Source organism: Zootoca vivipara, chromosome 16 (assembly GCF_965207765.1).
Source record: "Zootoca vivipara chromosome 16, rZooViv2.hap1.1, whole genome shotgun sequence".
NCBI classification, from domain to species: Eukaryota; Metazoa; Chordata; class Lepidosauria; order Squamata; family Lacertidae; genus Zootoca; species Zootoca vivipara.
This window is the reverse complement of record NC_142599.1, coordinates 16,436,251-16,500,466: the sequence shown is the minus strand read 5'-3', so window position 1 is coordinate 16,500,466 and position 64,216 is coordinate 16,436,251. Positions and strand designations below refer to the sequence as shown.

Here is a 64,216-nt window from a genome sequence, read left to right as displayed (position 1 = left end):
TTGCTCTTTTTCTCTTGTGTGTTGTATTTTTGTTCGTTTGTTCATGTTCGTTTGTTCATGTAAGCCTGCAGGTAGTGTCTTGTCTTGATTTCATATAAGCTGCTCTGGGAGCCTTTTTGGGCTGAAAAGCGGGGTACAAATGCTCTACATAAAAATAAAAAGGCAAGCCTGTAGTGCGTGTGCGCGCCCCTTTGGGGCCTAGTGTGTTGCACATTTCCAATAAGGATGCCTGCTAATGAGCTGCCCTTAAGTAACATAATTGAAATCTCAAGACAGAGTAGAACATCCATGATCAAAAGTAAACATTTCCAGCAACACTTGCTTCAGGCCCTGTTGGGGATGCTTTCTGTTATGTACACAATCCTGTTTATCCAGCAAGTCTGGTTGAAGCCTTGGTAGACAGCATTTACTCAAGGCAGATGAGATCAAGGTGGCCCCCATAAACAACCTTTTAAATATGTTCCAACTTGATTTTAGCTTTTATTGCTGATTTGCCTGCCTTGTTATTTTTTATGTTGTATGTTTTGTTTGGGCTCAAATTTAATGAATGTGAAGCTTTGCCTCTATAGGCATCATTTTAAAATTACTTTCGCTGAGCCACATTTGCAGCTTTAACAGTTCCTTGTGCTGCAGCTGGGGATGGGCAGTAGACAATGGCAGGGCAGCCATCTGCTTTGCATGTGTTATAATAATTTTTAGGTCTTATAAATATATAATAAATGTTCACAAATGTACCAACCAAACACATATATAAATATATAAACCACATGTCTGAAACCCATAGGAAAAGTCCTAAAGCCATTTTGACTTTCAGTCACCTCAAATATTTCTCTATGGAATAAAAAAAAGATACACACACACACACACACACACACACACACACACACATATACATTATATATAATAAATGTTCATAAATGCACCAAGCAAACACGTACATAAAAATATAAACCACATGTCTGGAGCAGCACAGTCCTGAAACCATTTTGACTCCCAAACTGACCAAATGTTTCTCTGCAAGGAGGGAAGGGATGAGGGAACCTTCCCATTGTCTCAGGAATTAAGTGATTACCGACTCAAAGTAATGGCCAGACTACCTGAAAAGGCAATCAGATAAGGCATTATCAGACAACCTGGCAGACAGGAAAAACAACAACATTCGAATTTCTGTTGTAGACCGCCTTTTCTGTGATGTAGGTATGATGTATCTGGGGGGTGATCTTGAGTTACACCCTTTCTGTGATCTATGTATGAGATTTCTGGGGGTGGTCTTGGGCTCCAGGGTGCGCAATTTAAAATGTCTATACTGCAGGCACACCTTTGTTCCGGGTCCTCCTCCTCCTTTCTCCTGCATGAGAGGAAGCACCCTGTTGCAACAGTTCAATAAATGCCAGGCTTACTAGCTGCTTTGCTTCTCAATATTCTCTGCTTGGACTCTGTTATTTTCTCCTACCAATGGAGAACCTACAAAGGACTCTATAAGGGCTCTTGTACACCCAATAAGGGAATAAGGGCAGATTTTGTTTACAACAGATGGCGACTCATGAAGGGACCTTCGGTTGCCCGGATTCTGGGGGCGAGGAAGGACTAGTGATCCAGTGCGCACCAGGCTATTTGCCAGGAGGAACCACCAGTCCTCCAGCGATCCCAGGGTCTGGAAATAACTGGAGTTCCAGCAGGGCTAACCAGAGGAAACAATGCTTGATCAGGTCGGCCATAAATTAATCTAGTAAAGATCCCGGGATCTGCAAGAGCAACTCATGCTGAAGTGACAGTTTAAGGACAGCTTAAGGGGGAAATAGTGGGCGGGATTCTCTGAAACACCCAGCAACCAAGATTCTCAAACTTAACTTTTCTATCCTTTGCTGTATCTTTTGCTTACAGTCTTCACTCCAAGCCTTCCTGGCAGTAGGTACCAGTAACTAGGAGGGGGAGTGGAGAATGGGAGAATTGGGGTTCTCCAGCTGCCCTAATTGCCCTTAGAGAGGCAATTAACTGCAAGGGGAGAACACCAATCAAACCTCTCATTCCCTGTCACTCTGACAACAAGGGAACCTGAGACCTAAAACTTTTTCTCCTTCCCAAGTAAGATGCCCCAAGACTGGTCCAGGCGGCTAGATTTGATAGCAAGTGACTTGGGTTCTGTTTCAAATTTCCCTTTATTTTGTAAATGAAGACGCCCCTCCCTCATGGCGACTCTTGTTGGGGATGACCTGTGAGTGTGAGAACGCAAGTGTGTTTACAATTCCTTTCTGTTCTATCTGGAGCACCCTGAGTTGGCACTGGGCTGCCAGGTGTCCAGCAAAAGGGACTAGTTTTTCCCCATAGTGTGTAAAACACAGGAAAGGTTGATGGGACCCCTATGGTAAAGGAAGGGAGAAGGACTTCATGCCACTTCATGCCACTCATACAGTTTAGTAGTCAGTAGAGAAGACGGAACGACTGTCAGGTCAGGAAAGACCTGGGAAAAGGCTAGCACGTTTTTGTTTTAGTTACAGGTAGGTAGCCGTGTTGGTCTGATGTAAAATAAAATAAAACTTTTTCCTTCCAGCAGCACCTTAGAGACCAACTAAGTTTTTTATTTTTGCATGCACATGAAAGCTCATACCAAAATAAAAAACTTAGTTGGTCTTTAAGGTGCTGCTGGAAGGAATTTTTTTATTAGGTTTTTGTTTTGTTTTTGAAAACTGGGATCCCAACATTCTAAGAGCTCTAACCGCCAGACTCACGCAGGAGGGAAAGCTAGGTCAGCACTTTTCCTCCAGCGTGACAAAATAATAATAATAATAATAATAATAATAATAATAATAATAATATGTTTTTTTGTACCCCGCCCATCTGGCTGGGTTTCCCCAGCCACTCTGGGCAGCTTTCAACAAAGATTTAAAATATATTAAAATGTGTAAAACTTCCCTGAACACACATTAAAAACTTCCCTGAACAAGGATGCCTTCAGATGTCTTCTAAATGTCAGGTAGTTATTTATCTCTTTGACGTCTGATGGGCCGGCGTTCCACAGCGTGGGTGCCACTACCGAGAAGGCCCTCTGCCTGGTTTCCTGTAGTTTTTTGCCTACAAAATGAAACGATCAACAGAGGATACCGTGGAGATTGCCCTCCAAGCTGTTCTTGCACATTTGGAGCAGCGGGGGAGCTAGGCCAGACTGCTTTTTGTAGATTTCAGCTCAGCATTCAATACCATTCTACCGCGACGTCTGATAACTAAATTGGGAAATCTGGGGCTCCCGCTATCACTCTGTGGGTGGATACTGGACTTTCTCTCAGATCGCTCCCAGAGGGTCCGGTTGGGCCCTTATATGTCTAACATGCTTAGGACTAACACAGGAACACCACAAGGATGCGTGCTTAGTCCGCTCCTTTATACTCTTTATACGTATGATTGTGTCGCTGCCCACCCTAGAAATAGGGTCGTCAAATTTGCAGATGACACAACCATGATCGGGCTCATCTCTGATAAGGAGGGTGAAACTGAGTACAGTATAGAGATGAGGTGGAGCGGCTGACAGAGTGGTGCAGAGTCAACAACTTGCTCATAAATACAAAGAAAACTAATGAGCTTGTGGTGGACTTTAGGAGACAGAAGAACGAGGTCCAGCCACTTTTGATTGACAGAATTTGTGTGGAGAGGGTAACAATGTTTAGATTTCTAGGCATTGAGTTACAGGAGGATCTGTCCTGGAGTGTTAATACAATTGGGCTTGTGAAGAAGGCGCAGCAGAGACTGTATTTTTTTTAGAATTTTAAGGAAAAACCATCTTCCACAAAAGCTGCTGCTTGCCTTCTATCACTGTGCCATACAGAGTGTGCTCACGTACGGTTTATGTGTGTGGTACGGAAGCTGTACTTCCCAGGACAGAGCAGGGCTGTGTAGAATTATTAAAACAGCAGAGAGCATTATTGGCTGCTCACTCACCACCTTAGAACAAATTTACACCACCAGGTGCCATAGAAAAGCACTAGATATATCAAGAGATCCAACGCACCCTGGTCACCATTTCTTTCAGCTCCTGCCATCGGGACGGAGATATAGAACAATGCAGGCAAGAACGAGCCGTCTCAGGAACAGTTTCTTATCTAGAGCGATTTTGGCCTTAAATGGAAAGCCTGGACTTTGAAGTCATCTTATTTTACTTGTTATTTTGTGTTATATTTACTGTTTTTAATTAGGTTTTTGTAATTTTGGATTATGCGGAATGCTTTATCAGAGTGGATGTAGCAACCGAGTAATTTCGTTGTTCCCACAAGGGGACAATGACAATAAAGATATCTTATCTTATCTTTTGCTTCTCGCAGTGAGGGAACTGCCAGAAGGCCCTTGGTGCTGAACCTCAGTGTCTGGGGCGGGCTGAACGATGGGGGTGGAGAGGCTCCTTCATGTATACTGGGCTGAGGCCATTTAGGGCTTTAAAGGTCAACACCAACACTTTTGAATTGTGCTTGGAAACGTACTGGGAGCCGATGTAGGTCTTTCAGGAACGGTATCATACGGTCTCAGCAGCCACCTCCAGTCACCAGTCTAGCTGCCGCATTCTGGGTTAGTTGTAGTTCCTGGGTCACCTTCACGTAGAGCGCATTGCAGTAGCCCAAGCGTGAGATAACTAGAGCATGCACCACTCTGGCAAGACAGTCCGCGGGCAGGTAGGGTTTCAGCCTGTGTACCAGGTGTAGACCGCCTTTTCTGTGATGTATGTATGATGTTTCTGGGGGTGGTCTTGGACTGCAGGGTGGGCAATTTAAAATGTCTATATATGGGCGGGCCCACCTTTGTTCTGGGTTCTCCTCCTCTCTCCTGCGTGTGGGGGAGCACCCTGTTGCAACAGCTTTTTAATAAAGATCAGGCTTAACTAGCCACCTTACTTTTCACTGGAATCCTGTCATTTTACTAGCCAGTAAGGGCTTACAATAGTGCTCTGCCTGAGGTCCGGGCTCCCTCCCAGAGAAGGACCCATTTTAACTCTTAATACACATGCATGACCGCTGGGAGGAATGCAGCAATAAGAAAGGCCATGGTGCATCTGTACCAGCAAAACCGGATGCCTTCATCTGCTCCAGCTGCAACAAAACATGTCTCTCCTGTATCCATCTCTACAGCCACAGCAGGCACCGTAAATCTCTAACAGTTTGACTTCAGTCCTGAAGGTGCTCTCTTCCATTGTTTCCAAAGACAGATGGATGCCCACCAGCTGACCCTTGACTTCAGAGCATTTAACAGCATTAATCCCTTACCAACACAGATTGTTGATATTCGCTTGATTGCACAGTTAAACTATTGAACTTGCTCCAGCAGGAGACAGTGATGACCACTTCAATGGCTTTAAGAGAGGATTAGACAAATTCATGGCTACATTCTGCTTCCAAAGATGGAGACAGTAATGCTTCTCAATACCAGCTGCTGGAAACTGCAGATGGGGAGAGTGCTCAGGTCTTGCTGGCCATTTTTCCATAATGGGCATGTTATGAGAAAAAAGCTGCTCCTATTCCATTATGGGGTACCCAAGAGCCCATATAGAGTCCTTTGTAGGTTCTCTATCGGTAGGAGAAAATAACAGAGATCAACCAGAGAATATTGAGAAGCAAAGCAGCTAGTAAGCCTGATCTTTATTAAAGCTGTTGCAACAGGGTGCTCCCCCCCCACACACAAGGGGGGGGACCCCCGAGCCATGCACGCAACAGAAATCTAAGTGGGTTGTTTTTTTATATTGTCTGCTAGGTTGCTTGATTGGAGGACCTGGTCACATACCCTATTCATATCTTAAATGTGCCTTTGAAAGGATTTGTGAAAGAGACAATGGGGAGACTTCCCATTTCCTTTGACCTTGCAGAGAAATATTTGAGGTCATTTTGGGAGAGAGAAAATGGTTTCAGGACTTTTCTGTGGGTTTTCAGACATGTGGTTTACATATTTGTATGTGTTTGCTTGGTACATTTATGAACATTAATATATACGGTATATAAGACCTTAAAATTATTATAACAGGCATCTGGTGGATCATTGTGAGAACAGGATGCTGGATTAGATGGGCCATTGGCCTGATCCAGCAGAGCTCTTCTTATGCTTAATTCCCAGACAGTGTGAGAACTGTCAGTTCACTCCTACGTTCTGCTTTCCATTCTTGAGCCAGTTGCTGGTACAGTATATTAAAAAGTTCCACTCAAGCAGTTATTGATGTGTATGTTATTTGCAGTCATACCACACTTATGTGTCACATGGGTGTGTGGCTGTGCTGTAATGCACACTGTGCAAAGCCACATGATGTTCTGGACTTGAAAAGATTATCTCAGAGAGGAGCTTATCGTAGAACAATTTTACAGCAGAAGCAGGGAAATATTTTTCAGTAGACAGCTGCATTCAATTATGGGTAAGCTTCCAGGGGCCTTTGTTGGGTAGGGCCAGAGGCAAAGGTGGGCATGATCAGAAGCAAACATTTGGCTGAGCAAGGAATGGGAATTTTACTTTTGTACTCTAGGCTAGCTTCTTCACAACCATACACCCTCTGTTCTCCATTAAGGCAAGCAATAAGTATGATAATTGATCAAGGTCATATTCTAGCTGGGCAATTTTTTTTGAGGCGAGTGTGATGCTGGGCCAGGAAAGTGTCCCAATGCGCCAGGCAGTTAAGTTTCCCCAGCTGCCCTGCTAGTCCTACAGCCCAAGGGTAGGGGCCAAGCCTCACGCGCTCATGAGACTTACCTGCGATCTCCTTCCAGGTAAGAGAGGGCACCACCTAACTCCACAAGGCAGGGAGCCTCTGAACAGTTTACTTACTTTTTATTAAAACATTTCTATACCTCCTACCATATTAGTCCATATTGGACTGTATGCAATACAACAAAAAAGAGAGATAACAGTATCTAAAAGCAACAACGTACAGCTAACAGTTGAAGGAGCACCCCGAATCACAAAGTAATTACATTCTGCACATGCTCAGGAACACTGTTCTCTCTGATTTTATACATGCATATGCTCAGAAGCATTAAGCTTGCAGAAGTGCCATCCAGAACGTCTCTCTCCCAGTTCTTCAGAGGAATCTTGCTGTTTGCTGGCGCACCCACCGATTTGCGGCTTGCCTGATCCTGCAAGGGAGCCCACAGCAGCGCCGCCTCCTTGCTCTCCGCCTCGTGGCCCGCCTGGCTGACCAGGCCCCGTCGCCACAGCAACGGACGCCGGCGCGGTGCATGCCGGCCCGCAACAAAATGCAACAATAAAACTCTACGGGAGGCTCAGGAGAGGCGGCCAATAGTCTCAGAGGAGTATTGTTGTCGTGGCCAATGGCGGCTGGCGGCGAGCTGGGCTGGGCGTGGCCGCTGCCGGCGGGCGGAGGGCGTGGCCGGGGCATCCAGGCAGCACTCGAGGCTTGTTCGCGGGCGAAGGCAGAGGCGAGGCGCGCGCGGGTTTCCTCAGCTCGTTACGCGACGGGGGCAGCCTCCGGAGGAGCGCCGAGGTGACAACTTGCTCGTCCGCTCCACCAACGTCCCTGCCCGCCGCCGCCGTCGTTCTCGGAGGAAGCAGCCGCAGGAGCCGCCGCTAACCAGAAGCACACGGTGAGGCGCGGCGGCGAGGTTTTTAAGCGCGGAAATTATAATGGCGTCGGCAGAGATGATGGAAGGGGGCGGTTGGGGGACATTATTAATATTAGGAGAGTTATAGTGTGATTCCGGCCATGTGTCGGTTGGGTTCTGTGGGACAGTCCAGAGGCCGTTAGAAAATGATATATAAAGTGACATTACGATTACTTGAACTGTCGAGGAGGAGACGATGGGGGTGTGTGTGAGGGGGAGATGACATTATTATTATCATTAGTAGCAATACAGTAGTTTGGTATGTAATTCTGGCCTTCAAAAAGTTGGGTTCTGCGAGCTGCCCAGAGGCCGTTTGAAAATACAGATACATATTGGTGCGGTACAAGGACTGCTGAAGTGCAGAAGGCGATGGGAGTGTGAGGGGCGTGGGGGGGGGAGGAGGAGAAGAAACGGTATTATTATTATTAGTATAGCTTGCAATTCTGATCCTATAAAAGTTGGGTTCTCTGGAATGTTCACAGGCCGTTTGAATAATTCTAATACGGTACAAAATTTAAATGGCGTTTTAAAAATCCATTAAAGCAGGTCATGGTGTGGGATTATTATCAGTTGGTTATTAGATTTATCGAAGACGTTTGTGTTCTGCTCATATATAAGTTGGGCTCTCAGAATATGTAAAATGTAAACTTTTTTGGGGTGGGGGGAAACCCCTTGGGAGGAGTTATAAATAAATCTGCGCAACTGAATCGGAATCATGGGTAATCGTTGTTCCTCCATTTCATTTATTATAGATTTTTTCTTGTAAAGTTGGGTTCTCCAGGCAGTTTTACAGACCATTAAAAGACATAACAATGCAAAACTTTAAAAAAGTTTTTAAAATAAATGAATTCCTTAAGTCTGTGCAATCTAAATTAGAGGGAGAGGGGTGGAATTAGAAAGTGGTATAGAAATGACTTTTAAGCACAGTTCATAAAGTGTTGGCATCATGAAGGGTTCTGGAGAACTTGGATGCTTGCAAGCTTATTTTGCAACCTTTTAAATAAGTGTTTTGGCCAACTGCATTTTGGACAGTTATCCTCTCTTCCCCACCTCATGTGAACCCGTACAGTTGGCTGATTTTGCTGCTTCTGATTATCTTAATTATTTTGAATGAAGACTCAAACTGGGGAGCCCCGTAGTGTGTTTGAGGGTCACCTGATGGAGGAGGAGGAAGATTTTGCAAGGCAGCGTTTCTTTTTAATTATTTGATGGTATGCTGCTGTTGCACCTTTTTTTGTTTTTGCAGCATAATTTTTAGACTTCAGAGAGAAATTTAAAAAGAAATGCTTGAAAGTATTCTTAGTTTTGTGCCATGTGGGGTCCAACTATTGAGGAAACCACAGCCAGCTCCTCTTTGGTTTGCAATGAATAACTAGGGAAGGGAATAAATAGGAAGGGAGGTAACAGGAGTATGTTTTCTGAATATGTTGGGCATATATTTTTCAGGAGGGGTAGGATTTGTGGTGGATTGCACTGTATTATCTAGTGTGTTAGGTATTGTGTAATTCCTACTTTCTCAAGACACTGACACTTCAGTTTGTAGAGTGTGTATGGGAGAGAAAAGGCTTACTTAAAAGGCATAGTATGATTGTGTGGGTGTGGCAAGGAATCCCTGAAGCCTTGTGGGTAAAATAGGCAAATTAGGGAGGATGTTAAATGTCTAATGATGATGTTGGGAGGGGTGATGGTGGGAAAGTTTCTGATGAAGACATTATCAGATTGTTTGTAACTTTGCAAAGCATTGTACAACTTCTTTAAACTAGTCCCCATGTCCATCCCTGCAATTTTGTATTTTTAAAAAATAGAACAAGTCCCTTAATTGCGTCATTTAATCTCTGAAGTAATCTTAAAATAATGTGCTAGATGTTGTGTGACTTGAAGCAATACAGAAAAAGTTTGGAGAAGAAAGGAATCAAAATAATTTAGAAGGCGTTAGGAATCTTGTATGATGGGAGGGAGACCTCTTGTGAGCTGTACAAAGGGTATCTTGTGGGCAAGTAGTTCTAGGATGTAAGAAAATGTGGAATTCCTGCTTGAGGGTGAAGACAGTTAAGTCTGTGGGTATAGTGATGAGAATACCTTTGTCTGCATTCCCATCAGTGGGTGGGGCAACTCAGACATCTGTGGCCAATTAGGTCCTCCTATAATGATCCAAGCTCAGCAAAAGGTGCCTGCAACACACTGCATTTGTTCAGTCTAATTTAAGTAGCGTGTAGGTTGTTCAGCTCAACCCCCAAGGTGGGGTCTGTGTTTTACTGAAGTACATCTGGCACACAAAGTGTTGAGCATATTGGTCTCTTCTTGCAGAAATAAATTATATGTTTGATCTTACATGCTTGATTTGTTAAAACGGTGGGAGGAGATAAACTGCATGTATATTTATTAGCTTTGTGTCTCCAGAACAAATTCTGGGGTGTGTTTAAGAGATTGGTTGGATGGTTCTGGAAATTAAGTCATTATAAAGACTTTTAGCTGGTGTAGTGTATGGATCTACCAGCACCAGTTATCATTTTGAATCATTGTCCATTGTGCTTTGTAGGTAACCATGAGTGATCGAAAGGCCGTGATAAAGAATGCAGATATGTCTGAGGAGATGCAGCAGGACTCCGTGGAGTGTGCTACACAGGCCTTGGAAAAATACAACATTGAGAAAGATATTGCTGCCCACATAAAGAAGGTAAAGCTTGATAATTGTTGCATGCTGCTAGTTTAGAATTCTTAGAGCAAGAGGAAAATTCAGACTGAGGGAGGGAACAGTTAAAATTATTTCTAACTAAACATGTGTCCACAGATTTCTTAACTGGTAAAGCTGATTTTGTATGTGTAGGAGTGTTCTGGCCTGCCAGGGAATAGTTGGACATTTTCCTCCATTTCCTTTACAGCCTAGTCTATGTGGGTGGTCTAACTGCATGTCTGTGTTCCTAGAGGGTTGTCAAGCATCTGTGATCTTCTGACTTTGGCAGAGCTTGCAAGAAGCTTGCCAGATCTGCAGTGACAGTGGGCAGGCATATATCTGCATGAGTAAGACAGTGTGGAACGCAGGTGGTGCTGTGGGTTAAACCACAGAGCCTAGGGCTTGCTGATCAGAAGGTCGGCGGTTCAAATCCCCGCGACGGGGTGAGCTCCCGTTGCTCGGTCCCAGCTCCTGCCAACCTAGCAGTTCGAAAGCACGTCAAAGTGCAAGTAGATAAATAGGTACCGCTACAGCGGGAAGGTAAACAGCGTTTCTGTGCGCTGCTCTGGTTCGCCAGAAGCAGTTTAGTCATGCTGGCCACATGATCTGGAAGCTGTACGCCGGCTCCCTCGGCCAATAACGCGAGATGAGCACGCAACCCCAGAGTCGGTCACGACTGGACCTAATCGTCAGGGGTCCCTTTACCTTAAGACAGTGTGGAAGCATACATATTTGTTCCTTGAAGATGAGAAAAGTGCAGAACCTTAAAACATTCCTTAGCATAGCTTTTAACAAGTTGTAGCAAGATACACCCTGTATTTGCAACAGTGCTATGCAACAATTCAGCATTACGAAGGCAGGTCACAGCAAGCCTCATGGTTGGTTGCTACCATCTTCTTCAGCATGACTTTGAAGAGTTTGTTAGCCTTTGCTTCTATTTTAACCTAGCCTCAATTTGTTATGATGATAACTTGGAAATACTGTGTAGTTTTAGTTATAATTATGATTAGTGGAAGCAAGTTGGTTTCAAATCAAAGTAGGCTTTTTTCATTAACCACAATTCATGGTTTGAGTGCAAAATCAGCTTGTGGTCACACTGGAAGAGGCACTAACTTACAGTTTAATAGTGTGCAAACCTAGCCACTCAGACTGTTATGCATATGGGGTGGGGGTGGGGAAATGTGGTAGACACTCAAGACTTGCTGCATAAGCCACTATATGTTTAGGATTGGTCTGATTCAGGGGTCAGCAACCTAAGACCCGTGGGCCACAAGCGGCCCAAGGAGGTCGTTTAACCGGCCCATGGACCCCCATTGCCCACTTGGTCGGCTCCCGTGCTCCATGCTAAACCAGCACAGCAGAACAGGGACCTGGCCGGCTTCCCATTGGTTGCAGAAAGCTGTGGACGCCGGAAATAAGCCACAAAAACTTTGCAAACCCCTGGATTGAATCCTACTCAAGTACAGGGAGGGACACAAGTGATTTAATATTAGCTGATATAGTAGTGTATTAAATGCATAGTCTGCTACAAGGATGGGATTAATATCTATAAAAATCAGTACTCTGAAATTTGCTAAGCAATATACAGTATTAATATAAATTGGTTGAGTATCAACTGCTCCAAGCCTCTAAAAGAAAATCCGTATTTCCAAGATTTAGTAAAACATTACCATAATAAACCCTCAATTTCTTTCACATTATTTTTCAGAATAAATATAGACAAGAAATTACAGTGCTAACAATGTATAACTGGCCCTTTTTAAGCACACCATATCCTGGTCACACTGTCCCCCCAAAACTTTAGGATTGGCTGATACTGTCATAGTTGCTTTGGATGAGGTTTCCAAATGACAAGTTATGAATAAAATGCTTACCAAATCTTGTGAGGTACAAAGTGAAGTAGAATTATACAACTAATTATTAGTTGTATACAGTACATGCAGGTCCTGCTTATCCACATGCTTGCGATGCAAAAATTCACTTATCCTTAAAGAGTTCTGCCAAAACCTTGCTATGAGCACTGCAGACTCAGATATCCGAACAACTGACTTCCTTGCTGGTTTGTGCTTTGCTAGTTGGCAACAGCCATTTTTGGGAAGAAACCAGAGAGAGAGAGAGGAAGTGGGGAGCCAAGAACAAAGGAATCGGAGCAGGGGAGATAAGACATGGGTTTCCCAAACTTGGGTCTCCAGCTGGTTTTGGACTGCAACTCTCATCATTCCTATATAGCAGGACCACTAGTCAGGGATGATTGGAACTGTAGTCCAGAAACAGCTGGAGATCTAAGTTTTGGAAACCCTGGGTTAGGCAAATCTGTTTTTTCCTCTGTTCTCTTGCGGATTATCTGCATACATTTCAGGAACTTGGGGGTGGGGGGAGAGGTTGGAGAAATCCCAGATTAGAAATATTTTCATAGGAAATGATGGAATGGTGGACTTCGTTACAAAAGTAGGACCTGTGTGTAACTTCTCTTCCTAAACCCAGACTGCCTGAACATCTGTATGGGTTGCATAGAATATCCCTGCAGCACTTCTAAAGCTACTTGCTCCAAAATAGTCCAGTTAATGTCAGTATTTTATTTTGGTTTCAATTTCTGGACAGCAGTCTTTCATTGTCTCATACATGGCAAGAACAAAAGTGGACTATGTTGTTGCATTTTCCTTGTATGTATAGCTCAAGAGGTTATAAGACTGCATTGCATATTCTTTCCAAACACATGAGTGAAGCTGTTCTCTTGAGAAGCTAAGCTATTAAGTTATTCTCTTTCAGGAGTTTGACAAGAAATACAATCCTACTTGGCACTGCATTGTGGGAAGAAATTTTGGCAGCTATGTGACTCATGAGACCAAACACTTCATCTACTTCTACCTGGGTCAAGTTGCCATTCTCCTCTTCAAATCCGGTTAGAACATGGGACTGTTCCACCCCAAACATGCATTTGGTTACAGGACTGCACGCTAATTCCAAATAGACTGAAGTCTTCAGCCTTCCCCAGGGAACATACCTTGATCTTCAAGCCTTTTGTTGTTTTAATGGACAGGTACTCCTCTGTACCATTTTGTGTTTTTGTTGTGGCCATAAAAAAATAGCAAAAAAGTAATCTTGTATGTATTTTCTTTACAAAAAGCAACCCACAAGTCCTAATTTTCTAATAAAACATTTGGGCATACATTCAATCTTTAAGAGCTTGTTCTAATACTTCCATATTTGGCCAACTCTCCTACGACTACCAGCTTTGCACTGCAGACTTGAAATAGCAAATTAATTGCCTAAATCAGGGGTGACTAACTTGTGGCCTTCTGGATGTTTAAGATTACAACCCCCATTACCCATTAGCCATGTTGCTTGAGACTGGTGTGAGTTCAAATCCAAAAACATCTGGAGAGCCATAGTTTTCTAAGTCTACTGAATGAACTGGATTTGCCTTTGGCAAAACAGCGCTAGCATTGGAGCCAATAGGACCTGTAAACTATTCCCTGTATTGCATCTGATTCTTAAGCATATTTACTTGTAAAATGACATAACTGACTCATCCAGTGGGACTTTCAAGCAAGTATGTACAAGGTTGCACAAGTTTATGCATAAATTGGAAGGGATCCCAGTGTGTTCATTGTCTTTACAAGTAATTTTGCATGAACTGCAATCTAGGGTGTATCTAATGCCTGCAAAGATGTATCTAAGGATGATCTTTACTTACCAGTATGCATGTTTTGATGATTAATGCAGTGCACAAAAGGAACAACTGAACTTAAATTACATTCTGGTCAGTGTGATTCTTTAGTTAGAAATATGTGCCAGACTTATTGTCGCCTCTAAAAATGTTTAGTGATGCCTGGTTATTTAAATTCCAATATGGAATATTTTAATACATAACATTCTAGCCTAATGTAATCAAAAGCATTTACGTACAATACTTGTTCCCAGTAGCATACATGCCCTGTTTTTTTTGGCATCTCATTTTTGATAGGGCATCTTGATGTAAGGAACAGTGGTAGAATGCCTGTCTAAAGCCCAAAGAATAAAACATACCACTGCTTGGAAAAAGAATGTCACCTAGCTTAGCAGGATGTGCAGCTCCTGCTTGTTTCACTGATATGTCAGATCTCCTTTTCCCACAATCCAAACCAAGCATTTTACAAAGACCTACTGTTTTGTACACTGGAGTGCATGCTCAACATTTCATTTGAAAATGTTTGCAACTTTGGAGAATGCAACATTAATTTGTAATGAGTTGGTAGTTCTTTGGTAGTTAAGAATTTTTTGCAGTGGCTGCTACTACTTTTCATTGCAAATATATCACCTGATGGTAGTCCTGCAAGTTCCTCTCCTGCTCTTTTTAGGGGGGTAGATAGGAGGTCAATAGCATCCAGACTAGAACATTATTTGCATATTTTGGTGTTGAAGTAAAGGCCAGCCCAGAAAATCATAGAATTGCAGAGTTGAGTTGGAAGGGACCCTGAGAATCATTTAGTCCAGGGGTGGCCAACTCCCAAGAGACTGCAATCTACTCAGAGTTAAAAACTGGCAGTGATCTACCCACTTTTTTGGGTTCAGGTCAAAAGTTGTTGAGCTTTTTTGAGGAAGGAGGAAGGCCCATTTTGGGGGGGGGGTTTCAGGCCAAAGTTGTTGTGTTTTTTCAGGGAGGAGGTAAAATTTAGAGCTTTTTTTAGGGGAGCCACAGTTGTTCAGCTTCTTTGTGGGGAGACAATGATCTACCAGTGATCTACTGCAGACGTCCAATGATCTACCGGTAGATCACGATCTACCTGTTGGACATGCCTGAGGATTCTAGTGCAACCCTTGCAATGCAGGAATATGCAGCTGTCCTATATGGTGATTGAACCTGCAACCTTGGCTTTATCAGCATCATGCTCTAACCAACTGAGCTATCTAGCTTTCACTGTAGGGTGTAGTACAGAGACCCAATTTGCATCTTCATCAAACTTTAAATATGTAGTTTGTGCAAATGCTTGCTCCTCCTCTGTGCTAGTTACTCTTCTTTCTAATGTAGATATTCAATCCTGCCTAAAGTGGTGATTATGAAGGGCAGGCAGTCCATGAAGACCTACTGCCACTCAACAGTATCCAGGGGCTTGGGTTCAGGAGATGCAGCACTACACCAAGAATGGCAGTGCCCAAGCTTTCTTCACACACGGGAACAATATTTATGTAACTCCTCACATGAATATATTGTAATCATGCAGTACCACATACATGATGCTACTATTTAAAGGATGGGGGGGGCAGCTCCATAACCTCATATGGTAGAGTTTTCTTGAGAAGAAATAACATGGTCGTTACTGTAGTTACACATGCTTACATTACAGCAGGAGATGAGGATTATGAGTGTGTTGCCATAAACCTCTGGGTATAGGGCAGTATATAAATTCAAGAAATAATAATAGAGTTTGTAGATGAGGACCTCCATCTTGGATTAAGAATTTGTGAAGAATAGAGCTAGCATAATTAGGGTATGTACCATTGGTTGTCCTCTACACAGAGGCTACATCCATTTTGAGGTTCAAACAAACTACAAGTCTTATTTCAATTAAAGAAATTTGAAAATTTAGATATATATTTAATAAATACAGCAAGAAATCTCACAACTGGCACCTCTGATGACAGACTGGTGCTTCACTGACTTTTACCCAGTAAGTGCACACCCTTTTTTTGAGGCTAGTGGGTGCCACACATGGCTACACAAAAGGTGGTTGACATGATTGAAATTACTTGAGTCTTAAAATGCAGCTGCCCTCATGAACAGAACTGCCTAAACCCATCATATTTTTTAAAAAATTCTCACTGAAATAAAAGTCGCATCTTCCAGTGGTTCATGTGTTGTTCCATAGCAAGATGAGGCAGATGCTTACCCAGCTGTCACATGACTACAGCAGCAGAATACAGCAGCTGACTGATAACTGAAATATAATTCCCCAAGGGATTAGTGTGCTTTGATGGCATGATGCCAAGTGTGTTGCAAGGCCTAGCCATTTGAATTTGGCCATCAGAGTTCAGTCCACCCTTTCATTTTGAAACTTGTACACTATAAGACGAAAGTCATAACTTGAAGCCAGAGTGAATAGCCACAATGCCTGAACCCAGGTTCTGATAGTCCACCTTCAGAAAGCCTGCATCTTCAATCATCTCCTTGAATTCTACCTGAAATGCAACAATGGCGATACTTCAATAAGTGATGAAACTCTGGGATTCCTGAACATTTCACAGTGCACCTCACCTGGGACATTTGCTGTGTACAATCCTAGGACGTACAATTGCAGCCTCAACGTATATAGACTTAAAAGGTTTTTGTTTTTTTACCTGGGACGGAAAGCGCCTGATGCTTTCTACGAGATACTGGTAGGATTTCCAGTCACCAGCAATAACCTCGCCCAGCACAGGGATAACCTGGAAGCTATACAGATCATACAAACTGCAAAAGGGGCAAAAACACCAGTAGGTTAATACAGATATTGCAGATCAATCTCCTTTCTTGCCACTTGAAACCTTTGATTCGAGTCCTACCCTCTGAAGCAACATAAAACAATCTTGCTCCATCTTCCATGTGACAAACCCTTTAGATATTTGAAGATGGCTATCATATGACCTCTCAATCGTCAGGCTAAAAATATCCAGCTCCCTCAAACCTTCCCCACAAGGCTTGGTTTCCAGACCCTTTATCTTCTTGGTTGCCTTCTGCACATCTTCCAACATCTTGTCAATATCCATTTTAAACTGCCCAGAACTGTACAAAATACTCCAGGTAGGGTCTGACCAAGGCAGAACAGAGTGGTACTTCAAGGCTGGCCAGCCCTTCAGGGGCCACATGCCACCAAACACGCACACATGCACATAGACCACACCACACTCCTCCCCATTACAGTGCTGGACTAAGAAGGTTTAAACCTCTCTTCCTAACCCAGTGCTGCAATGGAGAGTGCACAGGAGAAAAGACAGTGACTGTCTTCTCCAGTGCTATGATAAGAGGAAGATGGGGGTTGGGGGGGGCCCCTCATCTGCCAACCCTAACTCCCATCAGCCCCTGCCTGCACAGCCATCCTCCTGCAAGCCCCAGAATCCTATGTCCCGGCAAACGGGGGTGATGGGAGTTCTAATTCAAAACATCTGGAGGTAAACATCATTTGCTTAAGGGGATGAAAAAAAGAGAATCCCTAACCCAACCTGGAAATGAAGGAGTTGTTCACATGACTGAATTCTAGGCAGAGGAATCTCCCTCCTGGTTTCAGGACTCGATATGCCTCCTGAAGAGCCTGGGAAAAAAGGTGGAATGAAGAATAAAGTAAGCATATTTATGATGCTTCACGGTGCTATTCTGAGATCCAGAACATGGATTTGGCAAGGCAAGCTGTGTTCATGTTAATAAACACTAAACACTTGAGGCATCTCAAGGCAGCCCTGTTTAGGGAAGCTTTTAATGTTTGATGAATTTCTGTATTTTAATGTTTTGTTGGAAGCCGCCCAGAGTGGCTGGGGGAACCCGGCTAGATGGACGGGGTATAAATAATAAATTATTATTATTATTATTATTATTATTATTATTATTATTATTATTATTGAACCGTTGCAAACTCAATATATACCAGCTGCCTTTAGAGACGGTGACTGCCAGTTTTGAGCAAGTTAGAAGCAAGCTGCTGTGTGAGGGATGACAGCAGCTGAATCCTAGGCTGCTATTCCTTTTGCTAGTCCCTGTTTTCCAGGCCTCCACTGCCTTCCCTCTCAATTTAATGATGTCCACCTAAAAGCTTTATTTTTGCAGCAAGATAAATAAAATCAAGAGAAATTAATATACAGTAGTTAAATGGATTCTCCAGGTAGCAGCTGGAAGAAGCTAGCTGGGAATGTAAAAATAAAATAGTGGAAACTCAAACTATGAGAAAGGGAGGGGGGAGCCCCACCTGACAAAGCATCAAGGTACCAAGCAAGTTAGGCACCTGTGCAAGTTTGGTAACAGGACAAAGAGACCCAGGCAGACTACTCTCTCCTTTTGCCTTTTTCCCCTCCTGAAGCTGATCATAATCTCAGCATTATATTGACTCGTTCTCGTAAATCCCAAGTTCTCAAGTAAAGAAGCTCAATGAATCTAACAACTAGGATGATTTTAGAAGCTGACTAGGCAAATGCATAGGCCAGGCATCCCCAAACTGCGGCCCTCCAGATGTTTTGGCCTACAACTCCCATGATCCCTAGCTAACAGGGCCAGTGGTCAGGGATGATGGGAATTGTAGTCCCAAAATCTGGAGGGCCGAAGTTTGGGGATGCCTGGCATAGGCAGATAATGACCATGTACTACTTCCAGCATTAGAGGCATTATGCCTCTCAATACCAGCTGCTGGAGAGCATATGCGCTGTTGTGCTGAGGTCCTGCTTGCTGAATTCCCATAGGCATGTACAGTGGTACCTCGACTTACGAAGTCCACAAACCCGGAAGTATTTTCGCCGCGTGAGCGATCTGTGCATGCGCAGAAGCGGGGCGCATGGTCTGTGAGTGCGCAAAGCGCAAAATCGCGCTTTGCACATGCGCAAAATGGACGATTCGACTTCCGAAGAACGGATCCCCTTCGTAAGTCGAGGTACCACTGTATGTGGTTGGACACTATGAGGCCAGGATAGTAGGCTAGATTGTCTGATTCAGTAGGGCTCTTGTGCTGCTACCCGTCTCAATAATAATAAACACAGGAAAGCCATACCCTTCTCTTCCAGAGGCAAATGACTAGCTAGCATTGGAAACAGAATGGTTGACTACACAGGGGCCAGCTTTTTCCACAGGGGGGGGGGCGGCCCACTGTCCCTCAGACCCTGGAGGGGGCCAAACTATATTTTTTGGGGGGGAAATGAACGAATTCCTATGCCCCACAAATAACCCAGAGATGCATTTTAAATAAAGGTACACATTCTACTCATGTAAAAACATGCTGATTCCCGGACCTTCCGTGGGCTGGATTTAGAAGGCGATTGGGCTGGATCCAGCCCCCGGGCCTTAGTTTGCTTACCCATGGACTATATGGACCTCGCTCTGATCCAGCAGAACAAGCTGTTGTGTTCTTCAAAGAGTAAAATCCAGCAAGATCTAACCAATGCCCCCCATGCTCACCTGGTCTATATGAGTGACATTCCGGATACCAAAGGCAATTGTGTATATGTCGAAACTGTCATTGTTGAAGGGCAACTCTTCAGCATCTCCAAGCACCCAGGATAATCCTTTGAAAGAGAATGTAAAGGGAAACTGCTCAGTGGCACACCCTAAGCAACTTTCAGGAAGGCTGTGTCATCAGACTGCTAGGAGAGTATCCACCATCATTTACAGGCAAAAGTCAACTTAAAGCGAACCAGCACAAGATGGCATACGTGTATGGAGTAAAGCTTAAAAAAGACACCGCTGTAGCTGTAGTATTCCATACGAATATAAGAAAAGCCTGCTGGATCTGGTCAATCAGATGCCTGTGGAAAACCAGCAAGCAGGATTCAAGCACACAAGCACTCTTCCCTTTTGTGGTTTCAAGAAACTGGTACTCAGAAGCATTGCTGCCTCCAATCATAGAGCTGAGCACAACCTTCGTGGCTAGTTTCTCCTCCATGAATTTGTCTAATTCTCTTTTAAAGCCATCTGGTAGATGGCTATCACTGCCTCGTGTAGGAGTGAGTTCCACAGTTTAACTATGTGCTGTGTGAATAAGTCCTTTATCTGCCCTGAATCTTCCAATATACAGCTTCATTGGGTGCCCGTTAAGTTTTAGTAATAAAATAAAAGAGTTGGAAGGGACCCCAAGTGTCATCTACTCCCTGCAATGCAGGAATCTCAACTAAATGTGAGAGAGGGAGAAAACTATTTCTCTATCCATTTTCTTTATGCCATGCATAATTTTATAAACTATCATGTCGCCAGTCACTCACCTCTTCTCCATACCTTCAAAGAATAACTCATTGTTGCCAATTATAGATAGACATGATTCAGTATGCTGAGTGCTTATGGGCAGGATGCTTAAGAGCAGCCTTTGCTGGCTGTGGCTGATGGGAATTGTAGTCCAACATAACGGAAGTGTACTAGGTTGACATATACCGTACTGTACAAGTAATGGGGTAATCTGAGTAATGCAAGTTAAACTTTTTTCTAGTCAAAAAGGTGGGGCTTAGATGTTGAACTAGGCTATCCATACACGTTTTCCATCCCTTTGCTGAAGTAACAGTCTATTACCTTGAGAATAACCAAGGCGTTGTGATTTCTTCTTCCCAACCTTCAGCATCTCCTTGTTAATGTCACAAACCACCACGTGGGATCCTCCCAGGGACTGATGCTCCTCTTCATGGTAAAGCTTGGTAATCTCCTCATACGATAAATTCTGATGGGATCTCAGCTGCTGCTGGACTCGTCGCTCCCGCTGGGAACGCACGTAATTGATAAACCGAAAGGCGATGTCTCCTGCGTTAGTTTTGAAAGGAAGACTCACAATGTGGGATTCTTCCCTAAAATTTAATGCTTAAGCATTGTAAGTGCGCTAACGTATTGCATTAGGAGTTTCCGTATTTATTCATTCTCAAGCTGCATTCATTTATTCAACCTAGGAAGAACATTCAACTCCAAATGCCAACTGTCCCGAGATTGTCCAGAGGGAAGCACAGTACAATTTCAGCAGCACCCAAGAAAGGTTGTGCATAGGAAGCTGCCTTATGCTGAATCAGCCCATTGGCCCATCTAGTTCAATGCTCCCTACACTGTTCTGACAATGGCTCTCCGGGGTTTCAAGCAGGGAGTCTCTACCAGTCCTAGCTGGAACCTTTTGAATGCAAAGCAGATGCTTGAGCACTGAGTCAAGGCCCTTTCCCAAACAACCAGAGGACTAAAAGTTGCTGGGTAAAGCATGTGTCTGTTCAGTATCTTGTATTATTGCAAAATTGTGCAAAACCATGTTGAGAACCACTTGATGGAAAGCACCACATCCACCCACTTTCCTGAGGGTCATTCCCTTTTGAGATTGTGTGACTTGGCGACAAATAGATCTGCAGAGGATTGTACTACCGTTAATTACTTGTTTCAGTCATTAACACCCCTTCATCAGAAGCTCCCAGGAATGTATACAGAAGTGTGAATAAACCAGTTTTCCCAACCTGGTGCTCTTCAAGTGATTTGGATCACTGCTACTGTCATCCTTGACCATTGGTCATGCTGGCTAGGGCTAATAGGTGTTGTAGTCCAATGAAATCTGGAGGCCAGCAGGTTTTGGAAGGCTAGAATAAACCCTGATTCGCACACAACATATAAATACAATTTAGAAACCAACAAATAAGCTTAACAAAACACAAAAACTAATAACCTGAAAGACTAAAAAGTGAACAGGAAGGGTTGTAGCTCAGTGGTAGAGCATCTCTTTTTAATGCAGACAATCCCAAATTCAATCCCTGACATCTCCTGGTGGGGTGGGAGAGACAATACTTGAAACCCTGGAAAGCCATTGCTGTTATGACTAGTGGTCTGACCCGGCAAAATGCAGCTTCCTATAATCCTAATTCATTGCTCACCCGCAACTCCAGAGCAACAAGTTGAATAGCATTAATCTCTTCACAATACAGATTGTTGGAGATTGCTCACTTCCCAGAGGCTGCTACCAGTCAGGGTTGACAAATCTGAGCTAGGTGGACCAAGGCTCTGACTCTGTATAAGGCAGCTTATTAAGTTCCTAAAAAATAAATATTGTACACATTGTCTCACACGTGGAGCTAAAGCTCATTAAAATATCCCTATGAACAACATGAGTCTCACCTGTCCCTCCAGCAACATCAAGCAACTGGCTTCCAGGGTAAGGGTTCATTTGATGCAGCAGGTTGTCCTTCCAAAGACGATGGATTCCCAGACTCATTGAATCATTCATTAAATCATACTTCTTAGCCACATTTTCAAAAACTTGGTAAACTGCAAATGATAGCTGCATCACTGATCATGATCAAATAATGTGTTGATTACATTGCCACATATTGTAAGATACTTCTTTTTTTCTTTCAGGGAAGGGCTGTAGCTCAATGGTAGCTAAATGTAGCTCTGGCAGATGCCATTTTCTCGAATAGGCTCACACAATTCCTGAAAGCTTTCCCCAGTTACTTTTCTTGCCCCAATTTAAGGTGTTACCTTTAACAAATAAAGTCCTAAATGACTTGAGACCTGGATCTTTGAAAGAGCACCTCTCCCAATATAAGTCTGCTTGTGCCCTTCTCATGGACCCACTTATAGGTGAGGTACACTGTGTGATGATCTAGGACAAGACCTTTTCTGTGTTGACAGTCAAACTACAGCATTCCCTGCCTCCTGTCAACTGGAGCCATCATTGGCTATCTGCCTGGAAAACTCAGTTCCTGCATGGTGTAAAACCAATTTGTTAGTCTTTAGTTTGCCACAACACTGTTGCGCCACTGAATATTCAGTTTATGTTAAATTCCGATTATAATTTTATACATTTTGTATGTCACTGAATGTTCAGGTAACTTTAAATTTTTATGCATTTATGCAGGGTCACAAATGTGATAAAGGGCAAAATAAAACCATAATGTTAATAGTTATACCAGGTATCCTCAAACTGGCCCTCCAGATGTTTTGGCCTACAACTCCCATGATCCCTAGCTAACAGGACCAGTGGTTGGGAAAGATGGGAATTGTAGTCCAAAACATCTGGAGGGCCGAAGTTTGGGGATGCATGAGTTATACAGTGGTACCTCGGGTTAAGAACTTAATTCATTCCGGAGGTCAGTTCTTAACCTGAAATTGTTCTTAACCTGAGGTACCAAGTTAAGAACAATTTCTGTTCTCATCCTGAAGCAAAGTTCTTAACCTGAGGTACTATTTCTGGGTTAGCGGAGTCTGTAACCTGAAGTGTCTGTAACCCGAGGTACCACTGTAATAAAGGTAAAGGGTAAAGGGACCCCTGACCATTAGGTCCAGTCGTGACCGACTCTGGGGTTGCGCGCTCATCTCGCATTATTGGCCGAGGGAGCCGGCGTATAGCTTCCAGGTCATGTGGCCAGCATGACAAAGCCGCTTCTGGCAAACCAGAAGCAGCACATGGAAACGCCGTTTACCTTCCCACTGTAGCGGTTCCTATTTATCTACTTGCATTTTGACATGCTATACCAGAGCTCAAATTCCCATTCAGCACTAGGTGACCCTTGGACCTCTCACAGGCTTGTATCCAACGACGGGGTGAGCTCCCGTTGCTCGGTCCCAGCTCTTGCCAGCCTAGCAGTTCAAAAGCACGTCAAAGTGCAAGTAGATAAATAGGTACCACTACAGAGGGAAGGTAAACGGCGTTTCCGTGTGCTGTTCTGGTTCGCCAGAAGCGGCTTCGTCATGCTGGCCACATGACCTGGAAGCTGTACACCAGCTCCCTTGGCCAATAATGAAAGCTGAGCGCCGCAACTCCAGAGTTGGTCACGACTGGACCTAATGGTCAGGGGTCCCTTTACCTTTATATGTTATAATAAATAAAAACAAAATGATATTTATTCTATTGTAGTTTCATGCTACCTTTAATGTATGTGTTATTTATTTACTGTTGTAAGTCGCTTTGAGTTACTTTTGTTTTAAAAAAGCCAAAAAACCGACAATTTTAAACAAAACAAATAAACTCCGCCTCCACGCCTCCACTCAGGCGAGGCCTGGCTACTCCCTTCCGCCTAGCTCACCCTTCTCGCTTTTCTCCGACTCAGACACGGTCTGGAACCCGAAATGTGTCTCTCCGTCGGTGGCCGGGCGCTGTCCCCCGCTGCACAGGCCCCGAAGGAGGCGAAGCACTCTTTGCCCGCGGCGGCAGCCGTCCCAAACCCTGCGGGAGACAACAACCATGGAGGCCGCCATCTTGTCAGGTGTCGCAATGGTTTTACGTCACCTCGCCGCGTCTTTCATTGTAGCTCCGCCCATTCTCAAAGCGTGAACCACTCGCAAGGGCTCATTCTTCCTTAGACGCCGACGTCACGGGCATCGTCAACATCGGAGAGAATTGTTGGGGAGTTTTCAAGACTGGTCTAACAACCGCTGTGAATTGCCATAGCTGTATAATAATGATAGCCACTGTTCAGACGTGGATGTAAAATTAGGTGTCTCCTCTTATGCAAACGATATGTGAATTTGTTTAAGGCCAAAATTCCATGTTCAGTTTCTTGGGGCTAAATTCTATGGCTGTCAGAGGAACTTACTTGCAAGTGTAAAGAATAGGGTGTAAAAGAAACAAAAGGCTGAATTCATTTGGGCTTGTTTCTGAATAGATACATATACGTTCACACTGAAAATGCTAAATTATGCCTACTTCGGATGATGTAAATGCATCGTGATCATCTTACCAACTTCTCATGATGAGACACAGTATGATGTGGTACCTAGCTATACCACATCATGGAGGACTCTTCAGCACAACTGCGGGGTGAAATGAAAGTTTGTGCATCACGATCGTTAGTACCGCAATGCAATCTCAAGAAACAACTCTCCTTGTACTGCAAAAACAGAAGAGTTCTGTGGCGTATTAAAGACTAAAAAATCTACTGTGGCACAATCGTTTAGCAGGCATCCCCAAACTTCGGCCCTCCAGATGTTTTGGACTACAATTCCCATCATCCCTGACCACTGGTCCTGAGCTAGGGATCATGGGAGTTTTAGGCCAAAACATCTGGAGGGCCGCAGTTTGGGGATGCCTGGTTTATGGGCTAACGCTCACTGATAATTCTGTTTCTAAGAGGGAGATTGCTTCACTGTCTCCCATAAAAAACCCTATGAGATTCATAGCAGTTTATAAGTGTTTTTAAATATCTACCTGTAATTCAGTACAGTACTGCATAGCAATGTATCTGATGAGCTGTCTTAACAGTCCACGAAAGGTTACGCCACAATACTGTAAATTTGTTACTTTTCAAGACTCCAGAAGACTATTGTGCTACGTATCCTATCGCGGCTTTGGCACCAAGAGACATTATTCTACTACAAATCCCATGAGGCGATGCGGCAAGGTCCAGCTGCAAACCAGAAGCGTTGTTTTTATTTTTGTCCTCCTTGGTCCTCTCAATAAAAGGCGAGGCCCGACTCAGGGACGAAGAGAGCATGCCGGGAACTGTAGTTTCCCAGCGTTCCAATTATGTTCCGTCCGTAGAGGGAGAAACGACAACGCCCGGCGTGCCTTGCGACGAGCCGAGGCTGGTCCCTCCCACCTCCCCAAAAGAGCCACATCCGGGCCTTTGGCCGTCACTGTGGTCGGCGATTCGTCGCCATTACAGGGCAGCGGCGGCAACGGTCGTGCGGAGAGAGAGAGAGGCTGAGGCGGCCCGGGGGGCTTCCCTTGGGCGGCGACACTGCGGCCTTCCCGACGCCCTCGAGCCAAGGCCGGGCCGGGCCTCGCGGGGCTCCGTCCCTCCTCGCCGCCTCCTCTCTCTCGGCCGCCGCCGCTGCTCCGTCCGCGGGGCCCCGCAGGCCCGGCCGGCTCCTCCGCCTCCGCCTCTGACTCGGCTCTTGAGGCCTACCTGTCTCCGTTTCCCTCTTCAGGGCGAAGCATTGAGGAAAATGTCGCCATGAAGGTGGCCGAGACGACTGCGCTGCGCCGACCCCGCCGCCGGGCCATGAGCCTGGGCCTCGGCCCCAGCCCCAGCCGCCGCCTCCTTCGCAGTACCCGCAAGAGCGCCTCCGCGGCGCCCGTGAATGCTCCAGAGCACGCCCGTCGCAGCAACAGCAGCTCCAGCCCACGACGTGATGGACAAGAGCAACCCCTGCGGCTCCGGCCTCGGCGCCGGCTCCTCTTCCTCGGCGTCGGCAGGCAAAGGGCAGCAGCCCCGCTCTAACTCGGCCGGCCCGGCCGGGGGAGAGTCCAAGCCCAAAGGCGGTAAGGGAGTTAGTTGGGCAGGCTTCCAGTTTGTGTGTGTGGTAGGTGCCAGTGAGAGCCGGTGGTGCGGTGGTTAGAGTGCCGGGCTAGGACCTGGGAGACCAGGGTTCGAATCCCCACTCGGGTCAGGAAGCTCGCTGGGTGACCCTGGGACCAGTCACAGTCTGAACAAGCTAGCCGGGTTTTTGCGGGTATTGGAGGAATAGAGCCCATGTGTATTATCTTTAGCTTCTTAGAGGTAAAGGTGGGCTATAATGCAAGCCATCGTTAAAATACAGGGTAGCACACCAGTTCTGCTCTTCAGTGCCCTATAGGAACTTTCCCACAAGAAGGTGGAGGGGCTGGTGAAAAGTCCTCTTCTTCCAGTGTTCTTGGTGTGTGACCAAACCCCACAGGTGCCTCATGCCCTGAAAGTGGCTTTTTGGGCAGGTATGAATGATTTTAAGTTCCACAACATCTTGCAGATTTTCCCGGTCTTGGTGTATATAGGACTGCAGCCATAAACATAAGTTCGGGACAGATGAAATGCCAGATATTCAGGACAGACAGAAGAAAGTAATTGTTCGTGCCTCCCATAGTTAAACTGTGGAACTCACTTCCATAGGGGGGTAGTGATGGCCGCAAACTTGGATGGCTTTAGAAGAGGCATAGATAAATTCATGGAGGAGAAAGGTATTAGTGGCTACTAGCCACAGTGGCTGTGCTCAGCCTCTACTTTTAAGAGGCATTATCTGAATACAGTACCAGTTACTGAGAATTGCAGGAGGGGAGAGTGTTCTTGTGTTCCACTACCTTTGGAGCACCTGGATGGCTATTACAAGAACAGGATGTTGGACAACATGTGTCATTGGCCTGATCTGACAGGGCTTTTCTTATGCTCTCAATCTTAGGCTTTGATTATGTGGTCAAGATGCTAATCTAAAACTGATTGCATCCAAGGATTCTTTTAATTCATCTGTGGCTGCTCTTTGGCTCCTGCCTGTCTCTCTCATCGTATTCTGTATTTTCCATTAGTTCCCTCTCTGGCAGGAATATGGTCTTTGAAGTCCAAAGGGTATTTGTTATGAAGTCGGGGTTCTTGTTTACACTGTGTTTATAAACCAAAATTAGAAGCAGTGCTGTGTTCGGACTGATGATACACTGAATTAATGGTTGGTTGCTGCTGCTGCTAAAGAATGTAGTGTGGAGATAGAAGGTTTGGGTGGAGCAAGTGCTACTTCTGACTTTCACAGACCATGTGTCCTGGCACTGATTATATTCTAATCTACACAGCTAGTTGTGCAAGTGGCTGATTCTGAGTACGTAATCCTCAAATACTGGTAAGGTCAGTGTAACAAGCAGTTGCACTATTATTGTGACCTTTTACTTGGCTGGCAGTTACCAAATGTCTTCCATAAAAATCACCCTTCTTCCATATGTCATTCAAGTTGTAGAAGTCACCTGTATTGCTTGTAAAGGAATCTTAATTACTCCCTCCCTACTTGTAGGTAGCTGTTTAGCTGAGTCTGAAGGTTGTAATTAGCAAACTATGATTGTCTATTATTATTTTAGACTTAGAGGCAACTTTTGACATTTGTTGGGCTCCAAGTCCTATTAGCATAAATCAGCATAGCCAAATGTCTGGGATGATGGGAGTTGTAGTTACATCTGGAGGTCCAGAGGTTCCCCATCCCTCATATATATATATAGACTCATGAGTCTCACTTGTCAGTGCTATGGAAATAATTAAGATATCACAACAGCTGGATGTTGGTAAAAGTAAAGTGAGAACTTGATTATTAGTCTGGGAGGATGAGTTGCAGTAAGCTTTAGGTTTTTATGCTGCCCAGACCTTTCTGCACAGCCAGGAGAAAGTATGGAAGGTTTTTCTTCTGTTTTCTATATTCAATAGGTTGGTGTGCTGTCTGGACTCAGAACTGTAGTTAATCTTCTCTATAGTTGGTTTAAACAAGCTGCAATTTGAAGTTGGCTTGTTGAACCTAAACCATAATTAATGTAAGTGCAGTTTATTGTTACAGAAAGTATGGCTGCTGTGCTTAATCCAGTGCAAAAGCTTTCAACCTTTTTTCTCTCCTAGCTGCACAGAAAGGAGTGCATAAACCCACTGTACTGCTAAGGCTCCTTCAGTTTGTTTATGTCACAGGAAGCTAACCATAATTTAGCATGATGTGCATATACAGGCAATTAATAGTAGATGTCTGACCTAAAATCTCATTCATAATGGGCAGCGCTCCGGCAAATAACAAGCAATATAACAAAATGCAATAACATGGTAGCGCCTCTGCATGCTGAAAAATATCTATATGGAGATAAGAACAATCCTGAAGTTCCATATGTGCATGTCGGGGTAGCCAGCATGGTACCCTCCAGATGTTGTGAGCTAAAATTCCCATCATCCTTCACCATTAGCCATGCTGCTTGGAGCTGATGGAAGTTGTTGTCTATAACATCTGGACAGCATCATATTAGCTACCCCTGATGTAAGCTGTATTTAGCTGAAGTTGTGTGATTGTAGCTGAAAATATATGACTGACTAAAATGCTCTTAGCACAGGTAGGCATGAGGATATCAGACTTTTTGCCCTATTTTTATAGTGTGTATCAGCCATGTGGGCTCCGGGATCAAGTGATCCTAGTGAGGGAAGTGCAAGCACTATTCTCTACCCTAGCTGTAATTTCTTCTTTGGGATTATTCTGCATGAGCCACTACAAAACTAGTAGCAATAGAGGCAAAGGTTTATCTTCCTGGAACAAGTTTTTAACATGATACTGCAATATATGCAAGAGATATGATTTTGTTCAACAAATGCCCACTATATGTTGAACTGAATGCTCTCGAGGGGAGAAAGATTCAGCATTCAATTCACATTTAAAAAGACAAACGTTGCTCCTATAGAACTGTTTACAAACAGATCTATTTACTATAGACAGGCTCAATCACATGGTCTAATGCCAACAATCTGTTCACCAGCAGTTTTCTCTCAGCACAGTTTAAAACTATGAATAATCCAAAGCACTGAGACTGCAGTCTTTTACCAAGTTAACTGGTAGTAAACCCCACTGAATTCAATGGGACTTGCTTTTCAATGGACGTGTTTAGAATAGCACTGTTAAAATAGGAGACAAATATTCAAGTAGCTTTTTCTGGGGATGAGTAGTAACAAAGCCCATGAAACAATTTGGATGCATCCTTGCAATAACTAAATATGCCTTTGTTGCCTCTGTGAATTTTTGGGTTGCATGTGGTGTGGTGCACCTTAACAATGCTTCTCCAGGGTTATCCTGCTGACTTTTTGTTGCTTTGACATGGTATAAGCTGCATGTTGCAGTAGGGGTTACTTGAAGGTGATTAGCTTAGTTGTAGTCAAGATTCCATTTTCCAGTCCTGAGACTCTGAACTTGCATTGCTTTTTTTAAAAGCCACTGTTTTATCTCTCTTTCTAGATGGAAAAAATGCAGGTGGATCCAAACAGCGTTATAATCGTAAACGAGAAACTTCATATCCCAAAAATGATAACTCTGCCAGCCAATCCCGTCGCTCCACTTCACAGAAAAGCAAAGCTTTTAATAAGATGCCCCCTCAGAGGGGTGGACATGGCAGTGGCAGCAAACCTTTTAGCTCTTCTTCTAATGGTGGAAGACGAGATGAGGTGAGAATCTGTCTAGTTTGCCCAGCCACATTTCTTGGGACGGGATGATTGCGTGGTGATGCTACATTTCCTGTGTAGAATGTGCTTGTGCTCTTTTGCTGTGTTCTGAAAAATGGCAAAGGATCCTGTATAGTGATTTTTACCTCATCTTCAAATCTAAATTGGTGCCAACAGCTGTGGAGGAAGCCAGAACAGCACCTAGAAAGTGTTGTGCCGTAAGTTATTTCCTTTACCTGTTAGGAAGCCTATCTTCAATTGCTGCCCCTGATCCAGGAGTGGCTAACATCTGACCCAGTAGATGTTGTACTTCAGTTGGAATAGCCAGTGATCAGGGGTGATGGGAATTGTAGTCCAGCAGCATCTGCAAGGTCATGGGATGTCTACCCTTGTTCTTATCCCTAGTGTTATAGCTCAGGTAGAAATTCCATTTTTAAAAACATCAAAACCCTTATTCTTTTATGCATACACAATGGGACATGCCATGCCAAAAGTACTTTATTTTCCCATGAATAGTGTTTTGTTTTGATGAATCTGTAGTGTGTTAAGTTTGCTTGTACAACTAGCAGAAAGTTATGTAAGGAATGGATGAAACTGTTAAAATATCTACCGTACATTTGTGTCTCCATATCTGACCTGACCTCTTCTGCAGCTGGAATGTATATGGCAGACAGTGTAATCTGTTTATTTGAAATACCAATTGGTACCAATACTAATTGGTATTTCATGCTATAAAGTGTAATGCTTATTATAGGCATTACAAGTAAGTTAGCAATTGAGTGGGAAGTAATGATCTCAGGTGTTTGGCTTGTAATTTATCGAATTTGATGTAAAATTAATTTTCCTTTGTGTTGATTCTTGTAGAATAAGAGTTGTTTGAAACTGACTGACTTGAACATTGCTATCTGGATTGAGCCTCCTAACCACTGTTGTTGTTACTCCCATTTGTGTACTAAATCTTCCAGTGCAGTAGTCTTTTATAGTAAATGCTCTTTGGACAGGTGTTGCCTGCACTACACACCAGTGCAAAAAACCGTGTTTATGTGGCACAGCTGTTAAAAATTGTTTTATTGGTGACTCATTCTAGGTGACTCATTGTCTTTTCAGGTAGCAGAGGTCCAGCGGGCAGAGTTCAGCCCTGCCCAGTTTTCTGGACCCAAGAAAATTAGCCTGAACCACTTGCTGAACTTTACTTTTGAACCTCGCGGCCAAGCAAGCTACGTTGGGAATGGCCGCGGCAGCTGGGGCAAGAGGAACAGATGGGAGAACAAGCCTTTCAGCAAGGAGCTTTTCCTACAGGCCAAGTGAGTGGGAGGTCAACACAAGGTTGTGGTTCCCTTTCATATGCCCAAGGAAGAATGAGGCCAGCAAAAAAACAAGATAAAAAAATGGAAAATGTTTTCATTTACTTACATTGCTATGATTTTGTTGAAACTTCTGTGATTATGTTGTTGTCCTGTTTTCCCAGTTTAATGAGATTTTATGTAGCATTCTCTGCTTGGTAGGCTTCGTGGGCAGAAAGACCTGGGATTGATTTAGTGTGCACTTTTAAATTTTATGCTCTGGTTTCTGTAAACACTTTAGAAGCCTTTTGTAGTAGTAATTCTGAGAGTAAGTTGAGATTAAGCCCTGAAAGGTAACAATTTAAGGAAATGAAGGCATTTTCAATATTTCTTCTTTGATACCATGTTATTCTTCATTAAATCTGTAATTGGATTGGCTTCCTGCATGAAGCTGATCCACATACCGGTAATACTGTAATAAGGCAGGGGTGACTAACCTGTTGTCCTTCAGATGTTGCCAGACTACACTTGTCACCATTTCTGACCATTAGCCATGATTCCTGAGGCTGATGGGGGATGGGAGTCTAACATCTGTAGGGCCATATGCCACCCACCCCTGTACTAATGTGATTCTGCTATTTTTTATGTTGCCCTATGTAGTGATGTGAGGTGAGAATATTCTCTGCTAGAAAATTCTCCAGAGAGTATTCTCCACAAACTGTAAATTCTAATGTAAGAACCAGTTTTACAACCCACATTTAATTTTTTTAGTAAAAAATAAGTCAAGCTGTGATATTTTCAGTGTAAGTAATGATTTATTTATTTCATCCATTATACATACACAACATAATTAGAATTCAAAGATGATGGTAAATATATGGTTAGTGATAGGCTTAGTGATTAATGTGAGCCATTCACGATGAATTTTCAATTTCAGGTTTGCTGCAAAAAATGTGAATTCACTGCATTGCCCCATTGAATATCTGTACAGTTTTTGGTTGCCATCTGAACAAGTTTACCCATGAGTAAACATGTATATTAACTAATTATATCATTTTCAATGCATTAAAATGAATATTCTCCTATTTTAAATGAAAATTCTCTTGTATTCTCATTAATCAAGAATATTCTCAAGAATATTCTCCATAAGATTATTCTCGAGAATTTAACATCATTAGTCCTATGTAATTGTGATCCTGAATACCTGTATTTCTAGATTCTTTTCAGTTAGCTTAGCATCAGATAAGTATTCAATATTCTGTGTTTTTTTTCTGTTTGCTTTCCAGCTGCCAGTTTGTGGTGTGTGATGACCAGGACTACACAGTTCATTTCACTGACCCAGACACCTTGGTCAACTGGGACTTTGTGGAACAAGTGGTTAGTAGCAATGCACTTGCCTTGAAAGCTTTATTACACAGACTTAGACAGGTTGGCCACTTCCCACTTGAGTTTGGCTCAGTTCTCCAATCAGTTAAAAGGTCATATTTTAGAGTGAAATGATAGCATAGTAAATTGTACCCTGTTGCACTTTCCCAGCGGATTTGCAGCCATGAAGTCCCCTCTTGTCCGATATGCTTATACCCGCCTACTGCTGCCAAGATCACTCGCTGTGGGCACATCTTCTGCTGGGCATGCATCCTGCATTATCTCTCTCTGAGTGAGAAGACTTGGAGTAAGTGCCCCATCTGTTACAGCTCAATTCACAAGAAAGATCTGAAAAGGTAAAAGAGGTTCTCTGAGCGATGCCTTATATTTTTTTATTGGCTCACAAGTCACCTATCACTCATCACTCCCTTTTGTTTTTGCAGTGTTGTTGCTTTGGAAACCCGTCAGTATGCAATTGGCGACACAATTACGATGCAGCTGATGCGACGGGGGAAAGGGGTCTTGATAGCACAGCCCAAGTCAAAGCTGGTGAATGTGGAACAGCCTATTCATCTAGGAGGTGAGCGGCAAAGAGGGAAGTTGGGTACACCTTGCTGCCATTTGTACAGTATCTGCAGACTGGGGCATAATCTAGTACAAAGTTATCTGGCTTGGGCCGCTTTGAAATGAATAGGAGCAGCACAAAAATCAGTCTTGGCCATGGCTCCTTGAAGGTGGCAGAATTGTTACTCCGCTGTTGCTCCCTGTATGTAAACTGACTAGATTCCCTGCTTTAAAAAGCATGTAACAGTTCCCAGCAGCAAGTATGACCATTGGCTGGGAATTGTAGTTCTGCAAAATCTAGAGAGCCACAGGTTTTCTCCACACCCAACTAGTGCTTTCTTAAGTGCAAGGTAGGACTAAGCACAAATCTGTGATCGACAAATGATTAATCCATTTGACTCGTTCCATTATTTACTGTTACGTCCAGTATTTCACCTCTGTGCTTTAAGTCTCTGTTTTGCTTCTTCTGTTTTCTCTACCAGGGCTTCCTGATAGCCCAGTGAGGAAGATTACCTAATTGATTGGTTGCACCTTTTCCACAGTCACATGTCCAAAACTTTACTTGTCCTTAACAAATCAAGCAAGATAACTTCAGCACTAGTAACATAGTTGCTAGGCACATTCCAATGTTGTGGGGTCCAGTGTATCATTAGTTTACATGTTAGACTACATTTTTAGAGTTCAGTATCAGTCATGTCTATTTCTTATGTTAAGTGGAGCTATATCTTTCCAGCTAGGACTTCAAAGGGGTCAGTTGGACTCTAGTAGCAGATAGAGAATGAACAAAAGGTTTCAGGTGACGTGATGAGTTTCGAAGGCTTTCAGGGAGTGCTGACTTTTTGCACCCATGAGAGACTGTCAGGGGCACCACACATCCCAGCCAGCCAAGCACTCACTGCAGCCTAGTATATGGGCTGCAAGAGAAGGTTTTTTCCAAGCCTAATTTAATGGCGGGGAACAGCCCCTGTTGTTGGTAGGGAAGGCCTCTGCAGGCATATGTAGGCCCAAATTTTATAGAGCCCCTAATCAGCTGGGAAAGCATTGCTGCACCTCTGGCATCAATGCAGGCTGTGGCTATAAAGACCGCAAGTAGATCATAAGAGTGTTAACTTATAGGATATATTCCAACTGGATAGCTACCTGCGTCCCACTGTACCATTAACTTGTAGGGTTGCCAGACTCAATAGAGGACAGGACTTCTGTGCCTTTAATTGCCCTGCTCTCTTTTGAGTCTGGAAATCTTAAAGAGAAACCAGCAGACCCTTTGCTTGGAAATTAAACACTATTGAGTCTGGCAAGCCTATTAACTTGGTATGTCTTTGTCCAGATGAGCAACATGGACAGTACTCCAAGCTGCTTCTGGCCTCCAAGACTCAGGTGCTGCAGGAGGTTATCCTGGGGGAGAAGGTGGCACTCTTGCGCCAGTATGAGGAGGACAAGCACACACCTGAAGCATGTTTCATTGAGGCTGCCATTCAGGAGCTGAAGGTGAGGCATTGCTGGGTTTTGAGTAATGTTACGTGGGGAAATCTGTGGGTTTTACTGGTTGCTCATGGCACCTGTTCAATTTGAGTGACTTTGAGCATTTTTATTGTGTATTTCCCTATTTTGGCAGGTGGCCAGAGGGTGGGGTTTTTTTGGGGGGGGGGGTGTTGGCAAGCACAAATACTGCTGAAGTTGTAGCTTGAGCTAATAGGAGTATTTTATTTATTTTGTAAAATTTATACACCACTTGATTGTAAAAAGCCTCAAAGTGGTTTAGAAAAAGGCAATGCCATAAAATCAGGGGAAATTTGTAATACATTAAAACATGCAAGAAGTTAAAATACTAAAAGAGATTAAAAACCACACCAGCATTTCTAAGTATCTGGGTAGGCTTGTCTTTATTTGTTTAGGAATAATGTTTCTTTAGGGTTTTTTCTAGTTTACATGGTGCTTCCAGTTTTTTCTTTCATCTTCACAATAACCTTGCGAGATGGGTTTGGCCTTAAGTCACACAGAATCCAGATAGTTTGTTGCCGCTGTCACCAGTGCTTGTTTCTTGTTCTCCGGTAGGGCATAAGTGATGGTTAAACATCAAGAGGTGCAGTCCGAAACATCTGGCGAGCATCAGGCTGGCAAAGCCTGGTGTATATGTTGATGTGATGCTGAGATAAACAATGTTTGGCTTGGCTTTTAGGATCGAGAGGGAAACTTGATGTCTGACAAAAACAGAGAGAGTGATGTTGCAGGAACCACGGCAGCTGTGGAGGCTCTCATTGTGACGGAGTTATCTGACAAAGCAGCAGCAGCAGCGGTAGTGACCCAGGAGAGGAAGGTGAGAGCTTGAGTGCTGTTGAAATGTTGTTATCTCACTCTATTCAATAACTATTTTAAGGTCATTAGAATGGGGGTGAACCTATCTTCAGTCCTTGTGCCCCAGAGACACTCCAGGGTGACTTCAGGATAGAGATGGCAGAGATAACCTGCACGGTTTTGAGGGCTTGCTTGAATGGGTTGAGAAAGATGGGTGTGAACTACTCTCTATTCTTAACAGCCTGTTCTGGAGTATCTCTCTGCTTTTGAAGAAGAAATCCTGGAGCCACCTCCTGTAGATTCTGCAGCTGCTGTCCTGCCCCCTTTTGAGGTGGAAGAGGCAGTGGGAGTGGATGATGCCAAGGAATCTGGCAGGGACCTACCGGGCACAAGTGAAATGGAAGGAGCTGGTCTGCCTGAACCTGCCTGTGAGAAACCTGAAACAGCATTCAGCAGTGGACACCCAAACACCACCCCTTTCTACTACTTCTATCAAGGTTAGCTCAACAATGTCAAAGCAAGGATAGGGAAGCCTTTTGCAGTTCAAGGTCTACATTTCCTTGTGGGGAACCTTCTGGGGGGGGCAGCATGTCAGTGGTGGACAGGGCCAAAGGCAAAAAGTACACAGAGCGATGGATATGGCTACACGTTTGTGCAGTGGACACACAACGTGTCTCCACCTTTCATCCAGACGAGCAAGAGATATCATAATTCAAGGATCCATTCCAGCTAGGCAAATCTGCTCACAGAGGGTACAGAGGAGAGAGGCCTGGCCTAGGGGAGGGTCCCGAGGAGCTAGACAGAGAAGCTTGGGGGGCTGCATTTGGACCCCAGGCCTGAGGTAAGGCTTCAGAAGATCACTGTGTGACATGCTTCACCAAGAATAACTTTCTTCAAGAGAAGCCAGCCTTTTGGGGGCGGGGAAGAGGCCCGGTGACCTTTAATTACTTCATGACCTTAAGCGCTTTGGTTGAGGCAGACACACGTAGAAGAGCAAAATGTGAGGGGTTCCCAGTGCCCTGTGGAGCACTGTCCTCTTGTTTTGTGCTGCCTGGGTGTGGGTGGGTGGGTGCTACATACAAAGGGGGCTCTTAGGTTATTGGTTCCCAAGGATGGATTGAGAGCTACTGCACTGAAGAAAACAGGAGGTTCTTTGGTACTCTACTCAGAAATAAGGAGAATCTGCTATGTTGTTCTAGTTTTGGAGGCAGTGTTGGTGGTGACGGGAGAGGGGAAAGTAAAACATCAATATGGACTCTCAGAAGTGCAGATAAAGGCTTAACTACCCAATGCATTTCCAGGAATGCCATAGTTAAACCAAACCAAACAGCAGTCCCTGCTAGAGTCTCAAAGGTGGTTTGCAATTGACGTTTTGGAACAAGTGAGGTGGCAGAATCAAATACCCTACTGGATTATTTCCTTATTATTTATTATTAATTTATATATTGCTTTAAGTGGCATTTGGTATTTAAAAAAACCTATGTGCAGCAGCCCCGGGTGCATGCAGAGGAGCACTGTGTAGACTTGGGGCTGCTGTGTCTCGTAAGTGGGTCAAGAGAGTACGGCTCGTTGTCTCCATTTCCCCTGCTTTTCATAACTGTCCTGCAACTTCTCTTCCGGTCCTGCAGCTGAGGACGGGCAGTGCCTGTACCTTCACCCAGTGAATGTCCGCTGTCTTGTGCACGAGTACGGCAGCCTGGAGAAGAGCCCAGAGAAGATCACAGCCACTGTGGTGGAGATATCTGGCCACTCCATGACGGAGGTAACAGCACCCAGAATTGCCCTCTGTGTGTAGTTTGACCGTGGCTGAGCTACTGTTTGAGGTATAGGTACCTTCATAGATTTTGCCCTTGCGGGAATTTATTATCTCCTGGAATGATTTTTCTGGCTGTGTGCTGGGAGGTGGGTTTAGGTGCACTTGAGTGTTTCTCCCGCTTGGAAATACTCATGACCGGCACTGGCTTGGCTTTATTTGGTAAAAAATAAGGCATTATTTATTGACATTGACCAGCATTCTCTTCACACAACATGACATCAGGGAATGGGTGTGGGGTAGGGTTACCATATTTCAAAAAGTGAAAATCCAGACACAAAAGTTTAGCCTTTTCTTTCAAAATCTCCCCCCGAAATCTTCATTTTTTTGAGCTATTTCTAAGTAAATTCACCGAACAACCAACATTTCCGTTATGGGTTGCCATACGCCCAGGCAGAGAGGTGTGTTTGAAGGTTGCACAACCAGCTCTCTTCTCTCTAAACCCCCAACCTCACCTGCAGGATGTGCGGCAGCGTCATCGTTACCTGTGTCATTTGCCACTCACCTGTGAGTTCAGTATCTGTGAACTAGCTTTGAAGCCTCCTGTCATTTCGAAGGAAACACTGCAGATGTTCTCAGGTGAGCATTGGGAAGTTCTGTTTTTCTCTTGTAAAGGACAGTTTTGTGAGCAGGTTAGAACGGATGATGCCACCTTCTTACAGTCGCTGTGCATTCCCAGTTGTAGCTGAAGAGTTGCTTTCCATGTAACTTAAAATGGGAGTAGCCTCTATGGTGTCCTCCCAATGTTGTTGGACTCCCAAATCCCATCAACCCCACCAGCTTGGCCAGTTGTCATGAATGATGGGAGTTGTAGTCCAACAGTATCTAGAGGGCACCATGTGAGCCACTCTGATTTAAGGTTCAGTGCTAAGAAGAGAGGGGGGCAGGTGATGGATGTGGGTGTGCTTGAGTTTGGAAACAATATTGGAAAACCATGAATTCAAGATCCTGCAACAGAAAATGGAAACTGAAATCCCATCATTGTTGGGCTTTAATTGTTGGGCATTGTTGGACGTGCCACTGGGGACTACTACCAAGGGGGGGCAGGGAAGGAACATGTAAGGTGCTTTTTCTTTGCTGTTCTGAGAAGTCTGTCTCACCTGGGAACTCTCCCAATGGCTCTTAGATGACATTGAGAAAAGGAAGCGCCTGAGACAGAAGAAAGCTCGTGATGAGCGACGTCGGGAGCGCAGGATTGAGATAGAGGAGAACAAGAAGCAAGGCAGATGTAAGTGGCAACCTTGCCCTCCTCATCTAAAAAGAAGTGCTTGGGTCTGACAGTTGGTGTAGATGGAAGCACCTTAGTAAGTGGGAGGAGAGGGGGGTGGTTGTGACTCACGCTGGCCTTTTGTGACCCGGGGTGGTGGTGGTATAATTTGAAACAGGCCAGTGAGTATGTAGAAATGGCAGACGGTGGGAATGCCATATTTTAAGCAGTGAAGCTAAGGAATTTCTCAAATGGCAATATGGCTTTCACACCCCTCTGAAAAGGAAGAAGATGCATGAGGGAGTACATGTCACTTGAATTGATCTGACTCATTGGCATAGAAGTGAATAACTTTTGTCACAGAGATAAAACTTTTGGTTTTCTGTCTAGATCCAGAGGTTCATATTGCTTTAGAGAACTTGCAGCAGTTCCCTGCCTTCAGCGCATGCTCAGGAGAGTATGCAGGCACTGAGAACCAGACTGATGCTCTGCTCTCTCCTGTTGGTTCAAGTCCCATTTCTCAATCAGGTGAGCAGCTGAAAGAGACCCGAGTACCCAGCTACTGTGCTCACTCTCTAAAGGTTTAATTCCACTTCCTTAGCAGAATCATCCATGGGTGGGGTAATGCAGTCAAAAGACAGGGGAACACCTGAATAGCAGCTACTGGAAGGAAGGTCCCCAGCTGAATTTAAAATAGCATCAAACATGAAACCAATAAGACTTGGAAGACCAGTGCCCGAGAAAGAAGGATGCACAGGTGCAGAGTGGAGAGCCTATACCTGCTATTATGCCTCTTTAATAACACAACTCTTAGTTTGTATAGTAAACGTGTGATTTTTCTCCTTGCAGAGTCCGTGTATACTCCACAGTCTCCTGCAGGCAGTCTTGGCAGCCCTTCACTCTTTGTTGGAAATCTGGAGGAGGAATCTACCCTCCCCTCCTTTGCCCAGGTGTGTGCTCTGTGCAGGACTTTCCGCTGCACCCAATCAGTTCTTCATTATGAGAATTGTTTAAAGAATCTGCTTGTGATTCAAGCATAAATGAAGCCTGAACCCAAAGCCACAAAATTGTCCACACTGTTTTATCACTTCTGAGTAAACCACGAAAAGGTGTTTTTTTACCGTTAACTGTCATGGGCTGGTTGAATGCAGAGGAGTGGTGGGCGGCACCAGCTGTGACCACTAGGACAGAGCTGTTCTTGTTTCTTTGAATAATGAGTTAACTTCACTGACATCAGGTGCTTTATTGCTGACCTACTCCTTACTTCAGCTCCTGACATCAACCTTTAAAATAGCTTTAGCTGACCTGTTGAAATGCCCTCCATTGATCTCAAGCCACCTTTAGCCACAGAGAGGTAGCGTGTGGCTGATCTGACTCTTGCACTTGTTTTTGGTAGATGCTGAGGGCTGGAAAAGCTAAACCAGAAACATGGAATAGTTTTCAGCCAAAGAAGAAAGGTAAGCAAAGTGATTCTGCACCTTTGTAGAGTTGAGTCTTATCTCAATTTATAGCCAATCTTTCTATATATGGCACCCAAGATGGTTAACACCAATAATAAAAAATATGATAAAATGGTTTTAAACCATGTTTATCAGTCACATTTTGAAATAAAAAATCAAGTCGCTAGCAATGAAACACCAAATAGTGACTACATTGAAAGGTAAAGGGACCCCTGACCATTAGGTCCAGTCGCAGACGACTCTGGGGTTGTGGCGCTCATCTCGCTTTACTGGCCAAGGGAGCCGGCGTACAACTTCCGGTTCATGTGGCCAGCATGACACAGCCGCTTCTGGCGAACCAGAGCAGCGCACAGAAACGGTGTTTACCTTCCCGCTGTAGCGATACCTATTTATCTACTTGCACTTTGACGTGCTTTCGAACTGCTAGGTTGGCAGGAGCAGGGACTGAGCAACGGGAGCTCACCCCGTTGCAGGGATTCAAACCGCTGACTTTCTGATCGGCAAGCCCTAGGCTCTGTGGTTTAACCCACAGTGCCACCCGCGTACCATTAGAGCAAGTTAAAAGGAGCCATAAATAAAGTCAGCCAAGCCAAAGGCCTGTCTAAATTTATAAAAAGCCTTTGCCTTACAGTGGAAGGATATTAGAAAAGTCTATGTGTGTTTCTCTTCAGTGGTGCCTCAGAGGACTTATGACAGAGCCCTGTTTTAGACTTCCCAGTAATTTATAAACAGCCACTTTTATTTTCAGAGGAAAACTCCACCCTGGCTCCTCCTGCTCCAGGAGACAGTGATGGGGAGAGCGATAACTCGGACCGTGTACCTGTGCCTAGTTTCCAGAACTCCTTCAGCCAAGCTATTGAGGCAGCCTTCCTAAAACTGGACAAGCCGTCCACTTCTGACCATCTCTTGGGTAAGAAAAGAGAGGGGAAATAGCTCAGTAGTGTGGGTGGGGGGGGGCGCTCAGTTGTGCAGCCCCTTAACACTGATGTAAGGGGAGACTTGCACAACCGCTTGTCTATGGTACATTTGCATTGTCCCTCTTGGGTGATGCCTGTCATGGCCACCTCCAATTCAGGTGCTTCCGATAGTCATACATAATATTGGAGCACAGTGCAGGGCAAACCTAGCTAGATATGTTGAACAATCCTTATATAGTCTGTCACCTTTGTTCTGATGCTGTGAGAGTTTACTGGCTCAGCTTGATACTCTGGGGTGTGGAGGGTTAGTCAGGGGACCTACTGCCACTGACTATGTCCCCACCCTTGCTCTGGCCAGTGACCAGCCAGGCATCCGGGTCTCGAAGGCTTGAATGGGAAGCCGAAAGTTTTTGATCCAAAGGCTAGGGGACTTGAGAATGAAAGAGCCTGCCGGTGGATGCCTTCCCACAAGAAGCCTGCCCTGGTTCTTTATTTCCAGGGATGTGTTTTTATTTAGCCCAGGGACAGTGAACTTGTGGCCCTGCAGAGGTTGCTGGAATATATATTTCCCATCATCCTGGGCCATGCAGGCTGCTGTGGCTGATGGGAACTGGAGTCCAGCAACATCTCAAAGGCCTAAATGGGCTCCTGTAGCAGCAGGATGACCCCCTTAATGCTGGGTGTGTGTATATATAAAATGAAATTGCTTCTTTGGAATAAGTCATTAGTTTAGCATCTCTGATAGGGTACATGTTGCTTCTGGTGACTCAGGCTGTTGTTTCTTTTACAGAGGAAAAAAGAGGCAAGAAAAAGAAGCAGAAGCAAAAGTTGCTGTTCAGCACTTCAGTGGTTCATACCAAGTGATCATACTAACGGACAGATTTCTTCACCTGGTTCTCTTTTGTTTGCTTTTGTGTTTTTGCTGCTATAGAAAAAAAGTTTTAAAGTTTGAGCAGAATAAGTCTGTTTCTGGGACTTGGGAAGGTGCATTGGAATTAAAAAGGAGCACTTGTCCAGTTAATACCAAAACAAAGTATTGCATCGCAGAAGCCAAAGTGCCAGGGCTGTGCCAAGTATAACTCCTTTGACATGGGAATAATAGTGTGGTCAGGGTGGCACACTTGCTTGTCACTTAAGGCAGGCAGGGAGCTCCTGATGCTTCTGGCCTGTGTGAAAAGGAGTCTACTGGCTGCAGTGCTCCTCGCAAATTGGTAACTAAAGGAACCTGGCTATAGAGCATACACTGATTGTTGTGTCATTTTGATAAGCGCTGCTTATAAAGAATGGGGTGTGTGTGCAGGAGGAAATAATTCAACTTACACCTGCTATTTTTAATCTTTTCCCCAAAGGGCAGAAGCTGGGGAAAGGTACTTTGGGAAGGCTTTCCTGAGTAATCTGATGGGTTCTGGAGGCCAATTGTATGCAGCTAGGCAAGAGAGTGCAATGCCCTTTCTGTGGTTCTTGGGTGTAATGGTGCTAAGTAAGGTTACTTGGAGAGAAATTAGAATGCCCCCCTTTGCGCAGAACAGGTACACTTGTATGCACATGCAGGTCAAACACCTAAGGATCTGGAGGTCATGGTCTTCTGTTTGCTTGGTTCTGGGATTCAGTTTGGGTTTGTATAATGTATGTTTTAGCCTTCCATTCTTTTTCTCTCCTTACTCTTCCAGCCCCTACCTTGTTTTGAGAAGTGGTCTCATTCTGCACTGCTTGTGGCTTGATCTGAAACTAATTACTACTAAAAATAAAAGTGTCAGTTCCGTTGAATACAATGAACTTCAGTGTACCATACCAGCAAGGGTGAAATTAGTTGCAATAAACCATATGCACAAGGTGTTTCCCTGAGCTGTACCTTACTCTCTTTTTAACACACTATTCTGCATCAAGCCCTTTTCATTCAGGTCCTGGTAACAGAGTTGTTTTCTGTGGCCAGGAAACAAGTGTCTTCCAACCAGACCTGGCTTCCCTTTTATTTAAGGGAAGACACCAAAGACAGTTTTAGTGTCTGAGGTTCCTGTAAAATAATAATAATTATTATTTATACCCCGCCCATCTGGCTGGGTTTCCCCAGCCACTCTGGGTGGCTTCCAACAGAAAAATGAAATAAAATAATCTATTAAACATTAAAAGCCTCCCTAAACAGGGCTGCCTTCAGATGTCTTCTAAAAATCTGGTAGCTGTTTTTCTCTTTGACATCTGATGGGAGGGCGTTCCACAGGGCGGGGGCCACCACCGAGAAGGTCCTCTGCCTGGTTCCCTTCAACTTGGTCTCTCGCAACGAGGGAACCGCCAGAAGGCCCTCTGTACTGGACCTCAGTGTCTGGGCAGAACGATGGGAGTTGAAACGCTCCTTCAGGTATACTGGACCGAGGCCATTTAGGGCTTTAAAGGTCAGCACCAACACTTTGAACTGTGTTCGGAAACGTACTGGGAGCCAATGTAGAACTTCCAAGACCGGTGTTATGTGGTCTCGGCGGCTGCTCCCAGTCACCAGTCTAGCTGCCGCATTCTGGATTAGTTGTAGTTTCCGGGTCACCTTCAAAGGAAGCCCCACGTAGAGCACATTGCAGTAGTCCAAGCGGGAGATAACTAGAGCATGCACCACTCTGGCGAGACAGTCTGCAGGCAGGTAGGGTCTCAGCCTGCGTACCAGATGGAGCTGATAATTGACCTGCGCCTCCATGGACAGCTGTGAGTCCAGAATGACTCCCAGGCTGCGCACCTGGTCCTTCAGGGGCACAGTTAACCCATTCAGGACCAGGGAGTCCTCCACACCTGCCCGCCTCCTGTCCCCCACAAACAGTACTTCTGTCTTGTCAGGAGTCAACCTCTGTAGATGTATAAAAGCTGACCTTGGTGCCAGTTTTTATCTTGGCTGAATCAGCTTAGTCTTAATGTGGCTTTAGCAGCTGAGCATTTACATTTTTTGTACTTCGGACAAAAGCCTAAAGCAGGCTTTGCCAACCTGGAACCATGCAAATGCTTTGGACTAAGGCTCTCATCTAGTGAGTCATATAAAAACATAAGATCCTGTATCAGGCCAGTGGCTAATCTAGTCCAATATCCTGTTCTCACTGTGGCCAACCAGATGCCTATGAGAAACCAGCAAGACTCAAGCACAAGAGCACTCTCTCCTCCTGTGACTTCCAGCAACTAGTATTCAGCAGCATTGTTGCCTCTAGCTGTGAAGTCAGAGCATATAGCCTCTATCATGGCCAGTAGCAATCAATAGCACTCTCCAAACAAACAAAAAAATTCCTTCCAGCAATTGTTTCACTGGAGAAGACCAAGCTGTTACCACCAAACAGCTTTTTAGTAGGTGGCAGGGAGCACACTTCACATGAGGATGCCTCTTCTTCCCCATTGCAATTGCATTATTCTCAGTTGTTTGGCAAATTGTGCCTCATCATTCTCAGTGTCAATATGATCTCTACCCATCAAATCATGCAGTCAATTAGCTTTCCCCAGTGCAAAGGGGTGTATGCCAAAATTCCCTTGGGGCGCGCGCATGTGTAACCCACCACAAACGTGGCCTTCAAGGATTTAGAGCAGCCTGAGAAATGTTGGACTACAACTGCTGGCTGGGGGCTGATGGGAGTCCAAAACCTCTCTGGAGCACCAGGTTGGGGAAGACTGCTTTAGAAAACTGGATGAAAATGGAATGTCTTTCTGACTGCCCTGCTTCAGCTAGCCTGTGATAGTAAGGCATACCATTTTAAGAGATCAGCAGATAGAGGGGGTTATCAAACTTTTAAAACGCGCTCTGCATGCAAGCTTCACGTGGGCTGCTCTCCCAAGAAAGTATTAAGCTCAGCAGGGGGACAGAGGCAGATATACAGTTCTGTGGATACTAGCAGTAGCATCTTACTTTGACACTGCTATGCACAAGCTTTCACTATGAACAGGCTGCAAACTAGGTGACAGTACATGGACATAACTATTTGCTTTATCTATTTTATTACCATATACATTAACTGCTGTAAAAGGAACTGGGGGAGAGTAGTATTGATCCTTGCCGGCAAGAATCCCTCATTTAAATGGCCTTGTTCTACAAAAGTCCCCAGACTGCTGCTTTGTTCAGGCCATCTCTGTGCTAACATCGCTGTCTTCATCGTGACTCTGAAACCGCTGCTCTCTCACAAGTGCACAGCTCTCCATTGACTTCTGGATGGCTTGTCTGTCTGCTGTGTTTTACAAAAAAATAAGAAAGTTAAACTCAAAAGACATTGTGATTTACAAGGCAATCTAGGGTGGTGCTTTTCTACTTTTGTGTTAGCCCTCTTCTACTGTTGCAAAGCCCTCTGCACTGTTACCCCATCCAGTAGGTGTAGGTGCAGAACTGGTTATAGCCTCACCCTACATGGGTCACTTTTGAGAAAAATTGCTAGTCTCCCTGCGCTATCAGCCACCAGGTATCATATGATTCAAAATAAGAATTAAGGGCACACTGTAGGCTGCTGATTCTTCATTTGCAGGCTTTTCTTGAATTCCAAGCAGCAGGCTACAAAAGTCCCTGCCAAAAGCAAGACTTGCACTCGAGCTCCCAAATGCAGCCAGTCCTGGCAAGGGTTGCAATTGGTGCTGAACGCCCCACCTGCCTGAGAAATAATCTGGAGTGCAATGTAAGGCTTCTAGAGATGTTCCTTTATAGGTTGTGTGGCGTGGCCCACAACCCTGCTGCTGTTGTTTCATGCTGCCACAAAACACTAACAGGCAGCCCTTCACTAGGTAAATACTCACCTGGCAGCAGCATGCTACCCACTACAACCAGATCAATGGAAACTCAGTAGACCCCACGACCTGTTCAGAGGGAGAGGCGATGTCCCACCTGAACCCACTAGGAGAGAAGCAGCCCTCCATTCACATCCCACTGTGCCTCAAGCCCAACAATTAATTGTATTAATGTTTCTTCTCACAGAGGCTCTAGATCAGGCATCCCCAAACTGCGGCCCTCCAGATGTTTTGGCCTACAACTCCCATGATCCCTAGCTAACAGGACCAGTGATCGGGGAAGATGGGAATTGTAGTCCAAAACATCTGGAGGGCCGAAGTTTGGGGATGCCTGCTCTAGCTTGTCTCCGTTTTAATGTTGCAAGCCAAGCAGTTTGTTACCTTCATTGGAGCAATTGCGTAGCATCAGGAGCAGCTGGTCCTTGTTGTACTGGATTAGGAATTTCTGACACCTCCGTATTGTAGCTGATGGAGGAAAAGGAGAGCATACGTATCAACAATGCCAGAAGCAAAGGCAACTGTGCTTACACCCTACAGCAATCCTCTTGAAATCCTCTAGCGCAGTGGATTCCAACCAGTATGCCGTGGCACCCTGGGGTGCCTTGAAGGATGGTCAGGGGTGCCTCTTTCCTTCCCTCCCTCTTCTGATGCCCTCTCATGTCTCTGCCTCCCAAAGGCTTTCGTGGCTGTTAGTTGCTGCAGCCCTGGCTACAAGCTCCCCAACTGGTGCCTCTGCGGTGGCCAGGGGGTGCTGGTTGCTAGGAGCTGAGGCAGCCTCAGAGCAAGCAAGCAAGCAAGCAGTCAGTCCAGAAAGCCCAGCCAGCTAGTCCACTAGCCCTTGCTGTTGGGAATGGACAGACAAGTGGGAGGCCAGGCAGCCAAGTGTTGCACTGGCCTTTCTTGTGCTTGATGTGTGCAAGGCTTGCCTGGGAGCTGAGTGCCCGGTGCAGAAGTGCCCATGCAGGCCTGGCAGCTGCCACTGCTGCCTCTCAAGATAAGGTGCTGGCCTCACATTCTCCTTTGGTCAGACTCGGTTGGGCCACTAAGGCTGGGTGCATTCTCTTCCCAGGCCCTTGTGGGGCAGTGTGAAGAGGCACCTCTCTTTGGGGCAGCGGGGCTTGGAGTTCAGAGTCTAGGTGGCTGCCTGGAGGACTCTCAAGGAAAGGAGGACGGAACACTCCACAAGGGTGAAAAAGGGTGAGGGGCTACCAGCTATGCAGGCAAGGGGTGACATAGCTGGGCTCCTGAGCCCCACAAGGGTGCCGCAGAAATAATGCAATTGGTCAAGGGAACCATGGACTCAAAAAGGTTGAAAACCTCTACTCCAGCAGGAAACCTTGGCCCATTAGAGGAGTGAACTAATGGGTAAGAACATAAGAAGAGGCCTGATGAATCAGGCCAATGGCCCATCTAGCCCAGCATCCTGATCTCAAAGCAGCCACACAAATGCCTGTAGGAAACCAGCAAACAGTATTCAGAAGCACCGTTGCCTTCGACTGTGGAGACAGAGCACAGCCCTCTTCCCCATGACTTTGACCAATCCCCTTTTATAAAAGTCATTTAGGTTGGCCATCACGAACAAGAATTCTTTCAAATCGTTAATTCTATCACTCTGCTTTGGAACACATTTTTAAAAGAAGAGCCTGACTAGCTTTTCAGATACCTGTTAAGTGAATAACTTTCTAAGGAAATGCCTGAAGTAACTGATATTATAGTTTGAAGTCATGTTTGTTCTGTTACATTTTGCTCCAAGAAGACCAATTTATCCTAAATAGAACCCAATTGGCAGACATGTATGTACAAAATTTTTTTTGTAATGTGATCCCATTTAAATCCCAATATGAAATTTTGCAGGTAGCTCTTAGAAATATTAAATAACCAATACATTTTTGGGGAAAATTTTAATTGTATTAATTTTTTTAATCACTTAAAAAATTAACTTAACTTAAGCATGTGACATATATTAAAGCCGATAAAATTATGAAGAGATCGATATTTTTAGTTATGAAATATCTCAATTCTGGGCTGAGCTTTTAAGGTTTTTGTGTAGTCTGAAAAGGCCAAAATTGCCATTTTTTGAAATTTGAAACCCTCATAACTCAATAAATGGGATGAGTTAAACAAAGTTTTTTTTAAAATTTAAACTCAGTTTTGATCATTCAACAAGTGTAGAAAATATTAAGAAAATTTGAGGCACAAAGTAAAAAAATATGAATCACTTGCTTTGGAATATTTTTATTTTTTGTTATTTAGTTATTATAAGCTGCTTTGAACAAACATCTGCTTGCATCATTACATTTGATATTGTTGGTGCCCAGTATATCGAATATTAGATAAGACTGAATGGCCCTGACATTGTTCACTTTCAGCAAATAATTACCACAGAAATAAAAAATCTAGGCGTCCCCATTTAAGAGACTTCAGCACACAAGAGACCACTGAACAAATTAAACTGCTGAAAAACGAGAATCCTAAAGAACAGAGCTCACCTCCAACATATAGAGTGTTAAAGGAACAGGGATAACACTGATTCTTGTTCTCCAAGTGACTGATGAAGGGAAGAGATGAACCAAGTAGCCGATAAAAGTCCTTCCGGCAACAGAACAGAACAACTCCTGTGTAAGCATTGAGGTACTTTACTGGAACAACACAGAGAAGAGACACTTCAAAGTTTAGCACAGGCTTTCAAAAGGACAGGAGCAAAATGTAATTGTACCCTCACCCCAAAAAGAAACCCATGTTTCCTTAGCTGCTTTTAGCAGCAAGTTTGGAAATACGATTGCAAAGATATTGAAGCAGCCTATCTGTGCAGTGATTAATCATATTTAAATCCCAGTCTCAGACATGAAACTCAGTGACTGGTCTAAAGCCACCCAATATCTATAAGCAGCCCAACAACCCAGCTTGTGAGAATAAAATAAACCTCAAACACCTAAATTTTGGCACCTGCAAAGAATGAAGTCATAAGAAAAAACTATTTTTTGATCATCTCAGAGGAGTTTTTTTTATGTTCACCAAACTTAAATCTCAAGAGTAAGTGTGCTGTTGAAGTGCAACTATATTTTCAACTTGTGTAGTAGCCTGTTCAGCTTCAGAGGAGTTTCTGCTCAGGGATATTCTGCCTCTGCCTCATCCATGCCTACCTGACAAATTACAACTGTTGCCAGGCCCTCCCTATACATATTTTGTACAAAGTGCCCCCTGATTTTTCCCCCAATTCGTATCTTGAAGACTGCTATTCAAAATCATGGAGCCAAGTTAGCACTTAAGACACAAACACACCTCTAACACCAGGTATGCATAAACTGAGTCCCAACATGCTAAATATATCCTGAATCTGCAGCCTTGCTGGGACTGCAGAAATAGAAGAATTGCCAGGTATTTGGGGGACCATAATATGCAGCTGGTGTGCTAGGTAAAGGTAAAGGGACCCCTGACCATTAGGTCCAGTCGTGACCGACTCTGGGGTTGCGCGCTCATCTCGCATTATTGGCCGAGGGAGCCGGTGTATTATTGCGTTATTGGCTGAGGTGAGCCGGCGTACAGCTTCCAGGTCATGTGGCCAGCATGTAGACTGTAGAGGAGCCCAAGCTGCACAGATTTCCCTAAAGAGGGGAGGCTGGCCCATTGGGCTGCAAAGAAAGCTCCAGAAGCCAGACCTGAAAAAGCGATGGAGCAGCAGGCTAGTCCAAAGTCTCCGTGAATTCGTGCAACAGCATTTTTCACTGCGTTGTGCACTGTGCGCTCCTCAATAAGCTGCAGACAATGAGGGTCCTCGGAGATGATCTCGCAAAGGAAGTATCTGCAGAGACGGAGAGAAAAGGGCATTGCGGCAGAGCAAAAGATGATGAGGTGGTTGTGCCCATGAAGTATTCGGGCTCCTCTTCCAACTATCACCTGCAGCAGCCACCCCAGTCAGGCTTACAGGAGAGGAAGAGATGGGATTTAAGAGCCTCTTAATTAGTTCTGCCAAAACACCAGCAACCTTGGGGGCTCCTCCTCCTCGAAATTATTCCATTCTAGCTGGTCATTGCTGGAATTCTGTAACCACGAAATTGTGACTGCTCTTGCTTTCCCTCCTCCTCCCCATCCCTTTTCCCCTCCGTGCCATGTAATCTTTACTAGGAGGGACATTTGTAAACCACTATGGGAGTCTTTTTAGGCGAAGAACAAAATTTTAAAGCAGGCTTCAAATAACTAATCAAGCAGGCAAGGCTAACCACCGAAGTGATAAGAGAAAAGCGATAAGAGTTTTAAAAAAAGGAAAGAAAAGAGCCTCACCTGTTTTTAAACCTCACCATTTCTACAGCGAAAACCCAGCTACAGTTGAACTTCCGGTGACAGTGGGGTCATAGAGTGGAAAAGCATAGAACTTCCGGCACCAGTTGAGAGTCCCCATTGACTATAATGATTGCAGGGGCTTCCTAAGTGGCTTCGCTCTAGCCCTTGTAATCTCTATGGCGGAAGCTCTTACCACCACAGAGATAGAAAAAGGAAGAGTGACAACATCGTTGGGCGAATCCAGGAGCTTCTCCGTTGGTTTGTCTCAGCAGTTAAACTCTGTATTCTGCATCAACCGCCCGATACAAGAGGCGCTTCTGTTCATATCAGCCAATAATAGTTCGGAAGAGGCGGGTTTAATAGGGAAGGGGGGGAAATCACATTCCCATTGGTCACGCCTTCTCCCCCCCCCCACTATTAGCGTACTAACAGTCATTAACTTTCAAAATTCCCTCCCTCGGAGTTCAGCCGTCAGCCGACCAATCAGCGCTCATGCGCCTTTTTTCAAGTTTAAACGAGATTGGTTCCCTCCGAGAGGGAAGGAGTCACGGAGGAGTTTGTTAACTTAATCGGCCGTTTTCGCCGCTTGGTGGCGTGCGAGCGCTTTGCTAGGCTTTTTCCCGCCTAAAGTGTGGGGCGCTGAGGTGGGCAAAACCGTTTCTAGTTTCTCACCTCATGAAATACAATGCTCGTGTATGGGTGGCATAAAATAAATAGAATTTTACTTTTAAAAAAATAAGGGGATGGGGAGAAGACAGGCCACGAGTATTAATATTATTATTATTATTAATATATTAATATTGAAAATTTTTATATTATTATTTAGCAGAATTATATACATATACCACTTCTTTATCAGTTTAAAAATAACTATTTCAAGGCTTCGATGAATAATTAAAATACTGTAAATAATAAGCTACCGGTAACACTGGGACTAAAATAACTATTGTAAACGGGGGGGGGATAAAATTAACAGTAAGCTAAAAACCACATGAAAACATGACAACGTGTCTGGATAGGTTTTGTGTAAACAGAAATGTCTTTAGCAGGCACGGAAAAAAGTACATTGAAGGTCCATGCATGATGTTGGGAGGGAGCTCCAAAGCGTGGAAGCTGCTAAACTGAAATATTGATTTATTACAAACTACCGGTAGCTGGCCCTGCCACGCGTTGCGGTGGCTCAGTTTGTTAAATGGAGCCTCAGAGTCCCACTTCAGACTCCCCTCACCTTCAGAGTTCCCCTGTTTCTCGTGTGTTATGTTCACATAGGCGCATCCCTGCATAGCTGCCAAGTATCCCGTATCCGCCGGGAAAACCCCTTTTTTCTTACCGTTTCCCGGCGGTCTCCCGTTTGGCGGAAAATCCCGGCATTGTCCCTTTAATTTGCTTCTTCCCGGCGGCCATTTTTCTGGTGCCGCTTTGCCCTTCTATGGGCACCAGAAAATGGCGGCGCCGGCGCCGGAAGTCGCTTCCGCGCATGACCGGAAGTTGCGTGACGCGACTTCCGGTTGCGGTTTGCCCTTCTATGGGCATCAGAAAATGGCGGCACCGGCGTCGGAAGTCGCTGTTAGTCGCTTTCTGTTGCCACCCTTGAACTTTTCTTTATTAGTGCCACTTTCTTTTGTACGATTCCTTGCAAATGAAGGAAAACAACTTTTCTGCTTGTATATGTTGATAATATAATTTTGGTTACTGAGGACAAACAAGATTGAACAAAAACAAGATTGCGTGCAGGCTTGGCCAGGACATAGGCATCCTGACTGTGACAAAGGTGACCTGTGTGCTTGCTTGATTAACATCTGTTGGGAACTTCAAGGTCCCTGCTCTCCCTTCTTATGGTCTTTGTACTGGACCTGGAGACTCCAATAGAGAGCATTCCATGTCAAGAAGGAGGGCAAGTGGGCACTCTATCAAATGACAGGGCAGGAGTTATATGGAGCAGAGCCTTTTCACTGGTGGTGCCCATTGTATGCCTCGCTCTTCCCAGACCTGCTCTCTTTTGGCTTGTATTTTGGAGCTTTATAATTTAGGTAGACTTTGGAAGAACTGGTTGACAAGCCTTATCAGTTGCTGATGTATGCACGGATTTTATTTGCTGCTATTCTGGGCTTCTGGTGCACCAGGGTTTACACCAGCGTAATAGAGTTGGCCAGGGTGCCAGAAGGGATACAATTTACGAGCCTTCTCCATTATCTGCACAGCAGGGGGTGTTCAGTCAACAGTGCAAAGGCTGAGCTGAAGCATTCCCTGTTGGTTACCTGCTTTCAGCAATACCCTGTTTCCCCTGTTTTAAGACGTAGTCATAAAATAAGCCATAGCAGGATTTTTAAGCATTCAAGGAATATAAGCCATACCCCGAAAATAAGACATAGTGATGTCCGCCGCGGCAGGAGGAGGAAAAAAATAAGATATCCCCTGAAAATAAGCCATAGTGGGTTTTTTTGAGGAAAAATGTCTTATTTTCGGAGAAACACTGTTTGGTAGTACCCAATTGGTTAGCTGTCAGATTCTAGAGCTCCCTATTGGTGGCTCTTAGGTAATTCACAAAATACAGAGTCCATTCATAAAACACAGTGTTCATTCATAAAGCAGTAACATAAATCTCCATTGCTACATATTGGGTGTATATTTCAGCGGTTGAACATACAAGTTTATGGCCATGCTGTAAAGGTAAAGGGACCCCTGACCATTAGGTCCAGTCGTGACCAACTCTGGGGTTGCGGCGCTCATCTCACATTATTGGCCGAGGGAGCTGGCGTACAGCTTCCAGGTCATGTGGCTAGCATGACTAAGCCGCTTCTGGTGAACCAGAGCAGCACACGGAAATGCCGTTTACCTTCCCACCGAAGCGGTACCTATTTATCTACTTGCACTTTGATGTGCTTTTGAACTGCTAGGTTGGCAGGAGCTGGGATGGAGTAATGGGAGCTCACCCCGTCACGGGGATTCAAACCGCCGACCTTCTGATCTGCAAGCCCTAGGCTCTGTGGTTTAACCCACAGCACCACCCGCTAATGCGACTGTGAATAAAAGGTGGCTGCGCTCATTGTCTGGGATGTGTGTAATCCATTGGGTTTGGGGCGGAAGAGGTGAGAAAACTGATTTCCAATAAGTGTCCCCCTTTATTTCCATAACAAGTCCTTGAGTCTGTAGTCTGTACTCTGAATGGTGACACCAGGGACCTAGAAGGTGCAGGGCTTGTCAGTCCAACCCCTGCACAGTCTCATTGGGGCAGGGCAATTGGAGCAATTGGGCCAAGTTGGGCCACAGAGGCCGCTCCTAAGGGGGCCCCTGCACCAGGGCAATCTAGATAGATTTTATTTATATCTGTAAGATATTGCAGACTTTGGCTGTGAACTGGGGCCCTTCAAAAAAAAATCAAGTTGCACCCCACTGCTTCAAATTGGGCCCCGCTGGCTAGTCCTGAGTCTAATAGTTGCTGGGCCTGAGTTGCCCTGCCCTTGCATGAAGTCTTGGGTTTGCAATTTTGGGAGAGGGGAGACTACCCGCTGGGGAGTGGGAGGGCTGGTGAAGCCCCCTAGATTTAGAGGCCCTAGGCTTCAGCCTACTTAGCCTATACATAAATCTGGCACTGACTGTGGGATTATCTAGGGTGGCGCTAAGAGCCAAGGGGGCAGCAGTGGGGACGCTGGAGGTGTAAAATGACTAACAGACTTTGAAAACATGATATCATTGGATCAAGTTCATAAGTTTTGTTGGATTGATTCAACTAAATAGTTTTAACTGACTTTTATATAAATGTGAAATTAATTGTTACAGCTTTGAATTGCATTGTGTTATTTTCTTCCTTAGTGGGTTGTGTAAAGTGTTAATATGAATGATGCTTTTTATAGGGTATGGGGCACTGGGGATGAGTTTATGGAGCCAAGAGAATGATGGCTTAAAATGGTTTGGGAACCACTGCTCTAATCCATTGGTCTTCAGTTGGTGGGTGGGCCTAACCTAATTAGGATTAGCAATGCTTCTACCATGAAAACATATATTGGAAAATGAATAATTGGTTCGTTGAATGCATGCTTGGGCTAAAGGGTGGCTCCTTGGTCTCAAAAGGGTGAGGACTATTGCTCTTTTCAATACAGGCCAGGTTACAAATCCAGAATACAGTCCTGCAGGCAAAAAAGGGTGGGTTGCTCTTTTCGGTGTTGCTCTATAATATTCATTAACATAAGGTTTAAATTGCTTTGAGGCTATTCCTGTAGTTGTTTCTTATTGTCAGGCAGACTGAGGAGGGCAAACATGTTATATAAATAAATAAAACCCTCTTGCTATTCATTAAGTGCAATTGCATCTCCCTAGTTAACGACTCGTTTTCCTCCTTGTATTCCTCTACAGTCCTCTGGGGCTTTTCAGTTTGAAATGCTCTGCCTTATGTATATAAATGAAGGCCACCAACACAGCAGTAGGTGCAAGGATTCTTCCTTGTTGCAAACCACAGCCAGCCTCAATTTATTCAAATTCTTTAAAAAAATATTATTTAATCCCCAGTAAAGCTGAGTATGTGTGTGGTGGCAGCAGGGGGTGGGGGATATTTCCATTCTGAGCTCCTGCTGGTTTGCCTGCTGGGTGCTCTGGTGGCCACACACACACCACAATGATGTTGTGCAAGATGTTTACAGCATCCTTGAGAAAATTGGTGAAATTATAGGAATGGGATGCGAGTGGCATCCTGTAGCTTCAACTGTTCCCTTTCTGCTCCCATCTGCCTCATTTGCACTTCAAACCTTGGCCTGCCTGGGCTTGAAGCATGAAGTGCCGCAGACAGGCACAAAATTATATCCCCCTGGTTTTCACCCCCCACTCGACTCCTCTGCTGTTGCAGTCCAGCTGGGCTCACATAAATGTTCTTGATGAGTTCACAAAGGACTCTATGGAACATTTATCCACCTCTCTGCCTCCACTGCCTGCCTAGTGATGGGGTGGATGTCCCTGTGACAGACAATCCAAATTTCACCCCTGCTCCCCCTGCACGTTCACATATATACCCCAATTCAATTCTGTTTACTTCTCTTTGCAGAAAATTGCTTCAAGCATCACAGAACAGGGAGACCAGATGAAGAGGTGGCAGGTTTTACTCTTCTCTGCTGCACACTCCCTTAGCAGACTGATATTGCCAACATGGTGCCCATGGGCAGGAATGTCCCCACTCATGCCTCCCACAAAAAGTCTCTGTATACGTACCCTGTAAAATGCACAAAGGACTATTTGCAACTCCTGTTCAGTGGCCGCCAACCCTGATGGCTATGTACCACCTCCACTGTTGGAGGCAGTGTGCTCCAGAATACCAGAAAACCACAGGAGGGGGAGAACACTGTTGCACTCAAGCCCTGCCTGCCTGAACTATTCATGGCCTTGCACCGCTATGGTTAAATCAGCATGCATCATAGAATCATACCTGAAAGCCACCTCAAAAGCTAACTCTGTGCCAGCACTGGACATTTTATTTTGGGGTGGGTTTTTTTTGTATTTGTATTGGTTTATTGTTATTGCTGCTGCTGCTGTTATCTCATCTTTCCTGCAAGGAGCTCAAAGTGACACATGGCTCTTCCCATCCCCATTTCATTACAACATGACAGAAGTTTATAAAATCATGCATGGTCTAGAAAAAGTGGATAGAAATTGATGTAGTTACCACCTTTTGGTGTCCTTCTCCCTTTTCTTTCATTCAGATATGACAGCCATTTAGTGTTAAACCACACCCTTATGACAACCATTTTGTGACTGACACCCATAGCACTTTTTCAGAATTTACTATGTGATTATCCACTGGTTGGTGACACCTAGAGTAAATCCTCCATCCCTATTTAGATGTGAACAGGGCAAAAACATGTCTAACGGACACATGGTTAGCCTGCCTGGGGTCACTAGCCTTACAAGAAGGAAATGCATGACTGTGTACATACCATCCTTTTAAAGCACATATGAATCACATTCTTTCCCTTGAAGAATTATGGGCACTGTAGTTTATCCCTCACAGTTACAATTCCCAGCAGCAACCCTTAACAAACTGCAGTGTCTAGAATTCTTGGAAGGAAAGTATGTGCTTCGAATGTGCTTTAAAGGCATAGTGTGTATACAGCTCTAGTTATCCATTCCTTCCCACACCACACACTGCAACCCGAAAACCCGACTCCATCCTTTCATAAAAAGGGTTTGTCTTGGGACTGTTGCCTTGTATGGTCTTTATAAGCTTCTCTGATTTTCCTAGGATTTATTATTTCTGACGCATATCCCTCTTTAAGTTGAGCAGCCTGTACATCTTTTCATTGCAGTTTCAGTACAATGTTCTCTGCCTGAATCTGGAGAGCCATTCCTGCCAGTCAGTGTGGACAATACTGAGCTGGATGGGCCACTGGTCTGATTCAATAATGAGGCAGCTTCCTGTGATCCTAACCTCACAACATTTGGGGTTCTGGAAAAACTTCTCTGTGTGGTGACTTAGACAGAAACGTGGAAACATAGAAAGCTGCCTTATACTGAATTGTGACTTTTGGTCCATTTAGCCTCTGTATTGTCCACCTTGATAGGCAGCCACTTTCCAGAGTGTCAGGCAGGGTGTGTGCCCAGCCTGCCCTTGATCCTAGACCTAGAGGCATTCTTCCTACTCCCTAACCATAGATCACCTGGGCTGCTTACACAAAGCCCTAGTGGGCAGCCCTTGGAAAGGGCTCAAGTGACACCCCCTAGTGACACCTTCTGTCCTCTAACTGTATGGGCTCAGGTTGCTGCCACCCAGGCCCCCTAATTCCCCTTCCCCATTGAACAAAGGCACAGCTGGGTCTCCAGCAAAGCGGGCCGCATGAGTGCGGTCTCCCCTGTAATCTGATAGGACGTGTGCACAGTGCGTGGCGGTGAGCTGGGCTCTGTGCACAGCAAAAGGAATCTATTTTCAGCCCAAGAGCCTGATTAGGAGAGACACAGAAGCCAAAGCAATGGAATCTTCAGTGAGAGAGAGAGAGAGAGAAATCCTTCCTTCATTTCCCCCAAGATACCACTGTAACTACTATTACATGATTTATAGCGAGACAATTATTGCCCATGACAGTAAGAGTTGGATAGATGCCAATATGATGTAGAAAAAGGAAGCTTGCGGCATTAGATAACAAGTAATTAAGATTGTTGTTGCTTATTAGACTTCTTCAACTAACAAGCACTTACCTCAAAATAATCCTCAGAATTGCTGTTTGTTCTGGATGATGGGAATTGCAGTTCTGTGAGGGGGTAAACTACAGTTCCTGGGGGATGTATTTTACATTTATTATGTATATGCAGTCTTAATCCACTTTTCTCCCAACCCCTAATAGTGTGACTACTATTTATTTAGAAACCCCATCATGAGTGGGCTAATGATGTGACTAACATCCATTCTGGTTTGGCCCTGGGAGGTCCGTGAGCCAGGTGTGATGGAAACAGGCGATGCTGAAGTTGGTGCCTTCTCTGTGTGCATGTTCAAAAGGCAGCTCCATCAGCCAGCTGTTTGCTGCAGTAGCCATTCTTCAGAGCAGGCGAGGGACTTGCATCCACTCCCGTTTCTGCCAGACTACAACTCCCAGAATCCTTGACCAAACTGCAAAAAGTTCCCTACTACAAAAAGTCTGGGTTTGGGGGAGATGACAGTGCAGGCTTTTTGTGCAAGAGCCGTAAACAGTGTTAACTGAGCAACTGCATTTCTAGGTATGTAACTAAATCCTGCCTGAAAATAGTGGCTGTCAGGAAGCCCCCTTGCAATCCAAGACACTGTTCAGGCCAGATGGATCTCGGTTACAGGTTTTAAGAAATGGTGCTCGTTTCAGTCTCTGTCTTTAAAATAAAATGGTAACTTTGACAAAGAGAAGACAAAAGGGTATAGAAAAGAGCCTCTGTGCCATAAGTGTACCTGGGCAACTCCTGCTTGAGACACAAAGGGCGTCCCTTTGTGACCTGGCACTGAATTGTGGGTGCCACATAACTCTTATTCTGAACTTGTAAGTATATATTTTTTTACTGTGGCAGCACCCAGCCTTTGAGACTCCCTGCCTCTTGACATCAGACAGGCACCTTCTCTGTTTTCTTTTCAGCACCTATTTAAAATATATTTCCATAGGCACCCCTATCCAAAACATATTTGCATGGCACCCTTATCCAGATATGTAGGATGCTGACGTGTGTTAATCTCTTTTTGCTTACTGTTGATTTCAATAATCTCTTGAATATTCATCAATACCCATTTTAAAATGTTGTCTATTGAGAATTTTAATGTTTTATTTTTTGTAAACCACTTTGAGGATTTTTTCACCCTATCAAGTGGTGTATATATATATTGCCGTGAATTTTCTAAAATACAGTATACAGTTCTTAGCTCCCATTGAGAACTCCCATCCATCTTAATTCCCTAAAACTAGTTTACCTGGAAAGGGGTGGGGAGGTGGTCACCTGAGAAGGGATTTTGATTACCGTACTTTCCTGTGAAGTGTTTAGTCATCATCACCACTCAGTGAGGCACAAGCAGAGGCAGAATGCCAAACATCTCAGGCCTCCCAAAGTACTTAACACCACTTAACTCCTGGGATAAGAGCAGAAATGGGGAGGGGGAGGGGGAGGGAAAGAGGAACTGGCACGTAGCTCCCACCTAGCAGGTGGTGAAGCAGGAAAGCCAGATCTGCTGCCAACAAGTAGGCTAGTTAGGAACACATCTCACAAGATGGAAGAAAAAGGGATTAAGGCAATATAAGGTTACCAGATTTTTTTCCAATGAATCCAGGGACACTTTAAATAAATAAATAAATAAATAAATCACATTCGGGGTGTTGATGCTGCAGCGATGGCGGTGGCAGAGGGGTGGCCGCCGCCATGACCTCAACCGCCATGTTTCCCCTTCCTCCAAGGCTTCTATCTCCTTACTCCATGAGCCTGGGCAGCCCCTAAGTTGTTGGTTCTTTGGTGGTGGTGGTGGGGAAGCGGTGCACGCTGGGTCAGACATGAAAGGCGGAGAAGGAGGGCCAAGAGCGGCGGTGGCAGTGGCAAGGCTCAGGCAGCGTGATGCCTCCCTTCCCATCGGAGCAGTCCCAATCCCATTCCTACTGGCGTGCAAGCAGGAGGGGGTGGGGATCCCTCAGCTGGGAAGGGAGGTTTCCTGTTGCCTAACTGAAAAAATTCCTGCCCCCTCCTGCTTGCATGCAAGCTCTGATAGGCAGCATGAAGCCGGGGACTTTCGAGCAGCTCCTGAAGACAGCCAGAGCCAACTGCTCCGGGCTGCTGAGACTGCTGCTGCTGCGTTTCCCAGGGACATTAGATGAAATCCAGGGACATTCCGGGGATGGAATTTGTCCAGGGACTTATTCGCAAATCCAGGGACCGTCCCCAGGAAACGGGGATGTCTGGTAACCCTACAATATATGCCAGAGTGGCAGATTCCCAATTCACACACAGGGTGGATCTGTGATAATTCCTACACCAAGACGAAGCAAGTAGCAGTCTTGATATGAAGCTTAAGTCCTCAAAATATAGGAAGTTGCCTTGTACTGAGTCAGACCCTTGGTCTATCTAGCTCAGTACTGTATTGTCTACGTGGACTGGCAGCAGCTCTCCAGCATTTCAGGCAGGGAATATTCCCTGGCCCTGCTTGGAGATGCTGCTGGGGATTAAACCTGGGACCTTCTGTATGCAAAGCAGCTGCTTTTCTGCTAAGCTATGACTCTTTCTCAGATTGTTAAATATGTAGCTGTTTTCATCGCATTTTCCTCCTAAACAAATACGTTTAATGCTTTTTTTTCTGAAAGCCTTCATCCTCCTGTGGTGCTGAGTTCCATCAGTTAATTAAGCATTCTATGAAGAAACTTTTCTCAGCCCTGCACGACACATTGCAGCTGCCCAAATTCCTTCTTCTACACAACTGTTCAGGTGCCCTCTTACTATCCTTCACAATCAATTGCCTTGCCTTGCACAGGATTTGCTTTAACTGGAGTGGAAGGGAGAAGTTGAGGCTGCATCACAAATAATGCACAGATGATTGTCGTTTCTACCAGACTCCCAGTAAATGGCGACAGTCTGTTGTATTAAATACAGTATATGAATCTCCCTTCCTACAAGTCTCAAGGGAATTTATACTCGTACAATAAAAAGAATTAAAAATGGGTTTTAAAACAATAGAAAAAGACAACTAAGGATTTTCAAAGCTAGTAAAGACCAAAGCAAAGACCCCAAAAGAACAAATAAAAACCCCAAAGCTTATAAAACTGAAAAAGCTTATTGAAACAAAAATATCTTCAATTCTTTCTGGGGAAAAAACAGATAGGTGAAAAAAGTACTAAGGAAGGGGTAAAAAATGTCTGGAGATACCATCCTGAGTCAGTTGCACTTCAGTTGGCCTTCATAGAACAGAAGAGAAGCCTAGCTGCTGAATCAGGCCAAAGGGGGCCTATCTAGTCCAGCGATTCCCTCGGCCCAGTTTCTTTTCAAGCCCTCCAAGTTGGTAGACATTGCTTCATCTTGTGAGAGTGAAGCCTACAGTTTTAACTATGTGCCATGTAATAGAATCATAGAACTGTAAATTGCTTTCTTTCTTTCATCTGGAATCTTTCAACATTTGGCTTCGTTGGATGACCCCATTAGGTTCCAGGGAGAGAAAAAGCTCTCTGTAGAAATTCATAAGGGAAGCAAGACCATCTCAGAACAGTTCTCCTTCAGCCAGATTAAGACCGAGTCTTACAGGTATCTGTGGAGCAGAGTATTGTAACTACTCTCCTGGGACCCTTTGAAAGCCTTTCTTTCTGAGTGCGACCATCTACACTTGGGCAAAAAAAATGAAAGGCACTACACTTGGGCAAAAAAAAATGAAAGGCACAAATACAGGACGGGTGACACCTGGCTTGAGAGCAGTACATGTGAAAAGGATCTAGGAGTCTTGGTAGACCACAAACTTGACATGAGTCAGCAGTGTGATGCAGCAGCTAAAAAAGCCAATGCAATTCTGGGCTGCATCAATAGGAGTATAGCATCTAGATCAAGGGAAGTAATAGTACCACTGTATTCTGCTCTGGTCAGACCTCACCTGGAGTACTGTGTCCGGTTCTGGGCACCACAGTTCAAGAAGGATACTGAAAAGCTGGAACGTGTCCAGAAGAGGGCAACCAAAATGGTCAAAGGCCTGGAAATGATGCCTTATGAGGAACGACTTAGGGAGCTGGGTATGTTTAGCCTGGAGAAGAGAAGGTTAAGGGGTGATATGATAGCCATGTTCAAGTATATGAAAGGAGTATATGGAGGAGGGAGAAAGATTGTTTTCTGCTGCTCCAGAGAAGTGGACACAGAGCAATGGATTCAAACTTCAAGAAAGAAGATTCCACCTAAACATTAGGAAGAACTTCCTGACAGTAAGAGCTGTTTGGCAGTGAAATTTGCTACCAAGGAGTGTGGTGGAGTCTCCTTCTTTGGAGGTCTTTAAGCAGAGGCTTGACATGCATATGTCAAGAATGCTTTGATGGTGTTTCCTGCTTGGCAGGGGGTTGGACTGGATGGCCCTTGTGGTCTCTTCCAACTCTATGATTCTATGATCTATAGTCTGCGCTGCGGGGATTTTCTCAGTGCTCCTGTTTGCACTGCTAGATGTGACCTTTTCATGCAGCATATATCACAAATCATAACATCCACACTTTGTTCCATGTTTTCACAAAGCCTGTGGCCCTTTTAGCAAATGCCAACAGTAGCGCGGTTATTTGGTTGAGGACGCTGGTGGGAGAATGAGATTGGGACAAAATCTGCTAGGTGCATAAGGCATGCCCCTGGGAGGAAGGCAGCGCAAACATGCACAGAGGGTCTACAAGAATACAAACGGAGGAGCGTCCTTCTGGCACCACCTGCACATGATACCATCACCTGGCCAGCCAAAGTGTGGTCAAATTGGCTGTTGTTGTTGCTGGCATTTACATAAGTCTTTGTGATTATGGGAAGGCAACCAATATCCTTTCTGCATGGCTGTTCCACCAAAAGCATATTTTTTCATCCTAAAATAACCTCGACTGAACATACAAAACAATCTGGCTAAAATTAAAACAGCCATTTGAAGCCTCCGTCTGCTGTTGCCTGAAGCTTTTTTGTCATCCTCCCCACCACCCCCTTTCCTCATTCTCCAAGGTCACTGAAACAGAAATGAACATCCACATTTGGGCACATTGTCCTGGAGCCTAATGGACTAAGAAGGATTCCATGTGAGCCCCTGTGGCCCTGTCACCCCACACACTTGCTTTGTCTCAGACCTATTGCTTCAAACAAACTCCATCTCTGACCCATGTCGCTAAAGATAAAAGCCTTTTTCTAGAGTTCTCATTCAATCTTTAGCCTTACAAGCCAGGTGCTAATTAGATGAGAATAATTCAAAAACCTGCATTTTTCAAAGCCATTTTGTACATGCAAGCACGCACGCATGCACATCCCAGCCCTCTGGATTCCCCTTCTGAAAGAGCATCTGTTCCTTCTGCTCAGTGGACGGGTCGGTGGGTGGGGGCACACACACGATAAGCCCGTCATCCCATCTGCTTAAAAAGGTCCACAGATGTAACTGAACTCTCCAGTGCTTTCGGTCACATGGGTAGCATTCAGAGCCTGAGGTCACAGGGCAAAATTCCACTTGGGTCCTGTTCTGTGTTCTTAGCATGGTTGATGTTTAGTTGAGCCACTTGCATGCAGCCGCTGGCCTGGCCTGACTGGGACTCAGTCATGCTTTGTACAAAAAATGGCATGTGTACATTTATATGTGCAGGTAGAAATTTAGAAACAATTGCTATACTGTAATTTAAAAGTGAAAAATAAAAAGTGCCATAGACTTCACAAACCTGAAAATGCCTTTGAGATAGAAAGGTGCCATAGACTGAGTCAGACCATTGGCCCACCTAGCTCAGTATTGCCTATACTGACTGGCAGAGACTCTTCAGAATTTCAGCCCTACCTGGAGATGCTCTTGGGGATTGAACCTGGGACCTTCTGCACACAAGATGGATGCTCTACTATTGAGCTACAGCCCTTTCCTATCCTTCTCAAAGCAATTGGTCCATAAATCTATTATTCACGCAGCTCAGAGGGATATGGCAGGAAGACAGGCAGCCTGGCATGACCTTATCTAATCCATGCCTCCCAACATGGGTTTCCAGCAGGGCAGAAGTAACCTTTGGAGAGATGAAGCACAGTAGCCGCGGATTGGCTCCATACTGGGCTGAGGCTCTGATTGGTAGCCAGAGGGCCCTCAGCTTGTGCTGGTGTCATCTTAGTGCCCCAAAGATGCCAATCACTGACAAGCCAGGGTGCATAAATCTAAAATGTGTGTTTGAGCAACCTCGACAAAGACCTAGCCATCTGTCTCTTCCAGCCTCAATCAAATCCCAGCCATTACATACCACCAACAAACTAGAGTTCCGGGGGGGGGGGGTTAGACTGCAAAGGGGATGCAGCTAACAAGTATTGGTTGAAAGGGGGGGACCCAGACACCCACCTTTTCATTCTGCCTCTATTTGGCAGTTCAGGATTTGTACATTAGAACCCATTCGGAATCTGGTTCAGAGGGAGGAAATGTATTGAAGGAGCATCCTCTAAAATTAGGCCAAAGAAGACATTAAGCCTTAGAGGCACCCAATCCACTTTGGGGGGTGGGGGGTGGGAGGTTTGCTTTAAAAAATATGTTTAATATTCTCAGCTCTTTCAAGACGTGTTTGCACTTGAGTCAAAGGAGCTGGAAAGAGCTGTCACTTTTTCTAAGTCAGCTCTTCATCCAGGAAAAAGCAATGGCATTGGACAAAGAAATATATTTTTTTATTTTTAAAAACCCCAAATCTATCTTGTAGCCTTCGGTTGATGGACTCCACCAGCAGCCCTAGAGGGATGGGAGCTTGCAATGGCATCAAGGACGATTTGTGCTTGCTACCGGCAGGTCATACGCTAAGGCTGCTGGGCCCCTTGAGGAGCTGGATGTAGTTCATCACTCTAGTACTTAACTCAGGCGCTGGACTGGAGGTGCCGACCTGCGGCCCCTTGGATGGCACCCTCTAGAATGGCTGGCTCTGTATCCAAGCAGTTGATGTTATATCACATGAACTCCTGATACCCAACCAATGGGGATGCCCTAGAAGCGAGCACTGCGTTCCTTCTTGGAATGAACCCAGCTATTTTAATGGGAGATGATTTGGGCCCTGCGGTCTCCAATATCTTCTAGGTTGCCTGAAGCACAAGTTCTGTCTTCCGCTGCATGACACTATCTGTACAGTTTGGGTTCACCTTCTATCCGTCTGAAAACATCCCCCTTTCCAGCTGTATTTTCCTCTCTGCCCATCATGTGCTGCTAACTAGAGATGTCATCCTGGCGTTCTCCAAATTTTGAGTTGCAGTTCTCCAACCAAATTCCTACACCTGCAATTCCTGCTGTGATTCCTGCATTCTTTAGCTGTGATTCCTGCATTGTAGGGGACTCAACTAGATGGCCCTTTGGATTCTTCCAACTCTACAATTCCCTGATTCTGTGATTCAATTAATGTATACAAAAATGCATATATTAG

At 44.7% G+C, this 64,216-nt stretch overlaps 4 protein-coding genes across 4 annotated transcripts; 2 read left to right on the top strand and 2 right to left on the bottom strand.

Moving 5' to 3' along the window:
- The first annotated feature begins 7,381 nt into the window (after window positions 1–7,381).
- Window positions 7,382–14,010, top strand: DYNLL1 (dynein light chain LC8-type 1). The gene is made up of 3 exons (XM_035099133.3): window positions 7,382–7,562; window positions 10,120–10,257; window positions 13,024–14,010. The coding sequence occupies exons 2-3, from the start codon at window positions 10,126–10,128 to the stop codon at window positions 13,159–13,161; spliced, it is 270 nt and encodes an 89-aa protein (XP_034955024.1). The 5' UTR covers window positions 7,382–7,562; window positions 10,120–10,125; the 3' UTR covers window positions 13,162–14,010.
- On the bottom strand, window positions 13,060–24,305 carry COQ5 (coenzyme Q5, methyltransferase). Its single transcript, XM_035099132.3, has 7 exons — window positions 23,941–24,305; window positions 22,031–22,180; window positions 20,468–20,692; window positions 19,367–19,473; window positions 17,434–17,522; window positions 16,573–16,684; window positions 13,060–16,413 (listed from the first exon to the last, which is right to left on the bottom strand). Exons 1-7 carry the CDS (start codon window positions 24,110–24,112, stop codon window positions 16,312–16,314), a joined length of 957 nt encoding a protein of 318 aa, XP_034955023.1. The 5' UTR covers window positions 24,113–24,305; the 3' UTR covers window positions 13,060–16,311.
- Window positions 24,306–25,488: 1,183 nt separating this feature from the next.
- Window positions 25,489–42,503, top strand: RNF10 (ring finger protein 10). The gene is made up of 17 exons (XM_035099131.3): window positions 25,489–26,117; window positions 29,561–29,766; window positions 30,871–31,067; window positions 32,333–32,423; window positions 32,583–32,767; window positions 32,855–32,991; window positions 34,303–34,463; window positions 35,155–35,292; window positions 35,512–35,767; window positions 36,899–37,032; window positions 37,545–37,662; window positions 38,210–38,311; window positions 38,681–38,818; window positions 39,140–39,240; window positions 39,687–39,747; window positions 40,499–40,660; window positions 41,458–42,503. Exons 1-17 carry the CDS (start codon window positions 25,937–25,939, stop codon window positions 41,529–41,531), a joined length of 2,442 nt encoding a protein of 813 aa, XP_034955022.1. The 5' UTR covers window positions 25,489–25,936; the 3' UTR covers window positions 41,532–42,503.
- A 2,104-nt stretch (window positions 42,504–44,607) lies between these two features.
- Window positions 44,608–49,722, bottom strand: POP5 (POP5 ribonuclease P/MRP subunit). The gene is made up of 5 exons (XM_035099228.3): window positions 49,680–49,722; window positions 49,058–49,200; window positions 47,888–48,037; window positions 45,780–45,863; window positions 44,608–44,851 (listed from the first exon to the last, which is right to left on the bottom strand). Exons 1-5 carry the CDS (start codon window positions 49,697–49,699, stop codon window positions 44,745–44,747), a joined length of 504 nt encoding a protein of 167 aa, XP_034955119.1. The 5' UTR covers window positions 49,700–49,722; the 3' UTR covers window positions 44,608–44,744.
- Window positions 49,723–64,216: the final 14,494 nt, after the last annotated feature.

Excerpts from the sequence above, each read along its gene's own strand:
- DYNLL1 (XM_035099133.3), top strand. The coding sequence starts at position 10,126 with ATGAGTGATCGAAAGGCCGTGATAAAGAATGCAGATATGTCTGAGGAG. Across the intron at positions 10,258-13,023 it reads TTGCTGCCCACATAAAGAAG|GAGTTTGACAAGAAATACAA; the intron begins GTAAAGCTTGAT and ends ATTCTCTTTCAG.
- COQ5 (XM_035099132.3), bottom strand. The coding sequence starts at position 24,112 with ATGGCGGCCTCCATGGTTGTTGTCTCCCGCAGGGTTTGGGACGGCTGC. Across the intron at positions 19,474-20,467 it reads ACGCCTTGGTTATTCTCAAG|GATTATCCTGGGTGCTTGGA; the intron begins GTAATAGACTGT and ends TCTCTTTCAAAG. Across the intron at positions 16,414-16,572 it reads TCAGGCGCTTTCCGTCCCAG|GTAGAATTCAAGGAGATGAT; the intron begins GTAAAAAAACAA and ends GTTGCATTTCAG.
- RNF10 (XM_035099131.3), top strand. The coding sequence starts at position 25,937 with ATGCTCCAGAGCACGCCCGTCGCAGCAACAGCAGCTCCAGCCCACGAC. Across the intron at positions 31,068-32,332 it reads GAGCTTTTCCTACAGGCCAA|CTGCCAGTTTGTGGTGTGTG; the intron begins GTGAGTGGGAGG and ends TTTGCTTTCCAG. Across the intron at positions 37,663-38,209 it reads AACACTGCAGATGTTCTCAG|ATGACATTGAGAAAAGGAAG; the intron begins GTGAGCATTGGG and ends AATGGCTCTTAG.
- POP5 (XM_035099228.3), bottom strand. The coding sequence starts at position 49,699 with ATGGTGAGGTTTAAAAACAG. Across the intron at positions 49,201-49,679 it reads ATGGTGAGGTTTAAAAACAG|ATACTTCCTTTGCGAGATCA; the intron begins GTGAGGCTCTTT and ends CCGTCTCTGCAG. Across the intron at positions 48,038-49,057 it reads CTGCTCCATCGCTTTTTCAG|TAAAGTACCTCAATGCTTAC; the intron begins GTCTGGCTTCTG and ends GTGTTGTTCCAG.